At 37.8% G+C, this 72,089-nt stretch overlaps 1 protein-coding gene, 1 long non-coding RNA gene and 1 pseudogene across 3 annotated transcripts; 1 reads left to right on the top strand and 2 right to left on the bottom strand.

Annotated features, from left to right (window-relative positions):
- Nucleotides 1–28,019: 28,019 nt before the first annotated feature.
- LOC104607413 (uncharacterized) lies at nucleotides 28,020–31,726 on the bottom strand. The gene is made up of 2 exons (XM_010273055.3): nucleotides 28,850–31,726; nucleotides 28,020–28,728 (listed from the first exon to the last, which is right to left on the bottom strand). The coding sequence occupies exons 1-2, from the start codon at nucleotides 31,431–31,433 to the stop codon at nucleotides 28,430–28,432; spliced, it is 2,883 nt and encodes a 960-aa protein (XP_010271357.1). The 5' UTR covers nucleotides 31,434–31,726; the 3' UTR covers nucleotides 28,020–28,429.
- A 2,041-nt stretch (nucleotides 31,727–33,767) lies between these two features.
- LOC104607454 (uncharacterized) lies at nucleotides 33,768–37,329 on the bottom strand (annotated as a pseudogene). Its single transcript, XR_016086002.1, has 2 exons — nucleotides 34,393–37,329; nucleotides 33,768–34,265 (listed from the first exon to the last, which is right to left on the bottom strand). The product of XR_016086002.1 is annotated as an uncharacterized LOC104607454 (transcript).
- Nucleotides 37,330–51,126: 13,797 nt separating this feature from the next.
- Nucleotides 51,127–54,087, top strand: LOC148792167 (uncharacterized). Its single transcript, XR_016085881.1, has 2 exons — nucleotides 51,127–51,433; nucleotides 53,571–54,087. It is a non-coding gene; the product is annotated as an uncharacterized LOC148792167 (long non-coding RNA).
- Nucleotides 54,088–72,089: the final 18,002 nt, after the last annotated feature.

Here is a 72,089-nt window from a genome sequence, read left to right as displayed (position 1 = left end):
TAAATAAATTATAATCTATGCAATTTTTTTATTTAATTTACTAAATTATTTATTTGTTTAGAAATAATTTACTAACAAATTATTATTACTAGCAAAAAATAGACCAAAAACCATCCCAATTAATACATTCTCTCCCTATCTCTCACTCTCACTAGAGCCCAATATTTAGAGCTCTCAACAGGTCGAGTTTGGTTTGGGATAGCCTATACTAATACCATACTACTAAATTAAATAAATAAATTATATATTTATTTATCAGCTCCATTCTCTCTCTATCTCTCTAGATCTCTCCCTCTTGAACCCAATATTTAGGACTGTCAAAGGGTCAAGTCTAAATTGAGATAGCTTATACCAGTCCCGTAATAAAATTTTATTTATTTATTCATTTATTTTATTAAATTAAATGAATTGTTATCTATAAGCACTTATTTATTTGTTTATTTTGAAATAATTTACTAACAAAAATTAGACCCACAACTTCTGATTTCCTCAATTTTTTTTATTGTTGTTATTGATTTTCATTTTTATAAATAAAAATGAAAATCAAGGGAACATTGTCGCAGGATTTATACGTGGCAAGTTTGGCATTAATTAATGTTGACAACTTTTGATCTAAATGACTATAAGAAGAAAAACACTGTTTTGCTAATTTCCTGAAGAAAGAGGGTAATGGTGGATAATTGTTAGGAGTGGCAATGGAATGGGGTGGGAATGGGACGAGGAGCCACTCCCTGTTCCCGTCCCTACAAAAATCCCTATCCCTGTCCCCATGGGGATCCCCACTCCTCATGTTTTTTTTTTATGATGTTAATCATTTTTTTTTATTTTTTGTTTCATTTAAAAAATTAAAATAAAATAATTAAAATTAACAATCTCTTATTAAAAAAGATTCAAATATATTCAAAATTATTTTAAAAAATATTTATATACATATATAATACATGCATGCATATATATAAGTAGGGATCCCCGAAGGGTGGGGCTTAAGAGCCCCAAGGAAAGTTGCCATCCCTAATAATTGTTGCTATATTGTTAATTTCCTAGAGAAACAATGCTTTTATTTTCTCATTGTATATATTGTTATTATTATTTATTCTCAACTCACCCCATTTGTACCTTTGTAGCTGTCAAGGGAAACTTCTACGAGAGAAAGTAAAATGTAAAAGACAAATAATGGTTACCCAACTAATAAAAGAGATTATCTACTCTTTGGCTTTTTTTTTTGTATTTTATTGATAGTTATTAATTAGAATAATTATCATGTAATCAATTATTATTCAATGTTGTAATAATCTTTGTACATTAGGTTATGAAAAAAATCTAATTTTTCAAAATATGACTTTTTGTTTTTATTTTAAGAAATTATTTTTCATATTAAATAATTTTTAATATATATATAGTTATCTAAAAAAGTTCGGTCATGATAGCGAAAATACATGATACCAAGAAAACTTATGGTCAGGTCAATCAAGGAGGGTTGCCAACGGGTTGGGTCTGGATTGGGTTCAGGTAAAAGTAGAATTGATTTGATAAGAATCAATAAGGACCCAAAATCAAACCAGACATGATAAGGTCTATAGTTTTAGACCTAGAACCGAACCAATTGATACTTGGGACAATTAGGTCTGATTCGATGGACTTGATTATATATATATATAATCAGAACCGACCCATCGGTTCAAGATATTAAGAACCAGAACCGATCCGATCTATCAGTTTAAGATCAAAAGAACCAGAGCCGATCGAATCGGTTCGGGTCCATCGGGTCCAAACCGACCCATTGACAACCCTGAATCAACCGGCTCTCCATATCATATCTTTTACACATCATAGATTTTCCCAAATATAAAATTGGGCAAAATCAAGTCTCTTCAACAAAATTCACAGGTGCTTTGATGGCACGTGCGAATTTATTAGTCAGTTTACAAGCAAGTCGGCGAAAACAAAACCATCTCTCCTCATCTTCCTGGCACACATGTCATCTACCTTTCAACGCAGTAAAGCAGAGATTGAGATTTGAGAGTTAGACAGAGAAAGAGAGGGGGGGGGGGGGGGGGGGGGGTGAGAATTCCCGAAACTCTAATAATGATATTGTTTTCGTCTTCTGTTCCGGCTTATCTTCGATTTCTTGTCTGCAACTGTCTGTACTAATAATGGAGGAGACATCAACAACTATCACCAGCAGCGACTCTTCTGCACCTCTGCTACGGCGTAGGCTGGGGGCGGCGGACTCGAATGGTGCTGGGACTACGACGCTCGCGGTCCTGCTAGGCCGGGCGGCGGGCCGCCGGGGGCCGTCGATGTTGGTTCGGGAGACGGCGGCGCTCCAGCTGGAGGAGCGACGGGCGGATTGGGGGTACTCGAAGCCCGTGGTGGTTCTGGATATCGCTTGGAATTTGGCGTTCATTATTGTGGCGATTGTGATGCTTGTTTCCACTGTGGAAGAGCGGCCGGATACTCCGATTAGGATTTGGGTGTGTGGGTATGCGCTGCAGTGTTTGGTTCATGTAGTTTTGGTTTGGACGGAATACAGAAGGAGGAATATGCGGCGGAATCAGAGTCTGGAGGATGGAATGAGGGACTCTGATTCGGATGCGAATGACAGTGAGGACGAGGATGGAGATGGTGAGACTAATCGGAGCAGGAGTCGATCAAAGTCAGTAAAATTGAATTTTGATGCATACTTGCAACTTGAATCTGGCTCTAGCTCTTGTTTATTATCTTGGATGAATCATTTTATTGTTTTAAGATGTTTAATTCTTTTTTTTTTTTTTGTACTCTGCATTTCTATGGGTTCAATTTGCATTTAAATTTTTTTTAGGGAGGAAATTCTCTGGATTAGTTTCTTCCGAAACTCTTCAGATGCACTATTTCGTTGAGTCCTTGTCATAGTTATACAAGGTGCAATCTGAATATCCTATCCAAAAGAAGAATGCAATGCAAGTTAAAAAAAAATGCAGACAATATTGAAAACTTTATATGTAACTAGTTATATTAAATTTATCAAATATTTTTTTTGATAAATATTAAATTTATCAAATATTACAAATTTACAACTCATTAGCAGCTGTTAGTATAAGAGGCTGATTTTTATAATTGCACATTATGACATCAGCCAAGATAGAATCTCAAATGTAACTCTTTACTCTGTGCATGAGTTGTAATTGTATCGTAAATTGTAGAGAAAGTTGAATACTTGAATTGAATTGAATTGTGAATCATATCGTAAGTAGTAAGGTTATTTCTGTTTTTATAAGCTTATCAAAAAATTACAAATAGATATATTAAAAATATACATATATTTTACCATACTTTTTTTTTTAGAAAAGTTAACTGAATTCATTAAGAAAAGAGAGAGGTACACAAGAGGGTGTACAAAGAAAACAAACAAACAGGGATCAGACCCCTGAAATTTACACAGGAAGGATCTTATCACAGTATGGAACTTCTAAAAGTGCACCTAATTTTGCTAACCCATCTGCAATAGCATTAAGTTCCCTTGGAATCCAACACAGGTGTGCATTTGAAGCTGCCAGTAGATCCCTTGCCTCTGCCAGAAAATGACTGAGTCTTCACAGCCCAGCCTCCTGTCTTCCTAACCACTTTATAATGTTTGTTGAGTCTCCCTCTATGGATAGATGCTGAATGGATAGTCTGTTAATTAATCGGATTCCTGTAAGTGCAGCCATGACTTCTACCTTTGTAGAGTCAGCTATACCTATTGGCCCACTGTACACCCAGCAAATGTTCCCATTTTCATCCCTTAATATTCCTCCAATACCAGCAGCTGCAGGGTTACCTGAAGTGCTTCCATCAAACCAATTTCCTTCCCTCTTGAGTGAAGGGCTCCTGTGGATGAGGGAGAGGGGGAGGAGAAAAGAAAAAAACCAACATCCCTGTTTAGGTCATTTATAGAGGCTCCTTTAAATTTGTCTGAGCTGGAAGCCCACTGATAACATAGATAGGTAATGTGAGAGATCAGATCAGTCTTTGATTTAGCCTTATTCTCAAACAGGCGGTTGTTCCTTTCTTCCCAAACTCCCCAAAGTACAGCATGCAGAATTATTTGCCAATACACCTTACCTCTTTTACTCAGTCCTTTGCCTTTCCACTGATGGAGCAAGTCCTGGAGGTGATTTGGAGCCACCCAGCTGTACCCAGCTAGCTGTAAAAAGTGGCTCCAGATGTCCCTGGTTTCCTGGCAGTGGATGAAAAGGTGGTCAGTTGATTCCCCTTCTCTCAGGCAAAGGATGCAGACATGGTGGGAGATGAAAAGTCTACCAAAATTCTTGTGCAACAGATCACAAGTGTTTATCCTATGTAGGCAGGCCTCCCATACAAAGAAACACACTCTAGAGGGGATGTAGTTGCACCAGACCTTCTTGAAAGGGAAGTGACAGTCTTGCTCCTCTGTGACCAAAACCTTGAAAAAAGAATTGGAAGAGAACTCGCCTATAGGGTGAGGTTTTCAGACACGGGAGTCTAGGAAAATTGGGGGAGATGTAGACTTATCTGAGGGAGAGGAGTTCAGTTAACTCATTGATCTCCAAATCCCTTAAGGGTCTTTTAAGTTTCAAGTTTATGTTACTCTCAGTTTGGGAAGAGGGGAGGCATTGGGAGATGGTTGCTTCTTTGTTTAGGGTGAGGTTAAAGAGGCTAGGGTAGGAAATTGCTAAAGTAGTGTTACCCCACCACAGATCAGTCCAAAATTTTATTCTAGTACCATTGCCCACTTTAAACCTTATGAGGCGAAAGAAGTTATTAAAAGTTGAGATGATACCTTTCCAAGGACTTGATGAAGTTACATGGTTTAAATGAAGGTTGCAGTCCCAAACATTGTTGTCCAACCTGTACTTACTGGTGATGACAGCTGCCCAAAGTGAAGTGTTCTTCTCTTCAGGTGTCCAATTTCCAGCCCTCCAGCCTCTTTAGATTTACAAGTCTGAGCCCAACTCAGTGAACTCACTAGATGACTTCTTTTCTCCCCTCCACCTTCCCAAAGGAAGTCTCTTTGAAGTTTGCCAATCTGTGTTCTGATTTTGGCAGGAATCTGGAACACTGAGAGGAAATAGATGGGCAGATTTGCAAGTGAAGTCTTAATGAGTGTCAGTCTCCCCCTTTTTGATAGATAACAGCGTTTCCAAGTAGCTAGCTTCTTTTCACATTTTTCCAACACCGGCTCCCAGAAACTTGGACTTTTTGGATTCCCACCCAGAGGCAAGCCTAAGTAGGTTAGGGGAAGGTTTTCCAGTCAGCAGTTCAGAATTTCCTTGAAGCTTTCTAAAGGAGCTTCTTCAACTGAATTGATCGTCACTATACTACTCTTTGTGTAGTTAACCCTCAGCCCGGTGACTAGTTCAAAACAGTTTAGAACCCTTTTCATATTGATTATGTTCTCCAGATTAGCTTCCAGGAATAGAATAATATCGTCTGCGAATTGGAGGTGGGTAATGTTGAGGGCACCTCTTCCTAAATTTAGAATTTTTGCCTTATCTACAAGCTGGTTGAAAACATCCATCACCAGAGTAAAAAGAAAAGGGGAGAGAGGACTTCCCTGTCGAAGACCTCTGCTTTCCTTGAAGTAGCCTTTGGACTCTCCATTCAAGAGGATTGAAAACCAGGTTGAGCTAATGCATCCTTTCATCCACTGCAACCATTTAAAACTAAAATCCCTCAGTTTCTGAACTTGAAAGAGGCAATCCCAATTAACTTTGTCATATGCCTTTTCAAGATCTAGATTAACAAGAAGACCCGACCTTTCACTCTTCCTTCTCTCTTCAACACTTAGGTTGCTATTAAAATGCTGTCCACAATTCGTTGACCTTTCACAAAAGCAAACTGATTAGGTGAGACCAGATCTCCTAGAACTTCTTTGATCCTTTTTGCCAAGATTTTGTACACACTCCCTACTAAACTTATAGGCCTGAAATCCTTTACTTCCAAGACACCTCCTTTTTCCGGGATGAGACAAATAAAGGTCGAGTTATTACCTTTATTTACAACAGCTGAAGAGTGAAACTCCTTAAATATCTCCAAGAGATCATCTTTTATTATGTCCCAACAGATTTGAAAGAAGAAGATAGGAAAACCATCTGGTCTGGGGGCTCTGTCTCCATCCATGTCAAAAACTGCTTCCGCCATTTCTTGTTCCTGAAATTCTCTTTCAAGTCAATTCCTCTTTTCTTCTGTTAGGGTCAGCCCATCCCAGCTTCTTAGTGTCAATTTTCTGAAACTTTCCTTAGAATAGATCTCTTTGAAATGGTTAAGAAAAGCCTCTGTTATCTCCTCCGCATCTTCCACCTCCTTTTGGTCAACTTTAATTTTTGAGATATGGTTTTTCCTGTGCCTTCCTGAAGCATAATTGTGGAAGAATTTTGAATTATTGTCGCCTTCCTTTAACCATTTGATCCTAGACCTTTGTCTCCAAAAGATTTCTTCCCTTCTAACAACATTCTCCCAGGAATTTCTCAAGACTTCTCTTCTCTTCTTTCCTTCTCCATCCAAGATACCTACCTGTTCCTTTTGGTCTAGATCCTCGAGCTCCGAGAGGATAATACTTTTTTCCTCTTCGAAGGATTTGAACTCTTCTTTCCCCCAGGATTTCAGTTTTCTTTTTAGGTGTTTCAGCTTCTGTAGAAATCTATGACCAGCCCAACCCTCTACTGTACATTCCTCCCACTAGGAGGTCACTTTCTTTTAATCCATATCTATCATATATGTACCTAAAATAATAGACTTTACCACTTCTATGCTAGAAGCCTAAGATGATATAATCAAGCGTGGCTTGAAAGTCAAATAATTCATGTAAAGTGTTTCTTTAGCTTACATATGATGGAAAATAAACTTAATATCATTTCTAAGAGGTCTTAAATAACCTGAATAAAGCATTTTGTAGCGAGGACTTTAAAACAAGTCTCTCTTGACAAAACTAAATAGAAAGAAAGAAATGACAAAATATAGATTAGAAAACCAATTCTTAATTTAATTGATTTGAAGTTCATGAATTGTACAAATTGTAAAATTCAAAAATAAAATGTAGGACAAACAAAAATCTTTGAAATCAAAACCCTTTGAAGTTTGAATTCATGATTCAAATTGTGATTCATACCATAAACAGCAAGATTTTGAGAGATTGTATGGAGACATAGTTATTTGATGCTTCTAGTCTGCATTAAGGGTCTATGGATCATATGATTGCAAACCATATTTCAAAATTCAAAATTTCAATTTCCCGAAAGAGTTGTAACTTGTACTGTAATCAGATGTGATGGTTCTGGGTTGTTTAGAGCGTCTTTTTTAACACATTTTACTTTTATTTTTTGATGTTTTCTTCTTTTTTATATGAAACACATGCCACATGTGGAATGGGGTAGCAGGCCTCAATATTTCTCCCATTTCTACTGTGTTTTTCCTGTTGAAAGATATCTTCTTTATAAAGCTTGTTCTTGGGCAGCGAATCGTTATGGTGGTCCCTGTTTTTTAGCTTATTTTGTTGATTGGTTGAAAGTTTTTGCAAGGGCTTTGGTATTATGTGTTGGTTTTGTTCTTATGTTAATTGTCTTGTTCTCTTATAAGTCCTGATGGTATATTTTACCCATCCTTGTTCTCTTTTCCAATAAATTTCTTTTGTTGAAAATAATTAATAATGAATTTCACACTAGTTTTGATTTATTATTGGCTCAGGATTGCTAAGCGGTGTGAATCTATTAATACGATCTTTTCCTTTCTCTGGTGGATAATTGGCTTCTATTGGGTAGTTTCTGGTGGTGAAACACTTCTGCAGAATGCTCCACGACTCTACTGGTATGTCATATTTGTGAGGAACATAGATTGATTTATATGTTCATGAACACTTCATTCTTTGAGATTGTTAAGCTTCTCACTAGAAGAGTGCCAGGGCTTTGAGCTGTAGCTAATTGTATATGCACAAGGCTGACTTTGATATGAATAGGGAGAATATGGTGACACTAAAGCATCGTTTGTCAGAATCAGCTCTTTTCTGAAAAGTAGCTTACAGTTGCTGTTTGAATCTTGTGATTCAATTTGTGAACCTGGCAATTTATAAAATTCATGTGATTCAAATCAAATCAATAGGGATGTAATTAGAAACCTTACTAGAATAAGATTTGTTTTGGTTGTTTTAGACCTAATTAGAAAACCTTATTGAGTTCATTTTTGGTCATATGTAGGTTAAAAAACCATAATATGTGGGTTAATTGGTTTTCAAGTTGAACTTGACTATATTATTTTAAGTTTTTTTGATCAATTATATTATTTTAAGTTGCTGGTGTTAAAGTGGTAAACTTTGTTGTATTTAGTACAAATGTGGTAGATATGGATTAAAATAGTAACTATCTATATTTGTACAATTCCTCAAAGCAGAAACAATCTTATTATTTACAATATAATTGATGATTGAGTGCATGTTTAAGAACCCTTGCTATAAGTCATATTTTGTATTTTTGTATAGCTTAGTTACATGGAGATGAGGTCTCTTATGCTCCTTGTGAATCTCCCAAATTTTAATTAATGAAATTTCTGTTATTAGTCAAAAGATAAAGGAGGAAAGGAATTCCCAATTTTGTCAATGGTGAAGTATTCTACATAGAGTTGGCCAAGTATCTTAAGAATTTCATATTTGAACCAAAAATCTTTTATCATGTATTGACTAATGCTTTTGTTTGATGATAGGGTATGGTTTGATTTATTTCCTATGATCATATTTCCTCAGTCTCATAAAAGCTCCATACAAATGTTTTTTTATTCAATATGTAAAAATACATTGTAATTTTGGAATGATATATTGTTCTTAACGATAACTATGTTTTTGATTGCCCAAAAGGCAAATCAACATAAATAAGATATGCAAGTGGAAAAATCAGTTGATTCTTGCTTTTGTCATTAGAAATGGTTGATCCTCAAAGCTTTTGATAAGCCCAGTAAGAAGGAGATCCTAGACGAAGCACGTCAGGCCCATCAAGCCCACTCGAGAGTCCAGAACCTCACGTGGGTTACTCCACCAATTACATTTGTGTACACACCTCGCCCACATATTGAGTAGTCATGTGCGCTTCGTACGGCATGCGCTATAAAGGCCAATACATATTGCGTGAAAGGCAACGAGTCATATTTGCAATTATCTTCTCTCGCTCTCTCTTCTCTTTCTCTCTCTCTCATCCCCCCTCTTATACCTCTTATCTTCTACCTTCGTCCGTTTCAGGAGGGCGAGCTCCCTCGAACCAGCTCATCGAAAATCAAGGAGAAGCAGGGTCTTAATAGTTGGTATCAGAGCCTATCTATGATGTCGACGACCAGGTCCTCGTCTGTAGAGGAACGTATTGGCCGCATAGAAGGTGAAGTCCGCCAGACCACTAGTGAGTTGAGGGAAATCGAGGAGACCCTCTTAGCTCTGGTAGGCCAGTTCGAGCGAACCTCGTCAAGACCCAGAGCCTCGGAAGTGGAAGGATCGAGCAGCAGCGGCGTACGACGAGGAGTCTACCTAGTCAAGGTTGCTAAAATCGACTTTCCTTTGTACTCAGGTGATGATCCCATCCCCTGGATTTACCAGGCTGAACATTATTTCGAATTTCATGAGACCCCAACAGATCATAGGGTCTCCATTGCTGCCATACACATGGATGGAGAAGCCATTATGTGGTAGTAATGGTACCGGAAAACCCACCCTCAGACCACCTGGCTAGACCTTACTGAAGCACTACGTGTGAGGTTCGGGCCTTCCGGGTATGAGAACTTTAATGAATCACTCTCCCGAGTGAGGCAAACTGGTACAGTAAGGGAATACCAGAAGGACTTTGAAAGGTTAGCAACCCGGGTTCATGGCTGGCCGGAGACAGCCCTAGTGGGTTGTTTTATAGGTGGCTTAAGGGATGAGATAAGGATAGAAGTAAACACCATGCAGCCGACCACCTTGATGGCTGCGGTGGGACTGGCCAAGCTCCAGGAAGAAAGACTGGACCAATTGCAGAAGTTGGGGAGGCTAAATGGGCCTCAGGCGGGCCTGAATCAGAAAGGACCCTACCCCAAGACTGATCCAAAACCGGGACCTCTACTACCAACGCCCACCACCACCCATAAGCCCGTTCCCTTACCAGCCCCACCGAGTAGGAAGCCGGGAGCTATGTTCCTCCCGTACCGGAAATTATTGTGGACAGAGATGCAGGCTCGTAGAGAGAAGGGTCTCTGCTATAACTGCGATGAAAAGTTTGTTCCTGGCCACAGATGTAAGACCCAACAGGTGTTCCTACTACAAGTAAAAGGGGAAGATGACTCCGAAACCCAAATGGGAGACTCGGGGTATACAGCAAATGGAGGTGGTACTGGAGGAAGAATACTATGTCATATCCCTACAGGCCTTGGTGGGTTACCAGGTCCCTAGAACTATGCGAGTGAAAGGGTGAAAGGGTGAAAGGGTTGATAGCAGGGAAGAGCGTTGCTGTCTTGATTGATAGTGGGAGCTCTTTGAACTTTATTATTCCTCGACAAGCTGAACAATTGGGGTTAGTAGTAGAGCCGGTTTCCCAATTTGCTGTCAACGTGGCAAATGGCCACCAAATCACATGTGATGGAAGGTGCAAAGCTGTGGAGTTGTGGATTCAGGGGTACCAATTCAAAGTGGACCTACATCCATTAGAGTTCACAGGGGCAGATATTGTCCTGGGCATACAGTGGCTACAGTTGTTGGGCCCAGTGGTGTGTGACTGGACCAAATTGACCATGCAGTTCACCTATGATGGTAAACCTTACACACTGAAGGGGATTAAGGCCCAGCCCATAACTGCAGGAAGTTTGGAAGCTGTTCTCAAGGCCTACCAACATGACTCAACACCCTTGCTGATGAGCATGGGCTCAATGCATACTGGGCCCACTCCGCTCATAGGAGGTAGTGAACCAACTCCAACCCAAATCCAGCAACTCCAGTTATTGCTTCAAGCCTATTCAGATGTTTTCCAAGAACCCATGACATTGCCTCCCCCTTGAGTCCATGACCACCGGATCCCCATTCAACCCGAAGCCCCACCCACCAACGTCAGACCCTACCGCTACCTCTATTACCAAAGAGTGGAAGGAGAGCGAATGGTGACAGAGCTATTAGACAAGGGTTTAATTTGGCCCAGCAGCAGCCTATTCTCATCACCCGTGATTTTGGTGAGAAAGAAGGACAGTAGTTGGAGATTTTGTGTGGATTACAGAGCCTTGAACCGCATCACAGTCAAGGACAGGTACCCCATACCCCTGATTGAAGAATTGTTTGACAAGTTGGGCCAGGCTAAGTACTTTTCTAAGATGGACATACGGTCAGGCTACCATCAGATCTGGGTCCACTCCGATGACATCCACAAAACTGCCTTCAGAACCTCAGATGGACACTTTGAGTTCCTTGTGATGCCTTTTGGGCTGACCAATGCTCCTTCTTCATTCCAGAAGATCATGAACAGAATTTTTAAACCTTACCTGTGTCTCTTTGTTCTGGTGTTCTTTGATGATATACTAGTTTATAGTTCCAGCTGGGCTTCTCATTTGGAACACTTGCAATGTGTATTAAATTTACTACGGCAGCATCAACTGTTCGCCAAGCCCTCAAAATGTTCATTTGGGCGTACCCAAATCAGTTACTTAGGCCACATCATTTCTGGAGGACAGGTACGCATAGACCCTGAAAAGATTGAATGCATGATCTCCTGGGCCCGGCCCAACTCCCCAAAAGCTCTGAGGGGGTTCCTTGGGTTGACAGGTTACTACCGGAGGTTTATTAGGGGATATGGAATTCTTGCAGCACCTCTCACACGACTGCTGAAAAAGCATTCATTTGAATGGGATCAGAAGGTAGAAGAAGCCTTTCAGGCACTGAAGGAAGCGGTCACCTCACCACCTACATTAGCCCTTCCTAACTTTGAGCTGGAGTTTATAGTAGAGGCCGACGCTTTGGGTACCAGAATTGGTGCAGTTCTGATGCAGCAGGGCCAGCCCTTGGCCTACTTCAGCAAGGCTCTCTCTCTACAGGCCCAAGCCATATCCACCTACGAGAAGGAGCTCATGGCTATCGCCCTAGCAGTCCAAAAATGGAGAGCTTATCTTCTGGGCCGACGGTTCATTGTCAGGACTGACCACTGCAGTATCAAGCACTTGTTGGAGCAGCGAGTTTTGGGCCCTGACCAGCATAAATGGGCCTACAAGCTGATGGGGTATGACTTTGCTATCGATTTCAAGCCCGGACCCTCTAATGCAGTAGCGGACACCCTCTCCAGAGCTGAAAGTTTGTGCTTATTGGGCCTGTCTCGACTGAGCTACCCATTGTCATCACAACTGAAATAGGAAGCCCAGGATGATCCCCAATTAACCCAAATACGGGCCCGAGTCCTGGAGGATGCGGCCCAGGCTCTTGGATTTACACTTCAGAATGGGCTTCTCTACTACAAGGGAAGAATGGTGGTGCCAGGTGAGTCCAAATACCATCAGGAACTACTTCGGCTATTCCATAACTCAGCTCAGGGATGACACTCTGGAGTTCTGTGGACCTATAAACATTTAGCAGCCTATTATTACTGGAAGGGAATGAAGCGGATGGTTCAGAAGTTTGTGGCCCGATGCACTGTGTGTCAACAACAGAAATACAGCACCCAGAACCCAGCCGGATTGCTGCAACCACTGCCAATACCCGAGCAAGTTTGGGAAGAAGTAACCATGGACTTCATAACTGGGTTACCCACATCCCAGGGGGAATCCGTAGTTTTGGTGGTGGTATACCGGCTGAGTAAGTATGCACACTTTCTAAGCCTCTCACGACCCTATACAGAAGCCACGGTGGCCCAGGCTTACATCTGGGAGGTGGCCAAGCTTCATGGGACACCACAGTCCATCTTGATGGACCAGGATCCACTTTTCACGAGTGCTTTCTGGAAGGCATACTTCATAGCTCAAGGGGTTCAGATGTTGCATTCCACTAGCTACCACCCTCAGACGGACGGGCAATCGGAGGTCATCAACCGATGTTTGGAGACTTATCTGAGATGTTTTGTGGGCGATAGGCCCAAGCAGTGGGCATAGTGGCTGCCCTGGGCTGAATACTGGTATAACACAACCTTTCAGGTGTCAGCTGGGACCATCCCCTGTAAGGTGCTATACGGTTATTATCCTCCCTCCATACTGCCTTATGAACAGGGCATGTCACTGGTAGCTGAGGTGGACACACAGCTGCAGGCAAGAGACACTACGCTGAAGCTCCTCAAGTTCCATCTTCAGCAAGCCCAGAAGCGAATGATGTTGGCCTATGACAAGAAGCACCGAGAACTGGAGTTCTCTGTGGGGGATTGGGTCTATCTTCGGCTCCAGCTGTATCGGCAGAACTCAGTGGCAAGGAGGGTGTCTCAGAAGCTATCCCCTCGATTCTTCGGTCCATTTCAAGTGGAAGAGCGAGTCGGGCCTGTAGCATTACCGTCTCTGCCTACCAGCTGAACGCCAACTGCATCCCATATTCCATGTCAGCCTCGTTAAGTCCTGTGTGTCCCCTACCGGTACTATCAGTCCCACTCCCACCTTTCACCAAGTCAGGGGAGGTAATATTTGAGCCCATGATGATCAAGGACTTACGCTGGGTTCACAGGGGAAGGAAGGTGGTCAAACAGGCCCTGATAGTATGGTGTGGCTTGCCTCATGAGGATGCCACGTGGGAGGACTACACTCAGCTTCAGAAGCAGTTCCCTACACTTGACCTTGAGGACAAGGTCGTTCTTGAAGATGGCGGGATTGATAAGCCCAGTAAGAAGGAGATCCCAGACGAAGCACGTCAGGCCCACTCGGGAGTCCAGAACCTCATGCAGGTTACTCCACCAATTACATTTGTGTACACACGTCGCCCACATATTGAGTAGAGTCATGTGCGCTCAGAGGTTGTTATGGGTTGTACGACCATGCACTATAAAGGCCAATACGTATTGCATGAAAGGCAGTGAATCATATTTTCAATTATCTTCTGTCGCTCTCTCTTCTCTCTCTCTTTCTCTCTCTCTCTCTCTCTCTCTCTCTCTCTCTCTCTCGTCCTCTCCCTTCTACCTCTCGTCTTCTACCTTCGTCCGTTTAAGGAGGGCGAGCTCCCTCGAACCAGCTCATCGAAATCAAGAAGCAGGGTCTTAACAACTTCTGTGTGTCTGGTAGAATATTATGTTTTATTCATCTTTCAACTTGAGAGTTGAGACATGCATCAGTCCAAAAATAGTGTCTGGATATATCTCATATTGAATTTTTGCAGGTTGGCTGTGGTATTTCTGGCATTTGATGTGTTCTTTGCCATCTTTTGTGTTGCTTTGGCATGTTTGATTGGGATTGCTCTCTGCTGCTGCATGCCTTGTATTATTGCAATTCTTTATGCTGTGGCAGGCCAGGTATGACCAAAACAACGATAATCCATATTACAGACATAATTTTTAACATATTAGGTGCCTTCCACTGACTTCACTTTTCCTTGACATTCTGGCAATGAATATGCAGGAAGGTGCATCAGAAGCAGATCTCAGCATCCTTCCAAGGTATAGATATCAAATTTGTAGCAATGAAGAAAAGCTTAGTGCAGGAGCAGGATCAATGGTTCCTATAGCAACAACTGTTGGATACTTGGCAGATGAACGTGTTATATTACCTGAAGATGCGGTAATTATTCATTTATTTATTTTGACAAAGAAGGAGAATTTTATTAGGACAAGAAAGAGAGAACAAGATGGATGAACATCTCCAAGAGTTGTACAAGTATTCAATAAACAAAAGAGCCCTGTATAGACAAACTTTCCTCAAAAAGATAAAATAGCAAACTAAAAGAAGAGCTTACAAGGTGACCCAATCACCCTATTCCATGAAAGGACAGTGTTATGCTAAGGGTCCACCTATGATCCTGTATTGGCATGACTAAAATTATTTAAAAAAGTCAAAATGATCAAATAGAAATCTTAGAGGACACTAATAAAAACAATGTTTTTGATTAGATGACTTGTTTGTTTTATAATGTTTCATTGTTGAAAAAACTTTTTCATGGAAAAATTCCCAGTGGGCAGGGACATAGGGTTGTGGTCTTAATCCTTCCATCTGGTTTGTAGTGGCCAAGAAAATCTCCCACTGAAGAGTTTGTCAGAGATAAAGCAGCAGGAACTTCAAAATCCCTAAAACCTCTTTTGAAACGTAGATTCCAACACAACCTTGGGGGGTGGGGACTGGATACAAAATGAGAGACATCTTTTTTTTGAATGATGTGATTGTATAGAGTGAAGGGAATTAATCCTTCAATGGATTTTGCTTCCACCACAAGTCTTCCAAAAATTTTACCTCATTTCCTGAGCAAACATCTTATCTTTATAAATCTCAATTACAAGGGAAGCAAACCAATGGCTTTCCATGGAGCAGCCAGTGTTGCTCTTGAAGTTTTGTAATTGGATGTTTTTGAGAAATAATAGAGGGGTCAAGGTTCAAAATATCACAATGTATCAGTTTGTATTGTACAATACATATTGCTTTTCAGGTATCAGTATGCGAATTTTGCATATTGAGAGTATCGGTATTTTGAACCATGAGAGGAGTAATTCTAGCCTTATTTTCTAGTCCAATTGGGAAAGTGAACTAAACTAGAATGGAACTAATAGCTTCGTTTCAAGGATTAAGGATGGCAAAGTCTCAAAATCTTGAGAATCTGATAGTGGAAGGAGATACAAAACTGATCTGGTATGGCTACAAAATGGGAGTGTGAATTAAAATTAAAATTTTAATTAAACTTTATATTCATAATTACAGAAAAATGTATTTAAAAAATTGTTGTGTATATTTTAATATATAATACTATATATACATGCCACATATATTTGGTAAAATATTATAAATACCATATATGCATATATAGGTTGGGGGATGGGCTACCTCCTGTCGTGTAGCCCTTCAATATATATATATACACACTAGGTCAGATAATTAGGTTGATCATGGGCTGGGCTAGACCGGGTTAAGCACCAATTTCTAGGGGTTCAGCCTAGGCCCAGGCCCGAGGCGGGCTTGTGTGCTTTCTGGGCCTAATGACGTTTGGCCCATGGCATTTAATGATAAAAATTTAATTATTTAGAATTTTTTAAATTAAATAACATTGCATGTAATACATGGAAAAAATATTGCACAAGGCCAAGCTAGGCTGGGTTTGGCTAGGCATTGGGCCTATGGCACAAAATATAAGGCATGGGCCTCATTTAATTCCTATGCTTAGTTTGGCTTGGCCAATCTATCATTTTATAGGTGAAGGCAAGGCCTTCATTTCCATTCTTGAGCAATGTGGGACTTGGAACAACATTCAATAGTGGGTGTTACCAATACATTGAGTGTCTTCCCAAGTCCCACATTGCTTACGAATGAGAATGAAGGCAAGCCCTTCATCTATATAAAGCCATGCCTAGGAGGACAGTTCTCATACTTGAGTTGATTCATGTTGGCACATGTGTTGAACATAAATATTTATTTATGTGTTAAAAGTTTTATATTTTATTTAAAGCATTTAATATAAAATAAAACATACTTTTGCATATATATATATGTCACATATAAAACATATAATATAGATAGAATATATAAGATATTAAGTTGAATTTACTAAAATAATACATTATATACTATATTATAATTAAAAAATATTATGTGTATTATATAAAATATTGTATTACAGGTCGGGCCTGCACACAAAAACCTACACATGGGCCCATAAATTTGTGGGCCGGGTTTTTGGGCCAGGCCAAGAATGATCACCCATACAGATAATGCTATTGCTAATGGATGCTAAAGAAAATGTTAAAAAGGAAACAACTATTTTGGGGTGTAATAGGGGATTAAAATGTTATGCAAGGTAGCTTTGTAAGAAAAAGCAAGAAAAAGAGGGAAGAGAAGGTGTTTGCCTAACTATGGGATGCTTAGCATCAAGGATTAAAGTATTAGTATTGGGTATCGTATTGGATAACTTGGATATTGATACGGATACAGATACACTTGGAAAACACATGGATACACACGAAAAATATGGAAACACTTGGATACGATGGAAAAATGTATACAGATTCCATAAATATATTGTTAACAATAAGTTTAATATCAAAATAACTATAAATAATGTATAAATACATAGAAATTGTATATTTTAATGGTATGTATGAAGAAATATATTACAATTAATATAGCAAGATGCATAAATATTATACAATTTTATTGATAATGCATCAATCAAGAGTCCAAGACACAAACTATATGGATTTTTACAAATCAATACATGTACAAAGCCATTATTATTTCATTTCTATTAAAGTCCAAGGCACAAAATATATGCAACTATTACATTTGAATTATTATATCATTTTTTTTTATTTTACTATTTTCAATTTTTAACATTAACAAAAAATCAACTAAAAAAAATTAATTCTCAAATGTTTGGTAAACAATATTTTCGTTTTTGTAAACAGTAAATATGTTATTATAAATGTAAATTGAAATATCAATTAATAATTTATAAAAACAAATAATCTTAACTTAAAATATATCAAACCTATTAAAATTTTGAAGATGCATATCGTATGAAAATTCATAAATTTTAATTACTAAAATAAAAAAAATTATTTTTCTATATAAATGTAGATTAGTGGATTTGATATATTCAATTTATATTGTATTCTGAAATATTTTATAAACAATATTTTTATTTTTGTAAATAATAAATACAATGTTATTTAATGCAAATTAAAATATTAATTAATAATTTATAAAAATTTTAAGATACAAATCATGTGCAAATTTATAAATTTTAAGTATTAAAATAATTTTTATTATTAATAATTTTTATTTGTATAAATTTTTTGAAATTAAAAATTATTTTTTGATATATATATATATGTGATTTGATAAATGATTTATTCCATCGATTTATAAAATACTAGTTTTAAATATATTTTTTTTTAATTTGTAGTTGGAGTTGTTGAATATAAGTGTATGTTGCTTGTTTAGATTGCATGTAGACTTTAATGTTAATAACTGTTAATTTATTTACATGAAATAAAAGATGGCTTAGTGGTTAAAGTTGCATGCTCTCTTGGGCACTGCCGCACTGGATGACCTCGGTTCAAATACACTAGTTTGAATTTTTAATAGTGAATCACCTTTGTTGTTGAATTCAGGTTTAATATGCTTCTATATCGGTGCGTATAGGACTGTATCGGCCGATACTATACTATATGCGCTGATACGGTGGCGTATCAGACCGATACACATGACTGACAGGATACATTTCCAGTAGTAACGTAGTCCGTATTGGTTCGGTCCGATATCGATACGATACGCCCTGTATCGGGTGTATCATGTCAATATTTTAATCCTTGCTTGTAACCAATTCTTTATTCTTTATATGAAGAAATAAAATTTAAGTTACTGATAAAAGAAAGATTTCTATTTTTTCTAATGATAAGAAACAGTAATCATAGATTCATTAAAAAAGGTGAGCCCCAACTATATAACATGTTATCTTACAAACAGGAACAACATGAATCTGACTGCTCTCCTCTTCTTACATTAATCTATCCCAACTTAATGAGCAATACGGCAAGTATTCTCAGTATTTTGCATATCTAACTAGAAACCATAAGGCTGAAGGAAACTAAGCTCCACATTTCAGCGAGTTTATGACAACTGGGCAGTCTCCATCTACTAGAATTCCAGTTCATCTCACATTGCAAATTTTAAACTTTGTAATTCTGACAAAAACTATTCTCCATTTCCAAAACACCAAGAAGATTTCTTTTAATAATTATTAGAACTGTGAAAATGTTTTATCTCTTAGAGTCTGAGTGACAGTTGGTATGTTTCAACTTTCAACCGGGCAGTTCAGAGGATTGCCAACATCTCTTCCCTTGTTCTGTTTTGAAATCTCTGAATGTGTAGCCTTTTTTTTATCAATAACAGTAACTTTTATTAAAAATGTTAAAGAAAGATACAGTATCAAGGGAGAGGTAAAAACATTTAACCCTCCCTAGCAATAAGGATCATATTACAACACAGCCAAAAAAAGATTTGCTCTTCCCACCCCTTGTTTGGCCAAAAAATCTGCCACAGAATTGACACACCTCTTGGTCCATTGAACCTGAATTTGCATGTTTCGAGTAATCTGGTTAATTTTCTTTGTTTCATTTGAGAACTTCCACAAACTAGACTCTTCTCCTGCAACCAGTTAACTGCCAGCCTTGAATCTCCTTCCACCAAGTTTCTGATGTTCAACTGCTTCGCTCTCTTGATCCCTTCCAATGCTGCCAAAATTTCAGCTCTCAAAGAATCCCTCCAGCCTATAGCTGCTGAGAACATGGCAATAATTCGACCGTCTTCATCCCGGAACACTCCACCTATACCTAAAGGACCTGGGTTTCCTTCACTGCTACCATCAAAGTTTAATTTAGTGTATCCCGAAGCTGGTGGGGTCCAAATTGGATTGGGAGAGGAAGTCAAGGGAGCAGACCTAGCCACTTCTTTCCACTTTCGAATGATGTCTCTTGCTGAACAGCCTTCAAATATCTTCATAGACTTGACCCAATGAACCACCCTGACATATATTAACTCAATGATGGCTTCCCTGCTTTTTTTTTTTTTTTTTTTTTTTTTTTTCTCATGAAAAGTTTTCTTTGATTTCTTTCCTCCCATACACTCCAGCAAACAGCTGCTCTAGCACATCTCCACAAGAGTTTACCTCTCTTTTTTAAACCCCTCACTGCTGTAGTACTAAATAAGCCCTGCACACTTGAAGGGGGAGTCCATCTGCAACCAAAAAGAGAGAAAAGGCAAACCCAGATTTCTGAATGCGTAGCCTATTGGTCACCTGAATTATAAAAAACAATAAATGTCACTTAAATAGTCCATTCTTATTCCTGTTTTGGCCTTTTGAGGAGCTTGGCAGACTCCTTAGGTTGTGAGAAAGGTGAGTGGCCTATGAAATGCTTAGGCTTACCTCTAGGAGATAACCCTAGATCAGCTAGCTTTTGGGCCCCAGTGGTGGAAATGGTTGAGAAGAGATTAGCTGGGTGGAAGAGGAGGGAGGTTAACCCTTATTAAGTCTACCTTAGCAAACCTTTCAGTGTACTACATGTTAGTGTTTAGGATGCCACAGGAGGTAGTGAGGAAAATTGAAAAACTCATGAGGGATTTTCTCTGGGAGCTGGGGGAAAGAAAGACCACTTGGTCAAATGGGAAAAAAGTGGTGAAATTGAAAACAGAAGGTGGGTTGGGAACTGGTAATGTTAAGATGAAGAATCGGGCTTTACTCAGCTAATGGTTATGGAGGTTTCCTAATGAATATGAGAAGCTATGGCACAAGGTTGTGGCGAGTATTCATAGCATATCAAGCAATGGATGGGATGCTGGAAGGCAATCCATGATTTTCATCCTACCTTCTTACATCATATCAGGTATGATTTGGCCTCTGGTAAAAAAATCAGATTTTGGGAGGATGTGTGGATTGGGGATACCCCTTTGGGTATTAAATTCCCTTCTCTTTTTGATATTTCCAGGTTTAAGGGTAGGCCCATTTCTGACTTCCTTACTCAGCATCACTTCTCTGCAGGATTGAATTGGAATTTTGGCTTCATTAGGAACCTTAGAGAATCTAAACTTTCTATGATGACTGATCTTTTGAGCTTGCTGAATTCAGTTTTCTTGTGTGGTGTCTCAGATTCTAGAGTATGGGGTCCTAATTCTGATGGGGAGTTTTCTTGCAAGTCCTTTCATTCTCTGGTTGCCACCTCTTCTTCCTCTTCCTTCACGGTCAAGGAAATTTGGTGTTCTCCCATTCCCCCTAAAATTAGTGCCTTCTGTTGGGAAGTGTTTCATGGGAGCATTAATACCTTCAAAGGAAGAGACCAAATTGGTGATTGTCTCTCAACTGCTGTGTTCGTTGCAAGTTGAATGGTGAGACTGCAATTCATCTTCTTATCTCTTGCCCATTTATTAGCTTTCTTTGGGATTGGTTTACTTCTCTCTTTGGATGCAGTTGGTCTTCCTATTACCTTCACAGCTCTTTGCTGGTCCAACTCATCACCCCACCCCACAGTCCTCACACACAAAAAGAAAAAAAGGAAGAAGAAAAAGACCCAACTAACCTTGCTAAGAGGCTTATATGCTCAATAAAAGAAGATAAAAATATCAAACTACCAATCAGTACCAGAAATAAAACATTAACAAGCTTATTGTCTACACACCTTATCCCTTTTCTGTGTAAAATTTAGAAATAGATAACTATATGATTATATAGTTTATTGTTCCGATACAGTAAAAAACCAAAAAAGTGTAAATAACTCATTGGTGGTTTTATGCTTTACACTCCTACTAACAGGACCTTTTTCCCATTTGGTCCTCTCCTAGGTAAATGTTTTAATGATGTGTTTTAAACTGAGATCATCCTAATTCTCTTAATATACATAAACCTGGAATATCCATAAATGCAGTACTCAAATGAAGTACATTAAAGAGCATTAGAAACTAGGTCTATTTCTCCACCTGCCACTTTCATCCTTACAAAGATTGGACATGGTCCTGATACCAGATTGAAGACATTGGATTTTTGTACTAGATCTTGAGATAGCTGGGACCAACATTGGGTAATTTCCTTTTTTCCTATCTTGAGCTTTAAGACATCACAGTCAAGTGTATGTTTCAATAATTAGAAACTTTTCCAAGTGAAGTGGATGGAATAAAAATGACATGGCAGCCAGCATTATCCCCATTAGAAGTCCTTTCAAGCTCTCAATTGAATTCTTATCCACTGGGTGAAATCAATGATAAGACTGTCCGGTTGTAAAAGGCTATGGACCCGGTTCAATCCAACTCAAACCTGAACTGACCTGGCCTAGTCTAACCCAATTTACAGAATAGTTCCCAAGGAATTATAGAAAGTTCATTAGTTTGAAAAGGAAAAGGAAAATGTAAATAGGAGACCGATGTTCAAATGGGGCTCCAGATACGCCTCTCACCTAAAGACATGAATTCTCCTCTCTTCCCCTTTGCTAGATTCTCTCTCTCTGGCGGTGTGAACTCACCACTGATTCACCTTCCTACTTTTTGTTTTCTCCTCCTAGAATTGCCACCTTCCTCGGAACTTTGGAGGTCAACTGGAACCACCATGTTCACCGGTCTATATAGAGATGGCAATTTCACCCGTCCCTGTGGGCCCCGCCCTGATCGGGGCAGGTTTTTTGACCACTGATTGGGGTTCGGGGTGGGGGTGGTATTTAACCACCCCACCTCACCCCAACTATATTATAAAACATAATATATGTGTGTATATTTAATTATTAATATATGCTAATATATATTATATTATATCATGTTATAATATTATATATTATATTATATTATATTATATTATATTATATTATATTATATTATATAAAATAGTTCTAGGTAGGTTTTAAAAAAATAAAAAAAAGAAATTAATTAGTATACAAGTAAGAATGACGGGGTGGGGTGGGGCAAAGTCAGGGATCCCCATTCCCTGCAGGAATGGGGATGGGGTTAAGATTTTTAGCCCCACCGTGGTTCGGAGCAGGGAATTTGAATTTGGGGTCGGGTATGGGGCAGGCAAAGCCTGATCCCACCCCACCCCATTGCCATTGCCATTACCTCATTGGCAATTCATAGTGGCTCTATCCCTTCAAACCCTAATTAACAGTGAAATACAGCATTGGTCTATCTCAACATTGAGGAAGTTGAGGTACCCATCATATTCTAATTAGGGTTAAAGTTGATGGTTTGACAAATAATCTTTCTTTCGTTCTTTTTCACCTTGAGAGTACGCAATTCTCTCATCCACCTTCGATTTTCTTTTGTAGGAATGCTGTATCTGCCTAGGATCGTATGAAGATGGGGTGGAGCTCCATTCCCTTCCCTGCAACCATCATTTCCATGCTGCATGCATTGTGAAGTGGCTCAAAATTAATGCCACATGCCCTCTCTGCAAGTACAATATTCTCAAAGGAAACAACGAGCAGGTGTAAAGAAAACAAAGAAGCGAAATTACAACCAGCCGGTGACTCTACTCATCCAGTGTATGTGTGTATATACAAAAGACATAAAAGAAGATATGCAGCTACGCGAACATATTTATCAGATTTGACAGCAGCTAGTCAATCGGGCAACAGTTAGAGGTCCTTTCGCTGCACAAGTTGCAGTTGGATTTGGATTGATCTGATGTATGGAAGAGCAATCATTTTGCAGTTTCCACTCCTTTCTGAATGTACATGTAGTGGAAAATGGATTTAAGTTTTATGTACACGTTTTCTCATTTAAAATTAATGACTTAAAAATAGAGCAGATTGTATTGATCTTATTTCAGGGCTAACTAATGTTGCTGTGGAGCTGGTTATCTTGCATTGTAATTGAATTTTCCATTCTGCAGAAAATAAGTTATTCTTGACCTGTGTTTGAAGCATCGGTATTTTTCCACGTCATGCATGGTTATGTATAATAATTGGGCTTGCGAGACCTTTATGGAGTATTGAATATCTTCTGTTGTCTATTATCTGCCTATTTATGCATCCATTACAGAACAGATTCAGTGGGAAAATGTACTAACGCCCGTCTGCTTTTCGCAAGTTACTTATCTGGGTAAGTTTTTCTTGGAAAACACTGACCCGGGTAGGTACATTTATCCATGTTCTTTTATTTTTCAAGTAAATAAGGTAATGATTATTTTAGTCATAAAAATTCATTATTAAAAGGGGCATTTTTGTCCATTCACTATTGGCAATTTCTTCAGGTGGGAAATTTATTATTTACCCACCTAGGAGATGGAATACCCAGGAAAATAAACTTTCCCTAATCCCCACATAATTCTGAAAAAGGAACCATGAGATTCTTGGTCAATGGGAACCAAAATCTCATTGACCAACTTTCCCCCTCTCAAAATTTAAAACAAGAATGCCTCCTAAATGTATATCAAGAGGTCCAAGATTTCCTTGGAAGAATGCCTACGTCCATTTGGCAAAAACATGGCAACAGGGTGGATTTTAATTAACATTATTTTTTAAAAAATAAAATTTAAGGAATCCCTGCAATCAAGACAATTTAGGTTGGTTTTGGGTCGGATTATCTTTCAGGTTGGGTTGGCAAATGCTAGACCCTAACCCTAATTGTTTGGGTTAGAGTTGACCCATGGGTGGTCAATTCAGGTCATTCCTAAAAATAATTGAAAATTAAAAAAAAAATACAGAAAAAATGCCAAAATTAAAGGAATTAACCTTAAAATTCTAAAAATAAAATAAAAAACTTGGAGAATTCAACAATTCAAAGAATAAATGATAAAGTGTAAAGACTAAATAGTAAAGATTCAGAAATTTCTAACAATACATAAATAATCTCAATTAGACCTGACAATCGGGTTGGCAGGTTAACCCATGACCCAACCTAACCCGACCCAATTTTTTCCGGGTTGGATTGGGTCATTCTCACACTAAGGTAGTTAAATATGAGACTCCAACCCTGTTTTTTCAAGTTGTGCATCACTATCCTAGTCTTGGAGTTTGAGATGTGTCATTTGGTTCAAGATTTTGGCAAAGGAGACCCTTGGACCTTTCTAGTAGAGCTGTTGTAATCGGGTTGGTTTTGGATTAAATTAGCAGCATTCAAATCAAATCGAATATGATCTGAAATATCGGTTTAGATTTAAATTTAATCTGAATCCATTTTTATTTCACTGCGAGTAAAATTTCATTAATTAAGTAGGATAAAAGAAATACAAAGCTAGAGGGTGTTCCACCCAGTCTCCATACAAATTGAAATGCAGTGACAAAGTAGCTAACTTATGAGCTAAGACATTAAGGATCCGGGGAATATACGAAGTGAACCATGTGCTAGGCATCTATCAACAGATTCCTCATTCCTTCACCGCCATGGTGCTTCCCTGGCCTCAACAGTCATGGACGATATCACCACTTGGCAACTCGATGGCCTATAACAAACCCATTATCTCACAAGTTTCAGCATCAGCAGCCTCCACTGACACAGATTTTGCACACTGGAATCTGCCATGCATCCACCCCCACAACCCCACACATGCTGCAGCACCTTTACCATGTTTAAAGGCCCCATCAAATATATAGAATTTATTGTAGTCTCCAGCTGCAGGATACTCTACGAGCCCCCCTCCACTCTGTTGGATAAATGATTCAATGTGTCCAATGCATTGCCACATAGCCCACAGCTTCTGTCAATACTATCGCCCCACCATTTTTGTAAAAACGAAACCATGAAAAATCTTCCAAAGAAAAAGCTGGGTGCGAGAGTATAGCGGCAACTTCCAAAACCTGAGCCACCTAATCCGATCCAGCAACATCCCAGTTTTAATAGCGTCGAATCTTATACACTCCCTTCCAGAACCACGAAGCACTGCTTAATGCATTAGCTTCCCAGAAATTACAGGGCTTGAAATATTTCTGTTTAAGTAATCGAACCCAGTCCGCATTCTCAGTCAAAATCCGCCATCCAACCTTACACAATTCATATACTTCATTCTCCTGATCCCTAAACTCCCTCCATACTTAAGATAGGAGAACACGTACAATTCCGCACCATGTCACTTCCATACCCATGTTTCCCATTATTAAAAAAGTTTTTCATTAACTTTTCCACTTCTGCACACACCCACCATTAACCGACATCACATAGGATATGGCAAGGAAGAGAGAACACTGCTAAGCAAAACTGTGCGACCCATTTGTGAATTGTGACAACCAGTTAGCTTTCTAGTCACTCAGTTTGGATCGTACTCTTTCGATCACATCCCCATAAACCAACTTTTTATTTTTTGTGATAAATAGAGGCATTCCTAGATATTTTTCTTGGTTCATTCCAGGAAGGACGAATTCGTCCTCCCACGATTTTTCACGATTTTTTATTGGTCCAAGTCAATTAATAAGCTAATTAGGATTAAGAAGGGAGGACCACTTATAGGTAAACCCGTTGGTTTTTCCCAAGAGATTTACTTGTACAGGATTCAAATCAAAACAGAACAGAACTTCATTTGTGATTTTCCATCTCCAAGGAAAACCCTACACCGAAGCAACTCTTTTGGTGATTTCCCAACTCTCAAAAGTTCAAAGAGAATGATTCTTCATCTACACGTCCATTGGTTTAATCTACTTTATTAGTAACACTGGGTTTGATTTTTTTTTTCTCTTGTTTTGTTTTTTTCTCGATTTAATAGTTTTTGAAAATTTGGATACGAAATGACATGTTTTAAAGTTTAGGTACTAACTTTAGGGTACTAAACTGAAAATTTTCCTTAAAATTATGTCAAGCCTTCCCTTCTGGGTAAAATATAAAAACCTCTCCTATATTTTCTCATAATCATATAAATCTTTCCTAGGTTTTGATCTTAATAAAAACCTCCCTTAGGTGGCATTTGGAAGTAATGTAAATCAAGAACCGATGTAAAATCACATCGGTTCGGTTTTGTAAGTGTTTGAAAGGAATGCGTAATTGTGATCGACATAAAACTCCACTTTGGTTTAGATTTATTGACATTTGGATGAAGTGGAGTTTTACATTGTGAATCGATGTAAAATCTCATCAAGCATAAAGTTTTACATACTCCATGTAAAAACTGCATTGATTTTATCCATGTAAAACTTTACACTTTTTTATCACAGTTTTCAAAATGTAACAGTCACCTATAATACATGGTTCAATGTAAAACGCCATCATTGTATTTTATCTTTTTGAGGAATCTGGTTATGACATATTTCCAATATTTCCTTTATTCAGGTAAAGCAAAGAAACAATAAAATTTGGGAGATATCGGTTTTGTTTTAGTTGAACTTCTCTGTGATTTGAGGGGGACTGGTGTGGTTGTTGGCCTTTGGATAGGCCAAGGGGGTTGTCTGAGTTGAGCAAATATTGTTCTAATTTAGAAGGAGGGAGATGTAGAAAAAAAATTTAGCTAGAAACAAGGAAGAGTTAATAGACTAGTTTTTTTTTTTTTTTTTGCTTCAAGAGTTAATACTTTAATGGCATTCAAAGTGGAAGCCATGGCTTGTCCTCTGCAGATTGCTATCTTTCTCATGTTTGACGAAGATGGGATATTATCATTACAAATTATTATTCAAATATAATGCTGAGGAAGGCTTAAAAGAATTAGAAGAATAATCTTCAACTGCAGCATCGTTTTTATGGGCATGAGGGATTTCACCATTGCGGAAGAGATAAATGACGGCGGAAAGTAGGGGTGAGCATTATTTGGTTAAAGCTAAATTATTGAACCAAAAATTTCGGTTTCAGTTTCGGTTTTCAGATTTAGAACTTCAATTAACCGAAAAATCAAATTAGCTAAAATTTATTATATAATATATAATATATAATATGCTATATATTTATATATTAATGTATTACATATAATGTATTATAATGAAATCAAATTTCATAATATATATTATAATAATATATATTATAGGTTATAATATAATATTATATATATTAATTAAATTCAGTTTTTAACCTAAATAACCAAAAAATGAACAAAAATTTTGGTTGGATTATTTTGATTTTATTGTAATTCGGTTTATTTGGTTAAATTTTTAATCGAATAAACCAAATGCTCACCCCTAGGCAAAAGAGCCATTGTCATATAAGAATAGTTTAGATTTATGGTCATTCAATAGTTTAAAATTATAAAAATGCCCTTACCACCATTACAGTATTACATATAATTTAAAATTGCAGCATTCATACAAGTGAGTATTAGGTTTATGGTCATTCAATAGTTTATAAGAAGAAAATAACTTAGTTAATTCGATCTATGAAAAAAATCAATAAAAATAAAACAAATTCATTAGGAAAAGAAATGAAAAACATAACAAACTTGGGATGTTTGATTTAGAATAATAAGAAAAATCGCTTGATATATCCAAGAAACTAAGAACTTGATTAGTCCTTTTTGCATTGAACTAAGAAAAACTAAAAGACCTTGATTTCACCATTGATTTTTCATTTTTACTCTTTTTATTTATTTGGCTCATAATTATTGAAATGATTCTTTTATATATTATGCCTCACGTCTTGAGGGTTGAGGGGCCTTGTTATGACAAAGGCTTAAATCTCACATCAAAATCTTTGTGCCTTGCTTGAAGTCATAAGCCTCACGCCTCAAGGCTTAAGTCTTTTAAAACAATGAGGCCAAAAACTTGTATCATCACCAAATTACTTCCAAATTGTATCATCACCAAGTCTATTAATTCTCCCAATTTATTTATTGAAGACTCTAAGAAACACTTAATTAGAAAGACTATAGTGCGAAAATCTACTTCTAATCCATGTCTTTATTCAGTTTCCCCCAAAAAAAAAAGTCATGTTTATTAGTATATTAGTTTCTCGGATATTCTTACTGACACAAAAATGGTTCCCGAGACACATTTAGCATGGTTGGTCGGGATTTCGGGTTAGCATGTAAGCATGTAAATGCAAGCTTCAGAATTGAATCCAGTTGGTCTGAAACCTGCTGAGTTGTAGGGGTAGAGAGTCGGGGATCCAATATGTCCTGTGGCAGTATAGTTTGATCAGTAGTTGATGACAAAATGGTGGCAATCTCAATTGGATGCCTACCCATAATCACTTCTAGCGCCAAAATGCCAAAGCTATAAACATCACATTTCTCGGTCACAATTATTGTGTAAGCGAGCTCTGCATTCAAAATATAGATGTATAAATAATGATTCAGAATGAGATCGGAGTTTGGGTTTCTGATCTGTTAATGATTTTGCATATATAACCCCAAATGAACAGAGATGGTTTAATCAGTTACCTGGAGCCATATATCCACAAGTTCCAACAAGCATTGTCCAATTAGATGAATCAGTGGGTTTCAAAAATCTTGCAGTGCCAAAATCAGCGACGTGAGCCTCAAGTTCTGAATCCAACAAAACGTTTTTGCTTGATATATCTCGATGAATTATGGGTGGAACACAATCATGATGAAGGTAAGCCAAAGCTTTGGCTACACCTTTAATGACGTTAATCCTCTTGACCCAATCTAACTCCCTTGCACCCTCTCTGCTGCTTAACATATTTTGCAAGCTCCCCCTTTCCATATATTCGTACACCAGAAATTTGTGCAGTCGATGAGAGCAGAAACCATGAAATCTCACAATGTTTCGGTGTTGTATTTCTGTCAACACTTGTATCTCATTCCTGAAACATTTCATGTCCTCTAATCCTTCCTCCTCACGGGGATAAAATTTCTTTATTGCCAATACATGACCAGTTGGTAGCTCTGCCTTGTAAACACATCCAGTTCCTCCTACCCCAATGAAGTAGCCGCAGTGGAAGCCATTTGTGGCATCAACGATTTCTTCATAGGCAACCTTCCCGTCAAAATTCAGCAATGAAAAAATGTCTTCCTTGTTTGAATCGCTTTCTTCTTTCTCTGGTCTCCTCCATCTTTTCCTATTGTATAGGAACAAGATAGCAACAAATACAAACACAAGGAACAGTGTTTCCATGAAAGAAGCAACAATAATCGGGACAAGTAGTTTTTTGTCTTCTTTCTTATGGGGGGAATGATTGCAGTCATCGAACGAAAAGCTCAAACGACGACATAGCCCTGTGTTGTTGATGAATGCCATCTCTGGTACCACACGAAAGATACCACATTGAGGAATAGGGCCATCCAAATTATTGTACGAAAAATCAATACTGAACAAAGCTTTCGTATCACAGAGTGAAGACGGAATGGACCCTCTGAACATATTGTGAGATAGGTTTTGTTCTTCTAACTTAGCCAGATTTCCCAGCAGTCTTGTTATCTCCCCTGTGAGTGAGTTTTTACTAAGATCTAGTGACTGAAGGGACACCAGATTTCCAATCTGATCTGGAATAGTCTCGTTCAAATAATTGTTGCTCAAACTCAAATAACCTAGGTTTCTGCAATCCCCTAGTTGCTCTGGGATCTGCCCAATCAACTTGTTTGTTGAGAGGTCTAGGGATCTCAGGTTAGATAGCCCTCCGATTTCAAGCGGTATTTGGCCTGAAAGTTGGTTATCACTTAAGCTCAGAAAGAATAAAGCAGGGAATCTTCCGAGTTGCTTCGGTATCTCTCCAACAAGTTGGTTTGAAGAGAGATCAAGCTTTCCTAGTTGAGTTATCCGGCCAAGCTCAGGTGGTATTCTCCCACTGATCATATTTCTAGAGAAGTTTAGCAGCAGTAGATTTTTGAAACTTCCCCAGTTGGGTGGGATTGCTCCATGCAACCTGTTTTGGCTGAGGTCAAAATACTGGAGGTTTGGATATACTCCAAGATCTTGGTCTATATTTCCAATAAGCTGGTTCTGAGCAAGTTGTAAACGGATTAAGCGTGTGCAGTTTTTGAGGCTTATTGGGATGGGACCAGTGAAGTGGTTTCTAGATGCAGTGAATGTTTTCAAAAATCCATGTTGACAAACTTGTTGCGGTAAGTCACCAGAAAGGTTGTTATCGTCAAGATGGAGATGAACCAAAGATGAGAAGTTTCCTATTCCTTGAGGTACTGATCCAGATAGTTGGTTTTGAACTAGGTGTAGTTCAACTAAGTTTCTCCATGTATCAATGTTGGTAGGGATTGGTCCAGAGAGTTGATTGACATCCAGGTATAAAGATCTTAAATTGCTTAAATTGCCCAAAGATGGGGGTATATGACCAATAAGATGGTTACTTCTTAAACGCAACGCAACCAAATTCTTCAAGTTTCCAATTTCAGACGGTATAAAACCGCTAAGTTGGTTCTCAAAGAGGCCTAGCTCTTGGAGACTCGAAAGGCTACCGATCTGGGGAGGGATTCTTCCCGTAAGACCATTCGTCCGAAGCTCAAGGAAAGTCAGTTTTGTCCAGTTTGTGAACAATCTTGGGTCTAGTTCACCAGATAACAGGTTGTAAGGGATGTAGAGCCAATAAATCATGGTGAGATTGGCCAAGGAAAGAGGTAGAGCACCAGAAAGATGATTCCAAGCAAGATCAAGGTGGGTGAGCTTCGAGAGTGTGCCAATTTGGTCTGGGATGGTGCCGTGGAGATCGTTATAACTAAGATCAAGACGAACAAGGTTGGGTAGCAAAGAGAAATCAAAGTTGGTGATCGTACCACTTAAATTCGCATTTGTCAGGTTTAGCTGGGTTACGCTCCCGGCGGCATTGCAAGTTATTCCGAACCAGTCGCATGGGCTTGAATCGGCGGTGGTGTTGGGATGGGGGGCGGTCATATTCCACGTCCCGAGTGAATCTTGACTTCGGAGACTGGTTTTCCATTGAAGGAGAGCCTGACTTTCTGAGTACTGTATTCCAGCTTCGGATTTCCAAACAACCAAAAGAGCCCAAACAATGGAGACAACTAGGGAAGAGTATTTTTGTGATGAGGTCATGGCTAGGTTTTGGCTTTGTTTTCGGTAACGGGGTTGTGCTTCGTGTTTCTAGTTATTTCGCCCCTAATGCCCATATAACCTATTACCTAGATTTCTTTCTAATCACTTTCATTTCCATGGTCCATGTTCCAACGTTGTCTTTGACAAATTAGGTTCAATAGGGTCAATTGAATAACCTTCCTGGATGCATCGTTCTTGATTTCTTCACCCAGAATGGTTAATTCAAAGCTCGATCATAACCAATTGCCTCGATGTTTCTAACCATTTTCATTTCTAATTTTCAACGTTGTTAACAAATCAAATCAATTAGGTTCTTCAGTCGGGTCAATTGATTGATATGGTTGGGAACACCGTAGTTCAACCGGGTCCTCTCGAAACTAATTAGGTTCAATTGTTCAATCAGGTCAATTGATTGACATGGCCGGCAACGCTGCCATTCTGAGCAAGGAGCATGGTGATAGAAACTTTCTATTTACAAAATAAAACTAGTAAAGAATAAGTAGAAATTTGTAAGGTGGGATAGGATATGCCATAATTTTTTCCATGAAAATCTATGATACATGAAATACATGGTACCAAAGGAGCTTTGACCAATTAAAATACTTCCATGAAATTTGATTAATACCACCTGATTGATTGCATTGTTCATCTCTTTTATGATATCAATTGATTGCTGTGAGTTTTTCTGATATCCAATTTTCTCCTTGGGTTTGGGTTTTGATGTAATATAGGCCAGTCACTCGTGCTCAGGTACGAGAAAATGTAATATAGCACAAGCACAAACCATAGAGCCATTGTGATATTGGATTATAATTCCTACCACTGACACTGAGTGAGAAGCGTATATAGCTCCATCAAAGTTAATTTTGACAAGACTCACTGGGGGCTTAATCCACTTACAATCATGACCATGGAGTGAGAATATAAGTTCTCATAAAAGTGTGAATCTGTACATCCATAGCACAGTAAATACCAAAGGAGCGAGCTTTAAGGGCAAAACTTCATCTCTCCACTGAATCTTTTTAAATTGCATTACATAATATATAGAAACACATAAGGATATACATCCAATTCCCTAATTAGCAGGATTTAAGTGCGAGAATAGTATAAATGTCAGCACAATAAAATTATAAGTTTTAAATTTCATTTGTAATAATTATTAATTAATATTAAATTATCACTAAAAATATTAAATTCAATTTAGTTATAATTCAAAAATCAATACAATAAAAATTCCAACTAAATATAATTTATGATTAAAAGTTATAATTTAATAATAAAAATAAATTCCATATAAAGCGGATTATTATTTTTAGAAAATTAAGAATAATTAATTATATTTTGTAGTTATAATAAAAAGTTAACTTAAACATTAAATATTTTAAATTTTAAATGAAATTCCATTAAAAAATGGTATTTATGCTTTTAAATACTTTTGAAAACTTAAAATTTAAAATAATCAATATTATTATGAGTTAATAAAATATATTTATTAAAATAAAGTAGAATTATTATATGAAATTAAATTACTAGGAATAATTTGATATAATCCTGATTAATTCGAAATCTTTTTAAATTCCATTCAAAATATTAAATTTAATAAAAATTAACCATTAACTATATAATCTTTTAAATACTATTTGATTTTTAATTAAATCTCATATTAACTATTAAATTTTGTTATAAATAAAAATTATAACTTAAAATCCATTCATGCACCATTTAAAATGTTTTGAATGAAAATATACAATTAATTTAAATTAATAAATGTTTGTTAATTATAAAAGTAATTTGTTTAATTTAAATTTCATTTATTATTTTTTATGAGAATGTCATAGGCACCCTCAGGCTTGGATGAAAAAAGCGAGTTCGATTTGAGCAGCCTGGACAGATCGTTTTAAGTATCCCTAAACATGGTTTTTAAAACCGACTCAGTGACCGAACTTGTCACGGGTCTGGTTACCGATTTGAATGGTCTGACCATTCTGACGAAAAAATAAAAAAATTTTTAAAAAAATTGAAAAATGGTCAAAACTGTTTGAACGATTAACCAGCCGGTTCAGCGGTTGGCTGATAAAAATCAACGGTTTTTGAGAAAAAAAGCGAATTTGGGAAAAACAGAATGACCGGTTCCTAGGTTTTCTGGTCCGACCATCCGGTCTGGTTCGGTTTTGAAAACCATGTCCCTAAAGATATCAGTAGACTTACGGCAAGCAACTTCAGTTTATGGGGTAAAGACTTTTTTTTTTGGTAGTAAAGACCATTGAATTGTATAATCGCCAAGTCCATTAATTTTCCAATTTTTTTTTTTTTTAATGGAGACCGTAAGAAACACTTCAATGAGACCTTTTTATATTGAGAATGGCAAAGGTGATCCCATTTCATGACAACATATCAGTGGACTTAAATGGAAAGCATAAATATAGTACGAAAATATACCTATAAAATCCTAATCATAAACCATTGGCTTTCCATTTTCCAAAAACAAAACATATCTTTATTAGTTTATTACTAACTACATCCTTGAATATCATGGACGGAAACATGGTTCCTGAGACATATTCAGCATGGTTGGTCTGGATTGCGGATTAGCATGTAAGCATGCAAATGCTAGCTTCACAATCGAATCCAATTGGTCTGAAACCTGCTGAGTTGTGGGAGTAGAGAGCCGTGGATCTAATATGTGCTTTGGCAATATAGTTTGATCAGCAGTTGATGACAACAAGGTGGAGATAATCTCCACTGGATGTCTGCCCATTATCACTTCTAGTGCCAATACGCCAAAGCTATAAACATCACTTTTCTCGGTCACAATCATGGTGTAAGCGAGTTCTGCATTCAAAACACAGAAACAAATTAATAATGATTCAGAATGAGATTGAAGTTTCGGTTTCTAATTAATCTATTAATGATAGATTTTGAGTATCAAATCCCAAATGAATAGAGATAGTTTAGTTACCTGGAGCCATATATCCATAAGTTCCAGCAAGCATCGTCAAGTTAGATGAATCAGTGGGCTTTAAAAATCTAGCAGTGCCAAAATCAGCGACGTGAGCCTCAAGTTCTGAATCCAGTAAAATGTTTTTACTTGATATATCTCGATGGATTATGGGCGGGAATGCAATCATGGTGCAGGTAAGCCATAGCATGGGCTACACCTTTAATCACATTAATCCTCTTCACCCAGTCTAACTCCCTTGCTCCTTCTTCACTGCTCAACATATTTGCCAAGCTCCCCCTTTCCATATATTTATACACCAGAAGTTTGTGCTGTTGGTGAGAGCAGAAACCATGAAATCTCACGATGTTTCGGTGTCGAATTTCTGTTAACACTTGTATCTCATTCCTGAAACATTTCAACCTCTCTACTTCTTCTTCTTCATGGGGACAAAGCTTCTTTATTGCTAATACGTGACCAGTTGCTAGCTCTGCTTTGTAAACACATCCAGTTGCTCCTACCCCGATACAGTAGCTGCTGTTGAAATCTTCTGTGGCGTCAATGATGTCTCCATAGACAATCTTCCCATCAAAATTCAGTAATGAAAAAATATCTTCCCTGTTTGAAGCGCTTTCGCCTTTTTCTTGTCCCCTCCTATTGCATAGGAAGAAGATAGCAACAGGTATAAACACAAGTAGCAGTGCTGCCAAGAGAGAAACAACAATAACCAAAACAAATTTCTTGTCTTCTTTCTTATGACGAGGAGATGGATTGCACAGAGGTAAAAATTTTACTTCACCACATAAGCCTTTGTTGTTGATGAATGCCGCCTCTGATGCCCGTTGAAAGACATCACTATCAGGAATAGGACCTTCCAAATTATTGTACGAAAAATCAATACTGGACAAAGAAATCATATTACTGAGTGACGACGGAATGGAACCTCTGAGCTCATTGTGGGACAGGTTTAATTTTTCTAACACAACTAGCTTTCCCAACTGTGTTGGTATCTCTTCGGTGAGTGAGTTTTTACTAATATCCAGTGACTGAAGAAATACCAGATTTCCAATCTGATATGGAATAGTCCCGTTCAAATAATTGTTGCTCAAGCGCAAATACTCTAGTTTGCTGCAATCCTCTAGTAGCTCTGGGATCTGCCCAACCAACTTGTTTGTTGAGAGGTCTAGGTACTTCAGGTTAGATAGTTCTCCAATTTCAAGCGGTATTTGGCCTGAAAGTTGGTTGTCTCTTAAGCTCAGAAAGAATAAAGCAGGAAGTCTTCCGAGTTGCTTTGGTATCTCTCCAACAAGTTGATTTGAAGAGAGATCAAATTCCCTTAGTTGAGCTAACTGGCCAAGCTCAGGTGGTATTCTCCCACTGATCATATTTCTAGAGAGGTTTAGCAGCATTAGATTTTGGAAACCCCCCCAGTTGGGTGGGATTTCTCCTTGTAATCTGTTGTCGCTAAGATCAAGATGAGTGAGGTTTGGGTATACTCCAACGTGTTCGTCTATATTTCCTATAAGCTTGTTCAGATCAAGTCGTAGACGGATTAAGCCTGTGCAGTTTCTCAGGCTTATTGGGATGGGACCAGTGAAGTGGTTTTTAGATGCAGTGAACGTTTGTAGAAGTCCACGTTGACAAACTTGTTGCGGTAAGCGACCAGAAAGATTGTTGTCCCTAAGGTGGAGATGAACCAAAGATGAGAGGTTTCCTATTCCTTGAGGTACTGATCCAGACAGATAGTTTTGAAGTAGGAGTAATCCAACTAATTTTCTCCATGTACCAATGTTGGTAGGAATTGTTCCAGAGAGTTGATTACTATCGAGGTATAAAGATCTTAAATTGCTCAAATTACCCAAAGATGGAGGTATATGACCAATAAGATAGTTGCTGCTTAAAGCCAATCCAACCAAATTCTTTAGGTTTCCAATTTCAGACGGTATAAAACCGACAAATTGGTTCTCAAGGAGGGCTAGCTCTTCGAGATTCGAAAGGAGTCCGATCTGGGGTGGGATTCTTCCCGTAAGATTATTGCTTTGAAGCCCAAGGTTAATTAGTTTTGTCCAATTTGTGAACAATCTTGGGTCTAATTCACCAGATATCAGATTGTAAGGGATGTAGAGCAAATTAATCATGGTGAGATTAGCCAAGGAAAGAGGAAGAACACCAGAAAGATAATTCGAAGAGAGATCAAGGTGGGTGAGCTTCGTAAGTGTGCCAATTTAGTTGGGGATGAGTCCATCGAGATCATTATTACTAAGATCGAGATGAACAAGATTGGGTAGCAAAGAGAAACCAAAGTTGTTGAGAGTACCACTTATATTCGCACTGGTCAGGCTTAGCTGGATTACGCTCCCGGCCGCATTACACGTTATTCCAAGCCAGTTGCATGGGCTTGAATCGGTACTTGTGTCGGGATTTTTCGTCATAGTCCACGTCCCCAGTGTATCTCGACTTCGGAGACTGGCTTTCCATCGAACAAGAGCCTGACTTTCTGACCATGTTCCTGCTTCTGATATCGAAACAACTAAGAGAACCCAGACAGCCGATACAATCAGGAAAGAGTAGTGTTGTTCTAATATGGGTATGGTCATGGCTGCTAATCAAGAAATAAGATTTTTTATTTTTTGTATTTGAGTTTTGTTTGATAATTGAGGTGAATAGAACGTGCGGTTGGGACTTGGGATGGGATGTGTGCTAACATGCAGAAAGAAGAAAAGGACTGTATGTGTGAGGGTGAAAATTTGGCAAATTAATTAAATAGCTAGGTAGACTGATAGAAAATAGAAAGGTTGGAAGCGTATGGAGTGAAAAAGCTGAAGGTTCAAGACGATATTGGGAATTGATTAACTCTGATCGGCCATGCTCTCTCGCCTATTTCTAGTAGAGCCACTTCACTATTTTGAGTTTCTTGTTTTTCTTCCAGGTTTACTTTTGAGATGAAGTCCATAACCAATTGCCTCAAAGCTTGTAACCACATTTTCATTTCTAAGTTCCAACGTCATTAACATATTAATTAGGTTCAGTCGGGTCAACTGCGTGTTGACTTGGCTATATGGACCAGATCAATTACACCGCGTGGGTTCCGGTGTTGAACTGAGAATAGGACCAACGAAGTAATAATTAGGAAGGTGACATAGGCGAACAACTTCGTCTGAGCTACTATACTTGGGCCTCGCCTGTCCTCTCTCTGCCACTCTTTTGCTAATTTTACGTCGGAGTCTCCGCACTGGGATAACATCCGAGGTTTCTGACGTACTTCTTCCTCCATAAGTTGAACTTATAGGCCCTCATTTCCATCAGCCCTTGAACAAATCAATAAGCCCTCGACTAATATATGTGAATTTATATTATTGCTCTTTATCCATTTTAGGCAGCAACAATTGCCGTCATCTCTGGGAAATGACTGGTAAGATTTCTCTCAACTGAACACTTCAACTCAAATTATTAAGCTTTCAACATAATGGCTGATACTAGTCACCATGGACTAGTTGAAGATGTCCTCGATTGGCTCAACAACATTACACAATGACCGGACGAAGTGGGGTGCTTGACAGGAGGCCACCCATAGGGTAGCCGCCCCGCTGGGAACCTAGGGCGTCACAGCGAACACTCTTCCCAAGCTTCGTTGGTTCAATGCCCAGTCAAACCCAACAGGGTCGATCCCTTAGGGTCCAACAACAGCCAACATGCTAGTTAGTCGTCGAAGACCTCTAGCCTCCCCAGCCGACAGGGAGGAGATCTAACACGACTGACACTACCAAATGGAAAGCCCCCGGGACGAAGGCGGGCACTCTGGCGACTACCAAGTGCTAGAAGGAATCAAGACGCACCCACATCAAAGTACTTGGGGAATAGGACCGACCCGTTTCACGTTTGAGAGGACCAGGATGAGGCCCAGGCCCCCATCGACCTAAAGATCGTTGACCTTCAAGCTCAAATTAGCACCACACAAGATGAACTTCGACAGGTCAAGGAGAGCCGAGGTGAGAGTTCCGTAAGCCAAAACCCTTCGTCCAATAAAATTGATGCTTTTACCGACGCCATCACCTTGAAACCCCTCACACCCAACTTCAAAACCCCACACTGGATATGTATGACACAACCACTAATCCAGATGACCACCTAGAAAGCTTTTGAGCACTTATGCTCCTCTATGGATACTCTAACACTTTGACGTACCGAACTTTCCAAGAAACCTTCAAGGGGGTAGCCTGCCGATGGTTCTCTGAGATCCCACCCTGCTCCATTAGCTCGTGGGAGCAGTTCGCCAGTCTTTTCCTCTCCCACTTCAGCAGCAATTGGCGATGCCAGAAGAGCGTCATCTCACTCATGTCCGTGCGACAGAGGTGTGGCGAGAGCCTGTGGTCCTGCATTGACTACTTCAAGAAAGAAGAGCTTGAGGTCCGAGACCTCGATCCCATGGTCTCCATGCACACAACCATCAACGGCCTATTGCTTGGGCCCCTTAAGTGTTCTGTTGCCAAGACACCACCCAAAACCAAGGCAGAGTTTTTGAAGAAGGCCTAGATAAACATCGTTGCCGACGAGTACCATGAAGGCGAGGCCAACCATAACCGTGGGGACTCAGGAAAGAAGAGAAAGAATGGAGACGACCGCAACAACAACAACAAAAACAACAATAAAGATGGCAACAAGAAGCCGCCGGCCCTCACCTACAACAAGTATACGCCACTCAACTCCACCCAAATGAAAATACTCATACAAGTAGGGAAGAAGGAACATGAAGTGGCCATAGAAGATGAAGAGGAACCCCAAGAGGTGCAATCCTAAGAAATACTACAAGTACCACCGTGAAACCAGCCATGACACAAAGATTGCTACATATTAAAGAATGAGATCGAGTTTCTCATGCGCCACAGCCACTCCTCCTTACAACAGCAGCAACACAATCTATCTAGTGTCATTGACGTCATAGGGGGCATGGCCTCGGGTGGAGCCTTGGCCTCAACCCATAAGGCCTGTGCCAGGTAGCTCACCATCCAGGGGTCAGCTTCCAAAAAGCCGAAGAAAGAAGAAGTCATCTCCTTTTCGGGCGATGACCTGAAGGGGGTCTCAGTACCCCATGATGACGCATTGGTGGTGATGATGACCATCACCAACTTCATGGCAAAGAGGACCCTCATCAACATCGGATCATTGGTAGACATCCTCTTCCATGATACTTTCGAGAAAATGAAGTTGTTCGCAGATCGCCTACAAACGGCCGACGTGCCACTCATTGGCTTCTTTGTAACGTCATCAAACCAAAGGGAAGAATCACCATACCAATCACGGTAGGAACGGAGCCTCGGAAGGTGATGAGGATGACTGAGCTCCTAGTCGTGAAGATTGGCTTTCCCTACAACACCATCATCGGCTGACCAACTTTTTACGCACTTAAGACAGCCATCTCCTCTTACCACCTCACCGTCAAATTCCCCACCGAGCATGGCATCGGAGTCATTCGTGGGGATCAGCAAACAGCCTGACAATAATATGTGGCAGCACTAAAGGGCAACAACAAGGAAGCTTTATCATTGGAGGGGCTCGTCCTCAATGATGAGCCAGTGAGTTGAGGTCAACCAACCGCGGACTTCATCTTGGTTCCCATGGATGAGGACAAGCCCAAGAAGACAGTGCGCGTAAGGTCCAACCTTCCTCTTGACACCCTTTTCGAATTGGTAAGTTTCCTCAAAACTAATGCTGACGTCTTTTCTTGGTCTGTTGTTGACATGCTCGAAATTGAATATTTGGTCATTACTCATAGGCTGAGTGTGGATCCGAGTTGTAGGCTAGTTCGAAAAAAGAAGAACAACTTTGCACCAGAATGTTAGAAATCCATTAGAGAGGAAATTGACAAGCTACTTGACGTCAGCTTCATTCGAAAGGTATATTACCCTAACTGCTTGTCCAATGTGGACATGGTAAAGAAAGCTAATGGGAAATGGCAAATATGCATTGACTTCACAGATCTCGACATGAACCTGCCCCAAGGACAACCATCCTTTTTCGAGGATCGACCACCTCGTCGACACCACTATAGGGTATGAGCTACTAAGCTTCATGGGTGCCTTCTTTGAATACAACCAAATCAAGATGCATGTCGAGGATGAGGAGAAGACCTCATTCATTATCGAAAATGGCTCCTACTGCTATAAGGTCATGCGCTTCGGCCTCAAGAATGCTAGAGCTACCTACCAATGGCTTGTAAACAAGGTTTTCAAGCACTAGATAAGGAGAAATGTTGAAGCTTACATACATGACATGGTTGTGAAGAGCCTAAAGGCTGACCAACACACCTCAGAACAAGCTGAGACCTTCGCCACTCTGCGGAAATACAACATGAAGCTCAATCCTAGCAAGTATGCCTTCGACGTCACCTCAGGCAATTTCTAGGATTCTTCATCATGTAGCGGGATATTGAGGCCAATCAAAAGAAGATTCGGGCTATCCTTGACATGGCACCACCTCGGTCAATCAAAGAAACTCAGATACTTACCGGCTGAGTGGCTGCCCTCAACTATTTCATGTCAAAGTCGGCCGACCTGTACCTACCTCTCTTCCGAGCCATCAAGATACTGAAGGACTTCTAGTGGACTGAAGAGTATCAGTGTGCCTTTGACGAGCTGAAGTCTTACCTTGCCTCACCCCCTCTGCTCACTTGACCTGCTTCCAAGAGATGTGTTGTACCTAGACCTCTCGGACGAGGATGATGCGGTCAGGTCCGTTTTGGTGAGAAAAGAAGGTGGAGTATAGAGGCCTATCTACTATGTCAACGAGGTCCTTTGTGATGTCGAGACCCGTTACCCTGAGGTAGAGAAGTTAGCCTTCACCCTGGTGGTCTCGATCAGGAAACTCATGCCATATTTCCAAGGTTGCAACATCTCTATCTTGACTAGCCAACCCCTCAAGTCTATCCTCACCAAATCTGAGACCTCGAGTCGGCTGATTAAATGGACTATCAAGCTTTTTGATTTTGGCTTGCAGTATCAACTAATGCCCGTAATCAAAGCACAAGCCCTGGCTAATTTCTTGGTGGAGTATACCTTCAGCAAGCCCGTTAGCCAAGCTCTTGAAGAAGGACCTTGGCTGACCTGGAATTGTTTGTGGATGGATCCTCTAATGCAAAGGGAAGTGGAGAAGGCCTCGCACTCCTCACTCCATATGACAATAAAGTGGAGTATGCATTGAGATTTGACTTCTTGGCCTCCAACTACGAAGCTGAGTAAGAGGCCCTACTTGCTGGATTATAGCTTGCCAAAGACCTTGGTGCCCAACACATTAAAGTCGTGAGTGACTCCCAACTGGTGGTGAACCAAGTGAATGGCAAGTACGAGGCAAAAGAACCCAACATGGCCAAGTATTTGACCAAGGTCTAGGAGCTTGCTCGCCACTTTCAACAATTTGCCATATTGCAAGTCCCACGGGCCGAGAATATGAGGGTCAACGCTCTATCCAAATTGGCAAACACATCAAGTCCAGCCCTCGGCCGCACTGTCCGTGTTGAGAAGCTAGCGTGACCCAACACCGAAGAAGTCCAGGTGCTACCCGTACAAGCTGACCCATGCTAGATGGACCTCATCATTGCCTACCTGCTACATGAGCAACTGCCCGCCGATAGGAATGAAGCTAGGTGAGTTCGACGACAAGCAGCCCATTCTACTTTGCTTGAAGGGAAGTTGTATAGAAGGTCCTTCATTTTGCCCTACCTTTGATGCCTTTGTCAGGATGAGGACTAGTATATGCTTTGAGATATCCATGAAGGCATCTACGGCAACCACCTCTGAGGTAGAGCCTTGGCACAAAGAGCACTAAGGCAAGGGTATTTTTATCCAATAGTTCAAAAGGATTCAACCGAGCTAGTGCAGAAGTGTGACTGATGCCAAAGACACTCCAACATCTCCCATTGGCCAGGTATAACTCTTTCGGCCCTAAGCAGTCCATGGCCCTTCGCCAAATGGTGAATAGATCTCCTCGTTCCCTTCCTTTAAGCCATTGGAAACAAAAAATACCTTGTCGTCACCATTAACTACTTCACCAAGTGGGTCGAAGCCGAGCCCTTGGCCACCATCACAACCAAGATGATTCAAAGCTTCTTTCAGCATCCCCCACATGCTCATCACTGACAATGGCAAACAATTTGATAATGCCAGGTTCACAAAGTAGTGTGCCAGCCTCGACATCAAGAGTAGTACACTTCGGTAGGCTATCCTCAAACTAACGACCTAGCTGAGGTCACCAACAAGACAAATTGGACGGGTTGAAGACTAGACTTGACAGAGCCAAAGGCCTTTGGGATGATTAGCTATATAGCATCCTATGGGTCTACCGGACGACACCTCAAACCGCCATGAGTGAAACCTCATTCAACCTAACTTATGACTCTGAGGTTGTCATTCCAATAGAAATCGACCAATTGATGTTTTGAACTGAGGCATTCAATGAAGCCGAGAATGATGAAGAATTAAGGGTTAACTTGGATCTGCTGGAAGGCGTTCGAGAGCAGGCTTAACTCAGGGTTGCGGCCTATCAACAGAAGGTAGACCGCTACTACAACTCTTGGGTGAAGGAAAGGCATTACAAAGAAGGAGACCTCATCCTCAGAAAAGTCATGGTGCCCGAGCCCAGTGTTGGGAAGCTCGGCCCCAACTAGGAAGGTCCCTACAGAATCAAGCAGGTCGTCGGCCCTAACACCTTTTGGCTTGAATATTTGAATGGAACATTGCTTCTTCGGACTTGGAACTCAAAAAATCTCTGTTTGTATTATCAATGAAATGTAATTCTTCAAGGCTTATAAAGGAAAAAATGTGCCTCCCCCCTCGGCTTCAAGTATAGCGTACATGTTCTAATTGTGGACAATTGCCAAGATCCCTTGGCCGTGCGACTAGCTGAAGCACACAACCTTCTCCAAGGTTATACGCTCGGACTGGAAAACGATCGAGGCACACAGCTCCTAGTGAGCCATACGCCTATGTGACCTTCTTGCTAAGGTAAGGAATTACGGGGACCTCAGCAATGGCATCAGTCAAAGACTTTGGCCCACCATGAACAAACACACTAAATTCAACTAAGTACCTCACTAAAACAAGAAGTGCTCCATGACCTTGTCCAAGCACGTTCCCACGGCCTCGGTCACTCGTAGACTCACTCCCCAAAGCCCTTAAGGAAAGCTAAGCCAGTCCAGCTAAGGCATACTTCTTGCCCCGACCCCTCGGTGGCACAATGCCGCATTTGGCTTAGCTACCCTGATAGGGATAGAGAACTGGCTAAAAAGTTAAGGCATTTGCCTCCCTTTCCTTCCCACTAAGGAAATGGGCCCCGAGCCCTCGATGGCACAATTCAGCCTCATCCTAGCAAACTTTCGATGGGGGTGGAGAATAAGTCAGGAGAGCTAAGGCATTCACACCCCTTTCCTTCCTAAGTAAATATTTAAGTAACAAGCCACAACTAATTTCTTTGCTAATTGTGGCCTCTTGGAAGGGGGGATCGGCCCTAAGCAACAAAAAAAAAAAAAAAAAGACAATGAAGGAACACATTATGCAAAAAAGTATATTTCATTCAAGTATCATCTGAATGAGCTTTACAAAAATTGGCTTCAGATGAGCTTTACAAAATTGGCCTTGGATGGAGGAGGCCGAGCCCCTTACAAAATCATGAACAAAAGAAATACAAAAGGGAGAAGAAGAAAGTGCAACTTAGGCATTCTCCTCGGTGGTCTCAGCTAGCTTAGGGACCTCGACTGATGCTAGGAGTTTGGGCTCTAGCACAGGAAAGAGCCCTAACTTGCTGACATCAAAATCAGGTATCACGGCATCCTAGACATCCTGTAGGCCCATCTTCATCATAGCTAGATGACCCCCTTGAGGGATCATCCCAGTGACTAGGGCCTAATCAACCCCTTTCTTGTCGATGGAGTCCACATCCTTTACATTCCATTGGGCCTAGAATGTATGTCGTGCTACCAGTTGTGCATCGTCCCATGGCTCAAACGACATGTGAGGTCTCAAATGGAAAGACCCCCTAATGGCACCCTCGGTCGGGCACCCCCTCAGCATGCTTACGCCTTTGTCACCACCCTCGGGTTTAGGGGTGAGCATAGTTTGGTTGAAACCGAATAACCAAATCAAAATTTCGATTTTGGTTTGATTGGAATAGTTAATTCGAGTTAAATGGTTCGGTACGGTTTTTAAGTATGGTTTTAGTATTATTGGGTTTCAGTTCTGGTTTTGATATTTAGATGTTCGATTAACCGGAATAACCAAACTTTTAAGGGTAAATTAGTAATTATATAGGCCGTTAGGAATTTAGGCCAATAAACAAAACCCCCGAGCTCAACATGTGATGTCTATTGTCTCTAAAGTCTAGACTCCCAGTCTCCCTTCATCCTTCGACTTTCGACCTTCCCTTTGCCTCTAGCCTCTGCGGCTCTACACCTCTCTCAGTCTCTTAGTCTACTGCTCTCAGTCTCTCACTTTCTTTCTTCTTTTCTCTTTGTCTTCTTTCTACTCTTCACTTCTTCAGATAATCAGAGTTTAGTCTTCTCTTCATTTCTCTTCGTTTCTGAGTTTCTCTTGGTCTTCTCTTAATCTCTTCGGTCTAGCACCAGCCGCACCACTCAATCACTCACCAGCGGCAACAAAAGTGATACTCCGACAAGGTGGCGATGGTGACCGGTTCAGAGTGTCAAGACAAGGTTAGTCGAACTTCTCACTTAATTGCTTGTTAACCAATTGGAAGCAGCCTTAGTAGGACCCAATTTCTTCCATTTTGTCTTGCTATAAATCCTTGCAATTGACCAAGGTTAATCCATCTTCTCTAGTTTTCAATTATCTTTGATTTGATTCGGACAAAGTTTCATTGGAAGGTTAATCCATCTTCTCTAGTTTTCAATTATCTTTGATTTGATTCGGACAAAGTTTCATTGGAAGGTTAATCCATCTTCTCTAGTTTTCAATTATCTTTGATTTGATTCGGACAAATTGGCCTTCTGGTGTTCTAAACTGAAATAACTTGATGGAAATTGGAAAGGGCCTTCTGGTGTTCCCTGGTGTTAGACATTGTGAGAGAAGTACAACCATTTTGCTCTGCCATCCGCTACTCTAGTATAATGATGTTGCAGACTAATCAATTAGTTCGACAACCTTAAATCCACATCTGGGGTTTAAAGACTCCTTCAAACTTCCCTTAGTCACCCAGCTAACAGTCCACTACTCATCTTTTATTTTTCATTAACCAATTCACCATCTTGTTGCCTAAGGGGTGGGTAACCTCTTAAACAGAGCACTAAAAACTGAAAATATCTAGCACCTCATAAGCTTTGGCCATGGGTAGACATATATTTGATATTGTTTCTATTTTTACGTAGATAAATCATATTTGATTAGAATTGGATATCTGAATGAGTAGATAAATCAGATTTGATATATGTTAATTATGTCTTGCATATTGACATTCAAAAGTCCAGCTCTTTTTTTATTCTTATTAGATAGGATTTGAATGTATTTTTTTTTTTGGAGAATATGAGTATATGATTGCCTGATTGGTATTGTTTTTTTTTTCTTTTTTCCAGTTTAGGTTTTGGACTAAATTTTTTTCACCTCCACTTATAGGTTTTGGACTTAACTTACTTGGTATTGTATTTTTACTTTTAACAATGTAAGCTAATTCATTCCCCTTTTTTGACTTTTAAGTGTGATATTACGTGATTACTTTTAATTGTTTTTCTTTTAATTCTAATTTATATTTTTTTTATTTGTAAATGTCACATCCAATGATACACCGATTAGTATAGAGGGTGCAAGTTCATATCCCAAACCCTAAAGAAAGAGAAAATCCATAGGACTAAGGTCAGAAGTATGGGATCACTTTTCTAAATTTGTTTTAGATAATGGTGAACCGAAGACTAAATACAACTATTGTGAGGAAATTTTGTCATAACCCTAAAAAAATGGGACTGCCTTATTAAGAAATCACATGAATATATGCAAGAAAAACCCTTATAATTTAGACACAAAATAAGTAGAATTGGATGAAAAGTTGAAGTTGAAGAATTTCTTAAAAAATTCATGTCGAAGGGTTTATCTTACAACTGACACATGGTTTTCCTTGCAAAGGATTAATTACATGTGTTTAATAGCCTATTTTATTGACAATGATTGGAAATTGAATAAGAAAATTCTTAATTTTTGTCTAATTTATAGTCATAGTTGATAATGCCTAGTTCAAATGATGTTGCGGTTGCATTTTTAAGAAAGAAAATTGCTAATTAATTGGAAAACTAGTATTTTAGATGAGAAATTACTTCACATGAGATGTATTGCATATATTATAAATTTGGCTGTGAACGATGGTTTGAAAGAGATGGGTGAATCTATTGATTGTGTTTGGGGAGCAAGGAGGTTTGTAAGGCAGTCTTCGGCAAGGTTGCAAAAATTTAAGGAGTTTGTTGAGATTGAAAAAAATTCAGTAAGAATTTATTGTGTTTAGATGTCAGTACTAGATGAAACTCAACATATTTAATGTTGGAGGCGGCTCAAAAGTTTGAAAAAACCTTTGAAAGGTTTGAGGATCATGATCCTTATTTCTGAAATGAACTTGAGATGGGGGTTCCTACTACTTTTGATTAAGTATGTGTTATTAGGCTAATGCTATTTCTACGTCACTTTTATGATCTCACATTGTGCGTTTTAGGCTCCTTGTATGTCACATGTAACAACTTTTTTCAAGAAATTTATTCAATTGATTGCCTTTTACAAGAATTGAAAGAGATGGTAAGGAGGATGAAAGAGAAATATGACAAGTACTGTAGAAACATTGACAAGATGAATAAATTGATATATATTGCAGTTATTCTAGACCTCGTAAAAATTAGAGTATGTGGAGTTTGCACTTATTGAAAGTGGGCCGTGCCGGGCCGACCCCACACGGCCCGTGGGCGGCCCGTGCAAAGTGCGGGTTGTATCGCCCTCCCCGGTGAAAATTTTGGGGGTTAGCACACCACGGCCCACGGCCAGGGCCCGTGCCGTGCCATGGGCTGGATTGGCCTATGGGCCGAGCCTTGGGCTAGGTCGGATTGGGCATCGAGCCAAAGCTATTTATTTAAAAATTAACAAAAAACTAAAAATTTTAATTTTATATGAAATTTGTGTATACAATTGCTTATATATAATAATAGTATTATATAATTATAATTTATATAATATTATATAAATAATATATATGGGTCATGCTAAACCATTATGGCCTGTAAACCTAAAACCCCAAGCCGAGCACAACTCGCATGATCATATCGGACCTAGTACGACCCGCAGACCATCGTACCAGGCCGATCAAAATTTGTGTTCAACTACAAGCAGCACGGCCCAATTTACCCTCCGAAGCTGAGGCCCACACCTTCACATTTAAACACAAGGCTATCTAAGCCAAAGCCAAAGTCAAAGCTAAAGTCAAAATCTTCACCAAAACAAACCACTTAGTATCTCTGAATAATAATGATACACTTTCTTCAGCCGAAGTGAAGATTCTCATTCCAAGCAGCAAATGCATCGCGATATTGTGTGATATATCAACATTCAACTTAATTAAATGGAACGGGTCACGTCAAGGTGTTTGTTCAAACAAGGAGCTCAAAAGTTCAAACTAACAAGCCAGCTCCTATGAGACTGCATTTTCTACAAACAAAAACGTCAAGGTTCACATTATCACAACGTTGACACCTACCTGTTCTTTAAATTCCTCCTAAGTCTCTCTCATGCACATCTATGTGGCGTGTCATTAAAATGGTATTACTATTATCGTAGTCCACCGTGTATCAAAGTGTATATTCTAGACCCTTCACTCCAAACCGCCCAACCCTTACCCTCTTTAAAACATAAATGGTAGATTGGATTTTCAGAATTCAAAACCGATTGGATGTATCGGGTTTAAAATCGATATCTAATTTCTTATTATCTTATATTATATATAAATAATAAATAAATTAAATAAATGAATATTAAAATTTTCAGTTATTTGATTGAAAACATATAGAAATCACAAACTATCAATATCTAATAATTAGTTGGTATATAAGGTCTTCTGCTGGTTGTAGCAGCGGCTTGGGCTTGAATCCCATCTATGGGTTTTGGGGATGGGCTACTCTATTGATGTATAACCCTAAGCCTATAAAGCTAAAAAGCATAATTAAATTTGACACAAACATGAATTTATATACTAATAATGTAAGTTGAAGAGGGTTGAGTTTAGCTTAATATTATACCCTATCAGGATATCGGTATCTAGATAGTTTATAAAATTTTAAAACTTATTCCCACCTCAAATCTGTTTTTCAAACCAAAAAGTAGGGAGAATGACCGTTCAGCCCAGTTTGGAATTAATGTCAATTCACGGGCAGACAATGGTGTGTAGAATGGGGGTTTTTGACCTTTTAAATGTTTATAATTCTGCAGTAAAAATCAGAAATTTGCATCGAACCTGTCTATACTTCTCTGAAAAATACAAAAAAAATAAAAATAAAAATAAAAACCATCATATCAGTGGTTTGAGGCGGGTGCCCGTCAGATAGGATGGAATAGTACTACATACATGGGCATTTTGATTTTAGTTAAACCAAAATTTTGGTGAGCTGACCATATACAACTATTCTTACTTGTCTATACTCCTAGTGTCCAAGGGTATTGTGGCATTTATATATGTGTTATAGACAACACCCTGTTTTTCTTAGGTTGTGTTTGATTGTAGTGTAATTTTATTTGTATTAATCTAAATGCATGGGAGTGCAAATGTAAAAAATGTAAATTTTTATTTAATTTTGATTTATTCTGCTTGATGTCTTAATTTACTTTATTTATATTGCAATCAAATAAAATAAGCTAAAATTTAAAACAAAAATAGATTACAATTTATACTCAAATCATTTGCACTATCATGGTTTTACATGAGTGCAAATTTATTTGCATTGCAATCAAATATAGCCTTAGACACCTTCCCTTAACCCAACAAACGAACAAATACTTATTCAGAAAAAAAAAAGATTAACTAACAAATACATTAAAAATCCTTCAATTAAAATTTCCAAAAAGTTAATATTTGACCCAAGATACCTAAAATCCCAACTCTTCACCCCAAAATACCTAATCAAACAGTACTCTCGATCACCTTATAACACTAAAAACCTCTAAGATACCAATCTTCACCCCAAATTCCCAAGATTAAACTTGTTAGATTTTGATCCAACGATCCTGATCAATTCTCCTCCATATGCCCACCACTTAATCGAATCCAACTATTCAATCATACAAAATGGAATCATAAACTCTAAAGTTTAACTACACTTTCATCAAAGATTTTCCATTTCAACCGATAAAACCCTTTGACTCTAAAAATTACCCATACGTATATCATAAACCCAATTAAACCTTTCCACTAAAGACCAGAATCCAATATCCATTGCCTTCTCTAACTAAAGAATGTGGATATAATGAACTTGGATCTCCAACTCATAAGAACTCTATTCATACCTACCCATAGAACATTACATTCTTGCATTGGGAACATCTTCCATGTATTATAACATATAAGAGGGTGAGATGCTCTCTCTGTGTGACTGCAATGTCACGTAGGGTAAATGTGAATAGAAAATCCAGACTCATGGGTAACACCCAATACGTCCCATCCGGGACATTAGAATGTATCCATAATTGGGACCTTGTTGGGTATCATATACATAATAGTGTTATTAAAAAAAACTTGTTTTGGCTGTAGGTAGAGATGACAATTTCACCTGTCCCCATCTGGCCCCGTCTTGCCTGCCGGTCTTTTTTGACTTTGAGTATTGATTGGGGTAGGTTTCCAAAAAATAAAGAAATAAATTTATAAATATACACGTAAGAATGATCGATATGGAACGGGACAAAAGACAAAGATTCCCATTTCTCGCAGGGATGAAGATGGAGTTAGCCAGTTAGGATTTTTAGTCTCATCGCGATTCGGGGCAGGAATAGGGGAGAGAATTTGAATTCAAGGTCGGGTACGAGGCAGACAAAACTCGGACCCGCCCCGCACCATTATCATTCCTACAGCCGTACCATGTATAATAAAGGAAGGAGCTTCCGAAGTTGAACTAAGGGCCTTTTTTGGCATCTTTTCTGTTTTTGCTCAGCCAGAATTTAAATTCTATTAGTGTTAAATGAGACTCCTTAGTTGCCGTTAATTATTTGAATGGGGTTAATTTTGGGGTGCTTGGTCATGTAATGGGATTATGGATAAAGCTGCAGAATCTGTAACCCAGAGAAAAATTTTTTAGTTTGGAGGTTAAATGGTTAGAAAGACGTCTAGATTTTTGGCTGATTGTATATTAAGCTTTGTTTATGGGATTATTTGTCATGACTTCCCCAGAGAACACCAGAACTTCATCATCATACAACTTGTTATTCAACTGGCTATATTGGATTTGCTTCACCAAGATTAATTTGCATGTTTAATTTCAAGAGAGAGCAAAACCTGGACAATCCTTGATCATCCAGCTTTTCTGTGTTTGTTGTTTTAATTGTACAAGCCTACAAGGAACAACTTGTGAAATGAAAGTACCTTAAGTGAGAGAGAGAGAGAGAGAGAAAAAGTGAGATCCGTCGTATTCGTAGGATATGCTACATAATCTTTCAATTCAAACTTCAAACTAGTTATAGCCTAATCCTACGCGTTATTCAACCGAAAAATTAATGATAACTGGGCCCATAACCACGGTGCCAGAACACCAACGCAGCCGCCATGGACCACACGGTTTGACCCAGTCCGTATAACTACCAGTTTGTCGATGTGTTTGTGGATGACTCGGCTGTGTAATATATAACAATTTGCTTTGTGTTCCTCCTGTAGGATAAGAAGACAGCAAAGGGTAGTAATTCCATCTTCCCAAATATCATTCGTTCACAGGGTTGTATGTAAAGGGAAATGGCTTCTAAGAGCTGCCTTACTTTTGGCATTCTTTTAGTTGTTATTCTACTTTTCTCTTTTGAAGTTGTAGCAAGAGAAATGGCTGAATACAGGCATGAGAGATGTAAGTCTAACCTGATTTTAATTTGATTCTTTGCTTTCTGTGCTTATTTGCCCCCGGATTTAGTAGGCACATCATTATGAGCACTTCATCAGTAAGCATTTAATAAATATTCTTACAGCCCTCTAGAATTTTGTTTAACTCAGTCCAAGGATAGTGTATTTTTTGGGTGGGGGGAAGTGTTACCAAAAAAATTCCTAAAACCTAAAAATAGGAAGATACTTAGGATTGCAGGTCCATCTTAAAGTGAGTGCTGCAATTCATGATTTAATGCTTCACTGCATCCAATCTCTCTATGTAAATTAACCACCCGTTTTCTACTATTTCAAAATATCATAATTGTCTCTCTCCAATTCTTAAAACAGCCAAAATGCTTCTAATGATAACGATATATAGAACCACCAAGTGGTTGCCTGGATGTTTTCTGGAGAAGGAAGAGCGAAGGCCCATAGGCCCGGTTGTACATTCCTTTTTTTTCTCTGATATATCTTTTCTCTAGATTCTTAAAAAAAAATTAAGTACCGTTTGTGTTGCAGTGTTTGGTGAATCACTCATCCTATAAGTATTCATAGTTAAAGAAATGATAATTGTAGTTTTTACTTAATATAACCATGTATTGCATAAATACGAAGACAAATAATAAATAAATAAATACTTATCCCATAATTAAACATATTTCCACGTTCATTGCACTAGTGGTGTGAAGAAGAGAGGAGGAAAAGAGAGAAAGGGAGGAAAAAAGAAAAAAAAAGATGAGAGGGCAGTGGTTCTGTGGAAGGGTGCTCGATCATTGCCGTTGGTTTGGGCCTCCATTTGAGGAGAAGAAAATGAACAGTGATATTCTTTTGAAAATAGGGGCAGTCCCTATAAGCATTTTAAAAAGCCACCTAATTATGGCTTATTTTTCAAGTGTTTATTTCCAAAATAAGCACTTATTCATGAATTAGTGCTTATTATCCACTTATTGGTACCATTGCATAGTGTTGGTTCCATTTCAACTTATTTCTTTTAAAGAAATGATAATGCAAGGACGTGTCATTTAAAAAAAAATGACAATGCATAAATCATGATGATGATTGGTTCCATTTCCGTTTTTTGAGAATTTCTTAGATGCACCAATTTTTGAGAAAACATTGATGTGTTTTTTTGCCTATTCTTTAAGAAAACAATTAACCAAATAGCACATACCAATATATTTATTGTTGTTTTTTTAAATATCTGATGTGACTCTTATGTGGCATCATTTTGTTAGAAAACAGCAATGGAGCCAAACACCACCTAAGTAATCATAAATAACTTAATCACACTTGGACAAGTATTTGTGTGCTCATTGAGTTTGCCTACCAGATATGGATTCCAACCTAGGGCAATAGTTTTAATTTATACCTAATCATAAGAAAAATAACATGAAAAAAACATCATCTTGTATTATGGGTTGGGACAGATTGAGTTTAGCCTAATACTACTCCCTACCTATACCCATATGGGTTGTAAAATCCCAAAATAAACCCTATCAAAAAATCCAGTTTTCAAATCAGAAAAGAAAAAAAAAAAGCATTATACCGAAGCCGACAAAGACCTGCTAGATGGGGTAGAAATTATCATCCCAAAATACAAGGTAGGGTGTTTGGATATGGATGAAAAAGAAGTTTGATGAAGGTTTACCATATTAACCATCATGGTAAAACAAGTGAGATTACTACTTGGTGATTACCCTGAAACATTCTATTAAAATCTTTGGCTGCATTTGGAAAGAGTGCAAATCCTGGTTCAATGCATATATGCACTCTGGTTCAATTTTGCTAGTGTTTGGAAACAATGCATTTGTGTATTGACAATGACAAAAAACATAATTTCCAAGGCATGTTTACACCCAAAGTGAAAGGTAATTTTACATCGAGAAAAAGGAAGTAAACATTTGCACTCAAAGTGATCAATGTTGAAAAGGTATATTTCAATATCGGGATTCGTGTTTGCATCCATTATAACTAAAAATCGTTTAACAAGAGAGTAAATGTATCAATGCAAAACCAAACCAACTTTGCATTTCTATATACCAAAATGCACTATGCATATCTGCATTCTTTCCAAACACAACCTTTATTTTCATCATAATCATTGCTTTTGTTTACCCTTGTAGTATTATTGGCTCATTGTGCTTACGAGTGGGAGTGTGGTATCAACAAACCACCAGGAGGACCTTTGAAGTGAAGACTGAACAAATCTCCAAATTGATGACTTGTATGAGCAATTACGGAAATAGATGGCCTTAAGTTTAATAGAGTGGTTTGTGTGAATAAAAGCAACAAGTTGCATATCATATAATATATACTATATATATAAAAGTGTGGACGTAGAGTGAAAGTTTTTCTTGTTTTTGGACTAAAATTACCCTCTATTTATTTCTTTGAGAACATGTATAAAAAGTCATTTTATTACAAGTTGAATGCCAGGTTTAATGGCTACTAAAATGCCTATATTTGTGTATTTAGTCCATCTCTAATCATAAGGGTTGAAAATGTACCCTCAATTATTACTTTCACCTCAGTTAGTCTCCTCTCATTAAGTCTTGTACTCAAGGTATTAACTCTCATTTTCACTTATTAAATCCTATATTTAAGTTATTTTTTAGTAATGAATTTTACTAATTAGATCTATGTCAATATTTATAAGAATATGAACCCATATATTTTAAAACTGATTCAAAACAAAACAATTCTTTATCCAAGTGGTGGCTAAGCAATTCAACCATTCGAATCAAATTGATTAACTTATGAAGTCATAGTTAGATAATAAAAAATTTAAAATAGAAATAAATACACAAAATTACAAAAATGTTGAAAAAATTAGACAGATTTATGATATTTTTACTAATCAAGTTAGAAAAACAAGTGTAATAAACAAGAATTATTTTTATTGATAATGAAAATGAAATACATAATCTACAAATGACCAAAAATAAAATTATTTTATTGTTTAACAAAGATCAATAGTTCAACTTTTAGGTTAAATGCATTAACTTTTAATGTCATAAATAAATAATAAAAATCACTAAAATATAAAAATACATAAATGAAAAAATACATAAATTTTGCAAAACAACATTTAAGTATATTTACAATGTTATACAATTATCATATTAAATAAAAAGTAAGTGTGACATATCAATATTGTTTTTACACATGGTAGTATAAAAAAATTAAATTTAGACTCTATTTAAATGTAAGGTTTAAATTGTAAATTTAAATACTACTTTTCATCTCATTCAATTCCCTCTATTTAAATTTACATTTTTTTATAAATGAACAAAAAAAAAGATATACCAAAAAGATAAAACATTACAAAATGAAGAGTCTAGTCAAATAGGTAGGCCTATCGATGATACTTGAAACTTCATAATTTGATCCGATTACCACATATTTGGATGAGGTGTTTATGTAATTAGATTTGGATTTTGCAAAATATATCTAATTAATAACAAAAAACAAAAAGTATAAAAACAAAAGATAAAAAAAACATAAAGTTTATAGAATTTTTTTGATCATTAATTATTACTATCATTATCATCATCTAGAATTGCCACATGCAAAGCACATGTGCACTGACTAGTTATTTCAAATACGTGGTTGGAATGGTTTGACTACTGCAATTCATGATATTTTACTAAAATATTGAAAAATTAGACACACTTATGATATTTTTACTAATCAAGTTAGAAAAACAAGTGTAATAAACAAATTGATTAACTTTGTCCATCATAAAGTTGTTGCAATTCATGATTTAATGTTTCACTGCATCCAATGTCTCTATGTAAATCTAGCCACCCTTTTTCTGCTACTCCAAAATATCATAATTGTCTTGGTCCAATTCTAAAAGCAACCAAAAATTCTTCTAATGACAATATATAAAATCACCAAGTGGTAGGATTTTGGAGAAGAAAGAGCGGAGGCCCATAGGCCCTATTGTACATTGCTTTTTTCTTTAATAAATCTTTTCTCTTGATGCTTAAAACAAATTAAGTACTATTTGTGTTGTAGTGTTTGGTGAATCACTTATCCCCTAAGTATTTATAGTTAAAGAAATGACAATTGCAGTTCTTACTTAATATAACCATATATTGGCTAAATACAAGGACAAATAATAAATAAATAAATACTTATCCCATAACTAAACCTATTTCCACATTCATTGCACTAGTGGTGTGAGTAAGAGAGGAGGAAAAGAGAGAAAGGGAGTAGGAAAGAAAAGATGGAGAGAGAGAGAGAGAGAGAGAGAGAGAGAAAGAGAGAGAGAGAGAGAGAGAGAGAGAGAAGGCGGTGGTAGTGGCAGTGGTTCTGTGGAAGGTTGCTCGATCATTGCCATTGGTTTGGGTATCCATTGGAGGAGAAGGAAGTTAATAGTGATATTCTTTTGAAGATGGGGGCAGTCCCTATAAGCACTTAAAAAAACCACCCAATTATGCCTTACTTTTTAAGTGTTTATTTCCAAAATAAACACTTATTCATGAATTAGTGATATTCATCGATCTATGTATGTGTGTGTATTTTTTGGCCTATTTTTAAGAAAACAATTCACCAAATAGCACATACCAATATATATTTTTGTTGTTTTTTGAAATATCTAATGTGGCTCTATGTAACATCATTTTCTTAGAAAACAACAAATGGAGCCAAACACCACCTAAGTATTCATAAATGACTTAATCACACTTGTTGGACAGGTGTGAGTATGCCTAATTAGATCTGCATTCCAACCAAGGGTAATAGTTTTAATTTATACCTAATCATAAGCAAAATAACCTGAAAAAACATCATATTGTATTATTGGTTGGGACGGATTGAGTTTAATTAGCCTAATACTACTCCCTACCTATACCAATATAGGTTATAAAATCGCAAAATCAGGCCCTACTCCAAAATCCAATTTTCGAATGAGAAAAAAAATTCTATCAAAGCAAATAGGGGCTTGCTGGATAGGGTAGAAATTTTCATCCCTAAATACAAGGTACGGTTTTTGGATATGAATAAAAAGAAATTTGATGAAGGATTACCATATTCACCATCATGGTAAAACAGTTGAGATTACTACTTGGTGATTTACCCTGAAGCATTCTATTAAAAACTTTTGGTTCCATTTGGAAAGAGTGCAAATCCTAGTTCAATCCATATATACACTCTGGCTCAATTTTTCTAGTGTTTGGAAACAATGAATTTGTGTGTTGACAATGACAAAAAAGATAATTTCCGAGGCATGTTTACACCCAAAGTGAGAGGTAATTTAATATCAATAAAAAGGAAGTAAACATTTGGACTCAAGGTTGCATTTGGAATTGGTTACACTGAATCGTGGTAAGATATCCGTTGTATTTTTTAAAAGCATGATGAATCAGTGTAAAGTTTTACATCGATTTTATCAACGTAGTATTTACTTTGATAATCAATGTAAAACTTTACATTTGATGAGCTTTTACACAAATTCACTATGTAAAACTCTACTCCATCCAAACGCATGCAAAATTGAACCTGAGTGGAGTTTTACGTTGGTCATGATTACACACTTTCCAAACGCGAACAAAACCGAACCAATGTAAATATTTACATCGTTCTTGATTTATACTGATTCCAAATGCAACCAAATTGATTAATGTTAAAAAGGTATATTTCAATATCTGGATTCGTGTTTGCATCCATTACAACTAAAAATCGTTTAACAAGAGAATAAATTTATCAATGCTAAACCAAACCCACTTTGCATTTGTATATACCAAAATGCACTTTGCATATTTGCATTTACTCTATTTGCATTTTTTTCCAAACGCAACTTTTATTTTCATCATAATCATGGGTTTTGTTTACCCTTGCAGCATTAGCTTATACTTTTCACATCATTTAATCTCCTCTAATTAAGTCTTATACTTAAGGTATTAATTCTCATTTTCTCTTACTAATTCCTATGTTTAACTTATTTTTCACTAATGGATGTTACTAGTTAGATCTCTGTCAATATTTGTAACAATATAAACCCATATATTTTAAAACTGACTTAAAACAAAACCATTCTTTATCTAAGTGGTGGCTAAGCAATTCAACCATCCAAATCAAATTGATTAACCTATGAAGTCATAGTTAGAAAATAAAATTTTTAAAATACAAATAAATATTACAAAAAAATTGAAAACATTAGACATATTTATGATATTTTTACTAATCATGTTAGAAAAATAAGTGCAATAAACAAGAATTATTTTTATTGATAATAAAAATGAAATATATAATTTAGAAATGATAAAAAATGAAATTATTTTATTATTTAACAAAAACCAATAATTCAACTTTTGGGTCAATTGTGTTAACCTTTAATGTCATAAATAAATAATAAAAAATAATAAAATATAAAAATACATAAATTTTTCAAAACAACATTCATTTTTGCACTATTATTAAATATATGAATAAGATTGGGAAAATTTGTTTTAACTAAAGTATTCATTCTTGAATTTGGACTCTATTTAATTGTGAAGTTTTAATTGTAAATTGAACTACTACTTTTCACCTCACTCAATTCTCTCTATTTAAATCTTACATTTTTTTGATAAATGAACAAAAAAGAAAGACACACTAAAAAGATAACATTACAAAAAGAAGAGTCTAGCCAAGTAAGTGGCCTATCAATGATACTTGAAACTTTATAGCTTGATCTGATTATCACATATTTGGATGAGGTGTTTATGTAATTAGATTTGGATTTTGAAAATTGTATCAAATTAATAATAAAAAACTAAAAAGTATAAAGACAAAAAATAAATAAAAATATAAAGTTTATATAAAATTTTGGATCAATTAATTAGTACTATCATTATCATCATCTATAATTTCAACATGCAAAGCATGTGCACACTTAATAGTTATTTCAAATGCGTGGTTGGAATGGTTTAAAACTGTGGATTCATGCATTACTAAATACACTACATGTTAAAGAGGCAAATTAGTGCATTCTTATTTAATGTACACGTTTCTTAGATAATCCTTGTGTGTGGAAACATTGTTCATTTCATATGACATAAAATAAACCATGAGCCACACAACCCCCTCCCTCCTTCCCCCTTTTATTGGCATGCATTCCACTTTATGACTTTAATTTCCATAAATTGACACTACAACAAAAATGACAAATTTCAACAGACAACAATGATTGGTAAAATTCAAAAATCTATATCCCATTACAAGTTATATCAACACCACACTAACTATCGACATAGAACCTTTAGCTATAGGGTTTTATCAGTGGACTTTCATCCATTAGTATAATTTCTAGATCTACAACGACAAGCTTCATTCCTGTCAATATAATTCCTTGGTCTATAGTAATCGAAATTTCTATAGGTAAAAACCTACAAACAGTTTACAATATATTTTTTAACGATGATTTGTTTTGAATTTATTGACAAATTGGCCATTATTATAACTATTCTAACGAACGGTTACAACTGCCACTAAAATATAAAATTAAAATGTTTTTTATCTCTATAACCATGGTTTTGATACTTTTTGGTAACACTTCTTTTCCATTAGTATAATTTTTCTATACCAATGGCTTACAACTATTGAAATAAATGATGCTTTCTTGTGTATAATGATAATTTTGTTCATTTGTATAAATCACTATTTAAAATATAGTGATATTTAATTCATTTTAATTCAAATGGATTGGATTAGACTACATCCAATCGAAATTTATTGAAATAACATAAACAACAAAAATTACAAATATATATATATATATATATATATATTATAAATTACAAAAAACAAATTATAGGAAACACTACACAAACATGTATTATTGAAACATAAAAAAATATAATATTGGTCCATTATTTTTGTTGGTATGAAACCAAATGACAACTAATACTGCTTCTAAATCATCCTTGTTCAATAATATAATTCTTAATCAACAAACAATGGCCAAACATTATCTATTGATCTTTATTTTTGTTGTTGAAAGGAGGCCTCTCCTTTTAGCAAAGATATTTATCTGTTTTCTCCTTTTTTTTTTGCATTTTTCTTACTTTCTTTGGGTTTAAAAATATAAATAAATAATCATTGTCATTAATAAAGCCTTACACTATCATGAATATATTATATTATTAAAGAGAGAGAGAGAGAAAGAGAAATATTATATTATTAAAGAGAGACAATTAAGAGTGTGTGTCTGTGTGTGATAGATAGATAGATAGATAGATAGAGAGAGAGAGAGAGAGAGAGAGAGAGAGAGAGAGACGCTGGAAATTTAGGCCCCTAGGAGATGGAATTTCCATTCAAGAGTTTTAAGGAGTAAAGAACTCGTGACAAAACCCACAAAACCTAATATTATAAAATAATAAAATGTTATAAACTTTTAACAAAATATTAGTAAAATAGTAATGAAATAACAATACTATAATAAAATATTAATAAATTAATAATAAGAAATAACGATACGAATTATTAAATATGATAATAATGCATAAATAAAATACTAATACAATATTAAAGTAATAATAATATTACTAATAATATAGTTAAAGTGATAATATTATAAATTAATTTTGAAATAATAAACAATAAACAATAGAATATTAATAAACTAATGAAAAAATAAAATGTAATAAAATAATAAATTATTTAAAGTAATAATAAAATAACAATACATTAAAAATAATAAATAGACTAATACAAAATTAAAATTTTTGTTTGATTCCAATTCCAACTAGAGTTGTAAAACGGGATGTGTTGGGTTGGCATGACATAGCTTGCGTACAACCCGTGCAAAGTATAGATCATGCCGTGCTAGCCGGTAGGGCATCCCAAGCTATGCCTCCCTTCCCTAGGATATTTTGGGGGGTCGGCCTAGCATGAGCAATGTTGTGCCATGGGCTGGGCTGGTCCATGGGCCGAACCTTGGGGAATTAGGACTGTATCAGAAGCCAACTATTCTTGGGGAATCAGGCGGGCTATCTCTTTGAGATTGTAAAGGAGGCCGATCTGGGGTGGGATTCTTCCCGCAAGATTATTGTTTTGAAACTCAAGTTAAGTTAGTTTAGTCTAATTTGTGAACAATCTTGGGTCTAATTCACCCGATATCAGATTGTAGGGGATGTAGAGCAAATTAATCATGGTGAGATTAGCTAAGGAAAGAGAAAGAGCACCAAAAAGATAATTCAAGGAGAAATCAAGATGGGTGAGCTTCGAAAGTGTGCCAATTTGGTCGGGGATGGGGCCATCGAGATCATCATAACTAAGATCGAGATAAATAAGGTTGGGTAGCAAAGAGAAATCAAAGTTGTTGAGAGTACCACTTAAATTTGCTTTGGCCAGGTTTAGCTGGATTACTCTCCCATCCGCATTGCAAATTATTCCAAACCAATTGCATGGGCTTGAATCAGTACTTGTGTTGGGATTCATCGTCATAGTCCAAGTCCCCATTGTATCTCGACTTCAGAGAATGGCTTTCCATCAAAGAAGAGCCTGGTATATCCAATTGTTACACTCCTGTATATCTAGGACTCCATCCATAGGATAACAATTATACTAAGATGAGAACTGCTTTGTGTTATCTCTTGATTGTTACCTAGGACTCTATCTAAGGTAGAGTCCTCTCATTGTACAGTTCCTCCATTATAAATACAATGCAAGGCCAATGGCCAATTCATTATGCCCATATATTTCTTCTTCTTTCTTCATTTTGAGTTGGTATTAGAGCATTGCCAATCCCATGGCTTCCAACAGCTTCAATTCTACCTCCTAGCAATCGTTAGGTGTGTCAGCCTCCAGTAATGTTGTAGGTTCAAATTCAGTTCCCCATAGTGGGATCCATTATCTCCCTATCAAGCTCACCAACGACAATTACCTGCTTTGGAAGGCGTAGTTGCTGCTAGTTCTCTATACCAATTGTTTAATGGGGTGCGTAGATGGTTCTATTGTTGCACCTCCTCAGTATATACCAGATCCGACAGATGGAGGTCAGATGATTCTCAATCTAGCACACGTCGAATGGTTTGAGAAGGATCAACTGGTTCTACCCTGGATCATTGCGTCACTCATGGAAAACGTGTTCGCCCAAGTTGTAGGATATCAATCATCCCGTGATGTCTAGAATGCTCTAACCAAGTCTTTTAAGAACTATTCATGATCCAGGTTGATCCAGTATAGAAGGCAGCTTCAAAGTCTCAAAAAGGGAGGTATGTCTATTTCCGAATATGTCAGAAAAGCTAAATTCATAGCAAATAGTCTTGCAGCTTCGCAAAACTAGTAAAAGTGAGTGATTTAATTATGTATATATTAGTCAGATTAGGGTCCGAATATGAGTCTGTTGTTACTACCATTACTAACAGATCCAACATAGAAGACCTCGATATTGATGATATTTTAGGCATTATTCTTGAACATGAAGGCTGGCTAGAACAGAATGCTACCATGGTTGATTCATCCCCTATGACTAATATGGTCAATTTTAAAAATAATAATCAATACTCTCCTTCCAGGAATACCCGCGAGAGGCGGGCGTGGTTCTTTAGATAACTGCCCAAATAATGGTGGTAGAGGGCGTGGTAATACTATTGTTTGTCAGCTATGCAATCAGTCGGGACATGGTGTGATTAAATATCGCTAGCAGTATGATCTCAATTACAAGAACAAAGAAGCAGAACTAGTGGCCTACAACAGCAATACTACTCCTCCGTCTCAATCTTCCTTCAATCAAACCTGGTACCCGGACAGTGGTACAACACATCATATGATGCTAGATGTTGACAATCTACAAACTCAATCTAAATATGGTGGGTCAGATCAAGTCCAAGTCAGTAATGGTTCAGATTTGGAAATTATGAATGTTGGTTCTTCAATTTTACATACTACTACTCGCCAGTTTTCTTTAAATAATATTTTTCATGTACTGGAGCTCTCCAAAAATCTGCTCTCTGTTCAAAAATTTGCTCGAGATAATAAATTATTCTTTGAGTTTCATGGTGATTATTTTGTTGTGAAGGATTATTCGGGAAACATCTTGCTACGAGGAACCAGTAGAGACGGGTTGTATCAGTTTTCGGGCAAGGAAAGTCATACAAGTCAGCCTTCTGCATTAATCGGTGAGAATGCTTCAATTGATGATTGGCACAAACGGCTTGGGCATCCAGCAATGCGAGTAGTCAATCAAGTTGTCACCTAGTTCAGTCTCCCTTATGAAGGTCATTTTAGTTTCAACTCTAATTTATCTTGTGAGTCCTGTCAAGTCAATAAGAGGCATAGGTTACCTCTCCTCTCATCCTCTTCAATTGTTTCTTGTACACTAGATTTAGTTTTTTCAAATGTATGGGGACCAACCCCAATTTTATCAAATGTAGGGTTTCGATTTTATGTAATTTTGGTTGATGCTTTGATTTTCATGATTATTTCCTTTGCACCGGAAATTAGATGTGTTTGATGTCCTTTTATCTTTTAAGCGTCATGTTGAAAATTTATTTGAGACCAAAATCAAAGCTCTGCAATCGGACTGGGGTGGAGAATATCACAAACTATCTTCTTACTTGGACTCTGTTGGCATTACTCATCGACTTGCCTACTGCCCTCATACACATGAACAGAACGGTTGTGCTGAACGGAAACATCATCACGTCATTGAAGCAACCCTTTCTCTTCTAGCTTCCTCGTCGCTCCCCTTCTCCTTTTGGGCAAATGTCACCCTTACAGCAGTTTATTTGATTAACTAGCTCCCCACTACCACTCTCCAGCACAAATCTCCATATGAGGTTCTCTTTGGTGCTCCTCCAAGTTATAGGTTCCTCAAATTTTTTGAATGTGCTTGTTGTCCTCTGCTTCGGCCGTATAATCGCCACAAGTTTGATTTTCATTCCCAGCAGTGCATTTTTCTTGGCTATAGTAACAAACATAAGGGGTATCGTTGTTTGCACCCTGCAATTGGTAAGGAGTACATTTCCAAACATGTTATCTTTGATGAGCAGAAGTTCCCAGGGTATTCTGTGATTACTCCCACTGAATCAGTCTCCCCTACTAGGGTATATCTGTGACCACCACTGTCACCTCCAACTCCTTCTCCGGCTTCTTCTCCGGAATCATTAGTTTCCGACTCACTACTACAGAGAGATTTAGATCCACCATCTCTGCCTAGCAGCAATACTCCCTCGACTTCCTCTTCAATAGATACAACCTCTCCTGAGGGCGAACCTCGTGGGACCCGTCCCATATAGAATATTCTTGCTGCATCAGTTCCTGCTGCTTCTCAGCCTTCTCGTCAGCGCCCTATGGTGACTCATTCGATGGATGGGTCTCTACCGCCTCGTTCTCAGCTCGCAACCAGGTATCCTTTATCACAGTCTTTGTTAGTTCATTTTGGTGATGACACTTCGAAACCTTCTAGGTATTCACAAGCAGTTAAATCTACTCATTGGCGTAATGCCATGACTAAAGAGTTTAATGCCTTGCTTTCTAATGGTAAGTCTTGTTCCCTATTCCTCTGACATGAATGTGGTTGGGAGCAAGTGGGTCTACAAGATCAAACGAAAGGCAGATGGTACCATTGACATGTACAAGGCGTGTTTGGTAGCATAGGGTTTTACTTAGATTCCCGAGGTTGATTTTATAGATACTTTCAGATCGGTTGTCAAACCCATAACAATTCGTACTATTCTCTCTCTTGCTATAATGAATCATTAGTGTATACATCAGATTGACTTTGATAATGCCTTCTTGAATGGGGTACTTCGTGAGGATATCTACATTAGACAGCCTAAGGGTTTTGAAGATCCTGCCAAACCAGCCCATGTGTGCAAGTTGTGCAAGGCTCTTTATAGGCTTTGTCAAGCTCCACAAGCTTGGTATGCTCGTCTCACTCATCAGTTAGCACAGATGGGTTTTTGAGCATCTACAGCTGACACTTCTCTATTTGTGTTTTGCTTTAAACATGTTGCTTTGTATCTCCTTATCTATGTGGATGACATCTTACTGATTGGGAACTCCCAAAGTGCTATTCATACTGCATTCAGGAGCTCTCTCATCATTTCTCTCTTAAGGATCTAGGCCCTACAACTTTCTTTCTTGGTCTTCAGCTTCTTCAGCATTCTAATAGGGTGCTTCTCAGTCAACGTCAGTACATTACTGATCTGCTACAACGATCTCACATGGATGCTGCTAAACCGATTTCCTCTCCTATGGTTGTTCACCCCAAGCTTACTCGTCATGATGGCTCTCCTCTTCTTGATCCTACTAAGTATCGGAGTACTATTGGCGCCCTTTAGTATGTTGCTATCACCCGTCCAGACATCTCCTTCACCGTTAGCAAGGTCTCTCAGTTCCTACAGTCTCCTACTGATGTTCATTGGGCAGTTGTGAAACGCATATTGCATTATATCAAGCATACCATTATGCATGGTCTACACATCTCTCGGACGTCATCTGCCTCTCTTACACTTCATGTGTTTTCAGATGCTAACTGGGCAAGCTGTCCGAATGACTGACGATCAACCGATAGTTTTTCTATTTATTTAAGGCCTAATCCTATTGCCTGTTTGCTCCCACAAACAGGCAATAGTAGCACGCTCCAGCACCGAGTTTGAGTTTCATGCTTGTGCTACATCTGCTACTAAAGTGTTGTGGATTTCCTCTCTTCTTCGAGATCTTGGTGTCACTCTCTTTGAGATACCTACTATTTGGTGTGATAACATCGGTGCCATGTACCTTGCTGCCAACCCTATATTCAGTGCTCAGACTCGGCATGTTGAGGTTGATTTTCACTTTCTCCGAGATCTTGTGCTTGCAAAATGGCTTACTATGCGGTTCAAGATCAGGTTGTTGACATTCTCACCAAGCCCCTTGTCGGTGATTAGTTTTGCTTGTTATAGGACAAACTCCATATTCAGGTTGAGCATGGAGTTTGAGGGGGCGTATTAGAGTATATCCAGCTGTTACACTCCTGTGTATCTAGGACTCCATCCATACGATAACAATTATCCTTAGGAGTATCTAAGGTAGAATCCTCTCTTTGTACAGTTTCTCCATTTTAAATACAATGCAAGGCCAATGGCCAATTCATTGCTCTCATATATTTCTTGTTCTTTCTTTACTTTCAGTCTGACCATGTTCTTGCTTCTGATTTCGAAACAACTAAGAGAACCTAGACAGCCGATACAGTCAGGAAAGAGTATTGTTCTAATATGGGTATGGCCATGGCTGCTAAGAAATAAGATTTATTTATTTTTTTTTTTAGGTTTGAGTGTTGTTTGATAATTGAGGTGATAGAACGTACGGTTGGGACTTGGGATGTGTGTGAACATGCAGAAAGAAAAGAACGACTGTCCAAGTAGACTGATAGAAAATAGAAAGTTAGGAGTGTGTAGAGTGAAAAACCTGAAGGTTCAAGACGTTATTGGGAATGAAATAGGAACTTTAATTAACTTATTTTCAGAGTGTACATGCTTTCGCCTAAGAAGCAAGATTTTCCTTTTTTTTTCCACATAGAAAGGTTATGAACTACTTAATTTAAAGCCTATAACCAATGGTTAGAATTCTAACAATTTTCATTTCTAAGTTCCAACGTCGTTAATTGCGTATAGCGTATGTGGATCAGTTACATCGCGTGGGTTCTAGTGTTTAACTGAAAATAGAACCAACAAATTGTAAGGCATCACGGCGTATACAAATTAATACAATACTACAATATGCATTGCGATGTGATATATATATATATATATATATATATATATATATATATATATATATTTTGAAAGAAGCCTGTAAGCAGAATTCTATTAGCTCGATGAAGAGTCCCTTTCAACAGTATTACATAAAAAATCTGGAATAGTAGACCACGTAAAAGGTCGAAACAAAGATAATCCTCGTCTCGCAATTACATGAACAGAACAATTTGCCGTCCATCGCACACAATTCACCAAGTAAGAATGAAGGGTAGATAAAATACTCTTGCAGGCAGTAATGATTTGGATCAACTATCACGGCGGATGGAGATCATCCACCAACATGAGTTTGAAAATACTAAAAGCATCACCTTCAATAATAACAGAGGATAAATGAAGCTCTTGGATTCAAAGTAGACCATCATTAAGAGCCAAAGCTTCAGCCATAATAGAACTGTTATAGTTAATAGGCAAAGCTCTTGCAAGAAGAAAATTACCAAATTCTTAACACCTTGTTTAAGAATATCTTTTATAAAGTTCAAGCTTCGCCATGTGTGAGAAACCCCTATAGAAACCTTCTCTTTCTAGAAACGCTTACCATGTAAGTATTTTGCTCCCAAAATCTAGGCCCATAAAGAGAATAGATCCGATAAAAATCGCCAGCCTAGCTTAGATAGTAACGCTTTATTTCTATGCTCCGATGCCACTAAACCCAAGCCACCTTCAAATTTAGGTTTCAACATGCGCTCCTATTTGGGTACATGAGTTCTTTTTTTACCTTCCAAATCACCCCACCAGAAATTTCTACATAACACATCAAGATGATGACAAATTTCTTTAGGCATGAGCTGAGATTGCATCTGGTATAAGGGGATAGCCTTTAAAGTAGATTTGATTAAAACAGTCCTACCCTCCTGAGATAATAAAGGGATCTTCCATCCTGCCAATCTAGCTTTCATTCATTTTAAAACATAAGACCATCCACCAATATTCCTCCCTCCTTTTAGAAGGGGAACCCGTAGCTACATCTCATCCTTATCCATTATCCATGTGTCGTACATTCAAAGCATTTGAAATAAGATTTCTTACTTTGCGTTCTGTATTAGAACTGAAGTAGATTGCTGATTTCTGAAAATTTATGAGTTGTCCTGACCATTGATAGAAAATATCTAATTGTTGTTTCAGACAATCAATTTCCTTCAAAGAGCACTTACCAAATAGAAGCATATCATCTGCAAAAAAATAAATGATTTAATCGTATGCTTGTCCTCGCAAAATGAATTCCCCTTAAACCTCCTTCCTGCATCATCATATAAGCATACGAGATAAGACTTCAGTGCATAAAATATGTTGGGCAAGTTATATTATAGTTGCAGAAATGAATGTAAAATCAATCTCAGGACAGCAAGAACCTTCCTCCAAATTTGTGTGTCAGAAATAGGTTTGCCAACAACAATAATAACAAGTAAATAATTCAGCCAAGTAATAGAAAAACAGATAATAATCACCACACAATAGCACACCGGAATTTTTACATGAAAAACCCTAAAATCGGGGAAAACCACGGGACCTATGGTCCGTAAAAGTCTTTCACTAATTCAAAAATTAATGGGTACAAAAGTCTTCTCTAGTTGCAACTAGAAGCATACAAACATCAAAGAAATAATCCTTGGCTCACAAGAACAACATTAACATCACCAAATGCAAGGTGGATACAACACAACCAGAGGTTTAGATCTCACTAAGTTGTTGTAAATCTGGACTGAGAAGTAAAGAAAGGAAGAAGAATCACCAAATCTGAATTGGAATTGGATTCTTAATTCCAACACTTAATATCATCAAAAACGGGCTTGAAAGGCACCTCCGAACTTGATCTTGAATGGAATAAGAGCTAGCTTTTTCTTCTTCTTCACAAAACTCAAAGAACCAGAAAAACCTTTTTGGTTATGTGTTTTTTTTTCTTCTTCGTTCTTCTCTGTTTGGTGGTTACGAATTTGACGCCAAAAAAAAACAAAACTGAAATGTGGTAACCTTTCTACCACTATTCGACTCACTTTTTTTAGGAAGCAAATAAAGGTGGGGTGGTGGGCCCCTCCATATGGGTTGGACCCACACCCAACAATTCTCCCCCTCCAGCTCATATAGGGGGCTTCACCAAGCCCACAACTTCTTTGCAGAATTCAAATTTTTCTCTAGGCAAGGACTTTGTTAACATGTTTGCACCATTCTCATCAGTATGAATCTTCTCAATGTTCAACAACTTCATATCCAACACAACCCGAATCTAGTGGTACCTTACACCAATGTGTTTGGATTTTGAGTGGAAAGTTGGATTTTTAGAGAGAATGATAGCACTTTGATTGTCACAATAGAGAACATATATTTCTTGCTTCATGCCCAATTCTTGTAAGAACTTCTTCAACCATAGGATCTCCTTACAGACTTCTGTAGCTGCAATGTTTTCAGCCTCTGTGGTAGACAATGCAACACACTTTTGAAGTTTGGATTGCCATGAAATTGCTCCCCCTGCAAAAGTCATTAAATATCCTGAAATGGACTTTCGGGAATCAACATCACCAGCCATGTCTGCATCAGTGTACCCATCCAACATGACTTTACCATTCCCGAAGCATAAGCATATCTGAGAACTACCTCTGAGATACCTGAATATCCATTTTACTGTTGTCCAATGTTCTTTGTCGGGGTTAGAGAGAAATCAATTAACTATACCAACAGCATGAGCAATATCTAGCCTCGTGCACACCATAGCTTACATTAAACTGCCAATTACTGAAGCATAAGGCACTTTCTTCATTTCAGCTTTGTCTTTCTCACTTGTAGGACATTGTTTAGTGTTGAGCTTGAAATGACTTGCAAGTGGAGTAGTCACTGGTTTTGCATTGCTCATGTTGAACCTCTCAAGAGCCTTCTCAATATATTTTTCTTGAAATAACTATAACTTCCCATTTTGTCTATTTTGAGAGATTTTCATACCAAGAATCTGTCTAGCTAGTCCCAAGTCCTTCATTACAAAAGACTTGCTAAGCTCATTTTTCAACCTGTCAATCTTGTTAGAATCATGTCTAACTATCAACATATCATCAACATAAAGCAAGAGAATAATAAAATCACTATCAAAAAATTTCTTTATAAATACACAATGATCTAAAGTGGTCCTAGTGTACCCATGATCAACTATGAAGGAGTCAAATTTGTTGTACCATTGTCTTGGTGCTTGTTTCAACCCATACAAGCTTTTCTTTAATCTGTACACCAAATGTTCTTTTCCTTTTTCTTTGAATCCCTTTGGTTGCTCCATATAGATTTCTTCTTCCAAATCACCATGAAGGAAGGCAGTCTTCACATCAAGCTGTTCAACTTCCAAATTTAGACTTGCAACTAGTCCAAGTACAACTCGAATAGAAGACATTTTCACCACATGAGAGAATATTTCTTCAAAGTTGACACCCTTTTTCTGACTGAAACCCTTCACAACAGGTCTTGCCTTGTATTTTAGTTGTGAGCCATTCTCATCAGATTTCAATTTATAAACCCATTTGTTTTTAAGTGCCCTTTTCCCCTTTGGTAATTTCACCAAATCATAGGTGTGATTCTCATGCAAGGATTTTAGTTCCTCTTGCATTGCTTTCAGCCACTCATCTTTCTTATCATGTGGCATAGCCTCTTGACAAGTCTCTGGCTCTCCCCCATCTGTCAGCATCACATACTCATGTGGAGGATACCTAGTGGAAGGTCTTCTCTCTCTAGTTAATCTTCTAAGCTGAACCTATGGTGAAGGAACTGGAGATACATATTCATTTTGTACTTCCTCTGTATTTTCATTTATAGGAGTTTCATCACTAACTGTATCATCTTGTTCATTTGGTATAGCTCCCCCGTGATCACCATCAACTATAGGTGGGAAAACTGGATCCAAGTTACTTGAAACATCAACAGAGAAATTTGGCTTCTCAATTTTCTCTATATCTTCAATTGTTTGATCCTCAAGAAATACAACATTTCTGCTTCTAATCACTTTCTTGTCCACTGGATCCCATAACCTGTACCCAAACTCTTCGTGCCCATAGCCTAAGAAGATGCACTGTTTAGCCTTGTCATCAAACTTGGATCTTTCATCTCTAGGAATATGAACAAATGTCCTACAACCAAACACTTTCAAATGACTGTATGATATGGCTTTCCCTGTCCAAACTCTTTCAGGAGTATCTCCATTCAAAGGAACTAAAGGAGAAAGGTTGATGAGGTCAACTGCAGTTCTCATAACCTTACCCCAAAAGGATTTAGGTAACTTAGCATGAGAGAGCATGCATCTGATTTTGTCAGTAATTGTTTTGTTCATTCTCTCTGCTACTCCATTGTGTTGAGGAGTCTTATGAACACTTTTCTCAAGCCTAATACCATGGATCCTATAATATTCTTCAAAAGAACCCCTATATTAACCACCATTATCAGCTTGGATGCACTTCAACTTATTTCTTATTTCTCTCTCAACCTTGGCATGAAATTACTTGAAAACATCCAACGCCTGATCCTTAGATTTCAAGACAAATGTCCACACTTTTCTGGAGTGGTCATCAATAAATGTCACAAAATATAATGCACCACCAAGAGATCTATCTTTCATGTAACAAACATCAGTGTGAACTAAATCTAAAACATGAGGCTTTCTAGATTGAAGAAATTTATGAAATGCAACTCTACTTTGTTTGCCAGCTAAGCAATGTACACATGTTTCAAGAGGCATACCTTTCACATCAAGAAGAAGATTTTCTCTGAAAAGTATCTGAATCCCTTTTTCACTCAAATGTCTAAGCCTCCGGTGCCAAAGCTCAATGGATGAATCATGAATTGCATTCACCTCTCATTTGCTCAACCTCGCTTGCATCACATAAAGGGTATTGTGCTTCTTTCCCTTTGCCACAATGAGTGAGCCCCAACTGAGTTTTCATTTTCCATCACTGAAGGTATTTGCATAACCTTCATCATCTAACCTGCTAGTGGAAATCAGATTTAAGTAGATATCAGAAACATGTCTAACATTCTTCAAAATTAATTTGCAACCAACATTTCTATTTAGACAAATGTCTCCCATGCCAACAATCTTGGATGTACCAGCATTCCCCATACGAACATGTCCAAGATCACCTATAGTGTAAGTTGCGAAAAATTCACCATGGTGAGTAACATGAAAAGAAGCACCCGAATCTATGACCTAATCACTGTCTGGGCATGCAAAGTTGACATAATTATCATCACAAACAATAACAACATCACCCTCGGGTACAACAGCTGTAGTATATTTTTCTTCTTTCTTGCCTTCGCCTTTCCCTTTGGCTTGTTCTCTTTTCCAAACTCTGCATTCATTTTTGTAATGTCTCGGTTTATTACAGTGATGACAAATGATATTTTTCTTGGACCTCTAGACCTTCCTCTGGTTTTATCATATTTGTTACGGGGACCTCTGCTCTTACTTCTTCCCTATCTTTCTTTCTTTTCTGTTACAAGAGCTTGAGATTCTAAGTAAGTCCCTTGTTCTTTCCTCCTAGACTCTTCATTCAACAAAGCATCTTTGACTGTGTCAATGGTTACTATACCATTAGGGGCTGAATTACTAACTGAAACCACCAAGGTTTCCCAACTGTCAGGCAAGGAACTAAGTAACAACAAGGCCTGCACTTCATCATCCAGATTCAATTTCATAGTAGTCAATTGATTTATCAAAGCTTGAAAATTCAAATGTTCAGACATATTAGTCCCATCTTTATATGTTTTCCTTTCATACATAAACTCTAATTTTTTTCCATAAAACATCAGCCCTAGTTTCTTGTGCAACATGGTGAAAAATACTGTGGTCAATCCACTGTCTGATTTGGCCTATAGTTTTTCTATGCATGATTCCCCATTCATCACTTGACTTGTCACTTGGCTTTACTTCATCACCTCTTATGGGTA

Source organism: Nelumbo nucifera, chromosome 4, assembly GCF_055504915.1.
Source record: "Nelumbo nucifera cultivar China Antique chromosome 4, China Antique-T2T, whole genome shotgun sequence".
Lineage (NCBI taxonomy): Eukaryota > Viridiplantae > Streptophyta > Magnoliopsida > Proteales > Nelumbonaceae > Nelumbo > Nelumbo nucifera.
The sequence above is the reverse complement of the archived record's forward strand: the minus strand, read 5'-3'. Positions and strand labels throughout refer to the sequence as shown.

What these genes read in the sequence shown, in the direction of transcription:
- LOC104607413 (XM_010273055.3), bottom strand. Translation starts at nt 31,433, where the DNA reads ATGACCTCATCACAAAAATACTCTTCCCTAGTTGTCTCCATTGTTTGG. An exon ending in TTGTGGATATATGGCTCCAG is followed by an intron (nt 28,729 to 28,849) that starts GTAACTGATTAA and finishes TTTTGAATGCAG; the next exon opens with AGCTCGCTTACACAATAATT.